Genomic DNA, 72089 nt, shown 5'->3' on the forward strand with positions numbered 1-72089 from the left:
ATTGATTAGAATGACTGGTGTTAAATGAACTCCATCTCATAGGTCAGTGATTGATTAGAATGACTGGAGTTAAATGAACTCCATCTCAGAGGTCAGTGATTGATCAGAATGACGGATGTTGAATGAACTCCATCTCATAGGTCAGTGATTGATTAGAATGACTGGTGTTAAATGAACTCCATCTCATAGGTCAGTGATTGATTAGAATGACTGGTGTTAAATGAACTCCATCTCAGAGGTCAGTGATTGATTAGAATGACTGGTGTTGAATGAACTCCATCTCAGAGGTCAGTGATTGATCAGAATGACTGGTGTTAAATGAACTCCATCTCATAGGTCAGTGATTGATCAGAATGACTGGTGTTGAATGAACTCCATCTCAGAGGTCAGTGATTGATCAGAATGACTGGTGTTAAATGAACTCCATCTCATAGGTCAGTGATTGATCAGAATGACTGGTGTTAAATGAACTCCATCTCAGAGGTCAGTGATTGATTAGAATGACTGGTGTTAAATGAACTCCATCTCATAGGTCAGTGATTGATCAGAATGACGGATGTTGAATGAACTCCATCTCAGAGGTCAGTGATTGATCAGAATGACTGGTGTTAAATGAACTCCATCTCATAGGTCAGTGATTGATCAGAATGACGGATGTTGAATGAACTCCATCTCATAGGTCAGTGATTGATCAGAATGACTGGTGTTAAATGAACTCCATCTCAGAGGTCAGTGATTGATCAGAATGACTGGTGTTAAATGAACTCCATCTCATAGGTCAGTGATTGATCAGAATGACTGGTGTTAAATGAACTCCATCTCAGAGGTCAGTGATTGATCAGAATGACGGATGTTGAATGAACTCCATCTCAGAGGTCAGTGATTGATCAGAATGACGGATGTTGAATGAACTCCATCTCAGAGGTCAGTGATTGATCAGAATGACTGGTGTTAAATGAACTCCATCTCAGAGGTCAGTGATTGATCAGAATGACGGATGTTGAATGAACTCCATCTCAGAGGTCAGTGATTGATCAGAATGACGGATGTTGAATGAACTCCATCTCAGAGGTCAGTGATTGATCAGAATGACTGGTGTTAAATGAACTCCATCTCATAGGTCAGTGATTGATCAGAATGACTGGTGTTAAATGAACTCCATCTCAGAGGTCAGTGATTGATCAGAATGACTGGTGTTAAATGAACTCCATCTCAGAGGTCAGTGATTGATTAGAATGACTGGTGTTAAATGAACTCCATCTCATAGGTCAGTGATTGATTAGAATGACTGGTGTTAAATGAACTCCATCTCATAGGTCAGTGATTGATTAGAATGACTGGTGTTAAATGAACTCCATCTCATAGGTCAGTGATTGATCAGAATGACTGGTGTTAAATGAACTCCATCTCATAGGTCAGTGATTGATTAGAATGACTGGTGTTAAATGAACTCCATCTCATAGGTCAGTGATTGATCAGAATGACTGGTGTTAAATGAACTCCATCTCATAGGTCAGTGATTGATCAGAATGACTGGTGTTAAATGAACTCCATCTCATAGGTCAGTGATTGATCAGAATGACTGGTGTTAAATTAACTCCATCTCAGAGGTCAGTGATTGATCAGAATGACGGATGTTGAATGAACTCCATCTCATAGGTCAGTGATTGATTAGAATGACTGGTGTTAAATGAACTCCATCTCATAGGTCAGTGATTGATTAGAATGACTGGTGTTAAATGAACTCCATCTCATAGGTCAGTGATTGATCAGAATGACGGATGTTGAATGAACTCCATCTCAGAGGTCAGTGATTGATCAGAATGACTGGTGTTAAATGAACTCCATCTCATAGGTCAGTGATTGATCAGAATGACGGATGTTGAATGAACTCCATCTCAGAGGTCAGTGATTGATTAGAATGACTGGTGTTGAATGAACTCCATCTCAGAGGTCAGTGATTGATCAGAATGACTGGTGTTAAATGAACTCCATCTCATAGGTCAGTGATTGATCAGAATGACTGGTGTTGAATGAACTCCATCTCAGAGGTCAGTGATTGATCAGAATGACTGGTGTTAAATGAACTCCATCTCATAGGTCAGTGATTGATCAGAATGACGGATGTTAAATGAACTCCATCTCATAGGTCAGTGATTGATCAGAATGACGGATGTTGAATGAACTCCATCTCAGAGGTCAGTGATTGATCAGAATGACTTGTGTTAAATGAACTCCATCTCATAGGTCAGTGATTGATCAGAATGACGGATGTTGAATGAACTCCATCTCATAGGTCAGTGATTGATCAGAATGACTGGTGTTAAATGAACTCCATCTCAGAGGTCAGTGATTGATCAGAATGACTGGTGTTAAATGAACTCCATCTCATAGGTCAGTGATTGATCAGAATGACTGGTGTTAAATGAACTCCATCTCAGAGGTCAGTGATTGATCAGAATGACGGATGTTGAATGAACTCCATCTCAGAGGTCAGTGATTGATCAGAATGACGGATGTTGAATGAACTCCATCTCAGAGGTCAGTGATTGATCAGAATGACTGGTGTTAAATGAACTCCATCTCAGAGGTCAGTGATTGATCAGAATGACGGATGTTGAATGAACTCCATCTCAGAGGTCAGTGATTGATCAGAATGACGGATGTTGAATGAACTCCATCTCAGAGGTCAGTGATTGATCAGAATGACTGGTGTTAAATGAACTCCATCTCATAGGTCAGTGATTGATCAGAATGACTGGTGTTAAATGAACTCCATCTCAGAGGTCAGTGATTGATTAGAATGACTGGTGTTAAATGAACTCCATCTCAGAGGTCAGTGATTGATTAGAATGACTGGTGTTAAATGAACTCCATCTCAGAGGTCAGTGATTGATTAGAATGACTGGTGTTAAATGAACTCCATCTCAGAGGTCAGTGATTGATTAGAATGACTGGTGTTAAATGAACTCCATCTCAGAGGTCAGTGATTGATTAGAATGACTGGTGTTAAATGAACTCCATCTCATAGGTCAGTGATTGATTAGAATGACTGGTGTTAAATGAACTCCATCTCATAGGTCAGTGATTGATTAGAATGACTGGTGTTAAATGAACTCCATCTCATAGGTCAGTGATTGATCAGAATGACTGGTGTTAAATGAACTCCATCTCATAGGTCAGTGATTGATTAGAATGACTGGTGTTAAATGAACTCCATCTCATAGGTCAGTGATTGATCAGAATGACTGGTGTTAAATGAACTCCATCTCATAGGTCAGTGATTGATCAGAATGACTGGTGTTAAATGAACTCCATCTCATAGGTCAGTGATTGATCAGAATGACTGGTGTTGAATGAACTCCATCTCAGAGGTCAGTGATTGATCAGAATGACTGGTGTTAAATGAACTCCATCTCATAGGTCAGTGATTGATCAGAATGACTGGTGTTAAATGAACTCCATCTCAGAGGTCAGTGATTGATTAGAATGACTGGTGTTAAATGAACTCCATCTCATAGGTCAGTGATTGTTTAGAATGACGGATGTTGAATGAACTCCATCTCAGAGGTCAGTGATTGATCAGAATGACTGGTGTTAAATGAACTCCATCTCATAGGTCAGTGATTGATCAGAATGACGGATGTTGAATGAACTCCATCTCATAGGTCAGTGATTGATCAGAATGACTGGTGTTAAATGAACTCCATCTCATAGGTCAGTGATTGATCAGAATGACGGATGTTGAATGAACTCCATCTCATAGGTCAGTGATTGATCAGAATGACTGGTGTTAAATGAACTCCATCTCAGAGGTCAGTGATTGATCAGAATGACTGGTGTTAAATGAACTCCATCTCATAGGTCAGTGATTGATCAGAATGACTGGTGTTAAATGAACTCCATCTCAGAGGTCAGTGATTGATCAGAATGACGGATGTTGAATGAACTCCATCTCAGAGGTCAGTGATTGATCAGAATGACGGATGTTGAATGAACTCCATCTCAGAGGTCAGTGATTGATCAGAATGACTGGTGTTAAATGAACTCCATCTCATAGGTCAGTGATTGATCAGAATGACGGATGTTGAATGAACTCCATCTCAGAGGTCAGTGATTGATCAGAATGACGGATGTTGAATGAACTCCATCTCAGAGGTCAGTGATTGATCAGAATGACTGGTGTTAAATGAACTCCATCTCATAGGTCAGTGATTGATCAGAATGACTGGTGTTAAATGAACTCCATCTCAGAGGTCAGTGATTGATTAGAATGACTGGTGTTAAATGAACTCCATCTCAGAGGTCAGTGATTGATTAGAATGACTGGTGTTAAATGAACTCCATCTCATAGGTCAGTGATTGATTAGAATGACTGGTGTTAAATGAACTCCATCTCATAGGTCAGTGATTGATTAGAATGACTGGTGTTAAATGAACTCCATCTCATAGGTCAGTGATTGATCAGAATGACTGGTGTTAAATGAACTCCATCTCATAGGTCAGTGATTGATTAGAATGACTGGTGTTAAATGAACTCCATCTCATAGGTCAGTGATTGATCAGAATGACTGGTGTTAAATGAACTTCATCTCATAGGTCAGTGATTGATCAGAATGACTGGTGTTAAATGAACTCCATCTCATAGGTCAGTGATTGATCAGAATGACTGGTGTTAAATGAACTCCATCTCATAGGTCAGTGATTGATTAGAATGACTGGTGTTAAATGAACTCCATCTCATAGGTCAGTGATTGATCAGAAGGGCGATGATAATACATACTGGTCAGCCGTGCATCCTTCATTAAAACTAAACATCACTGTTTGGGAAATTAAATTATTGTGTAGAAACCTTTTCTACATACAACTATTACATTTAAATGTACATTTTAGTCATTAAGCAGACTCTGTTATCCAGAATTAGAGATGTTGGTTATCTTCAGGTAAGCAGACTCTGTTATCCAGAGTTAGAGATGTTGGTTATCTTCAGGTAAGCAGACTCTGTTATCCAGAGTTAGAGATGTTGGTTATCTTCAGGTAAGCAGACTCTGTTATCCAGAGTTAGAGATGTTGGTTATCTTCAGGTAAGCAGACTCTGTTATCCAGAGTTAGAGATGTTGGTTATCTTCAGGTAAGCAGATTCTGTTATCCAGAGTTAGAGATGTTGGTTATCTTCAGGTAAGCAGATTCTGTTATCCAGAGTTAGAGATGTTGGTTATCTTCAGGTAAGCAGACTCCATGTATCCAGAGTTAGAGATGTTGGTTATCTTCAGGTAAGCAGACTCTGTTATCCAGAGTTAGAGATGTTGGTTATCTTCAGGTAAGCAGACTCCATGTATCCAGAGTTAGAGATGTTGGTTATCTTCAGGTAAGCAGACTCTGTTATCCAGAGTTAGAGATGTTGGTTATCTTCAGGTAAGCAGACTCCATGTATCCAGAGTTAGAGATGTTGGTTATCTTCAGGTAAGCAGACTCTGTTATCCAGAGTTAGAGATGTTGGTTATCTTCAGGTAAGCAGACTCCATGTATCCAGAGTTAGAGATGTTGGTTATCTTCAGGTAAGCAGACTCTGTTATCCAGAGTTAGAGATGTTGGTTATCTTCAGGTAAGCACAAATGCCTCAGGTGTGAGATGATTTCCACACAATCACAAGATAAGGTGGAACTGGAAAATAGACAGGGATTTGTCTGCCCTAAATGCACCACCATCAAGCATCTTAGCAAGAGACCCTCCGGCTGTTAGCTCGGTTACGAGAAAAGGATAACCTGCTTTCTAAGTACACAACCTTGCTGTAACCCAGGCAGACCCAATCTCAGTTTTAAATGCCTCCTATTGAAAAGCTGTCGATGAGTCGGGCGGCGTTGATCTGTCCCAATCCAACAGACAGATGTGAAGCTTTGAGACAGACCTACCAGCCCTGGGAGTCAGCACGGATCCTGGGTTTATACCACCAGCCGGTGGCTGCACAGTGGCACCCCCCCCCCCCCCCCCCCCCCACGGCCACTGCAGTTCAGCAGGTCGCTTCCCCATCGGATACCATCACGACCACCATCACTGTGGGAAACTCAATGGTGAGACATTTTGTCATGCCTATGATCTGTGGATCGACCAAGGTCCACTGTCACCCAGGACCCTGTGTCCATGACATGAACTCCCTCCTACCCACGGTTCTGGCCAACTACTCTAATATTGACACCATTGTCACCTACATAGGTTTTAACGGCCTTAGTTTTAGGCAATCTGGGGAACCGAGGGAGGACTACATGTTTTAAACACCATCGCTAGCACAGGGAAGATAATACTTATCTCTGGCCCCCTCCTGTGCTACCGGAAGGGTTCGGAACGTCTCAGCAGACTCTTTGAGGATCCTGGGGGGTGCAGTGGTCTAAGACACTGCATCTCAGTGCAAGAGGCATCACTGCAGTCCCTGGTTCAAATCTCGGCTGCATGACATCCAGCTGTGAGTCCCATAGGGCGGTGCACAATTGGCACAGGTTTGGCCGGGGTAGGCTATCATTGAAAATAAGAATATGTTCTTAATTGACCTGCCTAGTTAAATAAAGATTAAATGAAATAAAAAGTACCTGACCAAATTTTGATTTGCTGTGGGAGCAACCACAGGATTTACCCTAACCACAGAGATTCCATGACTATTTCCAGCAACATCTCAAACTGTTGAAGAGACTGACAGACAGGGTCTGGTAGTGCTCCAGTCCCAGCAACATCAAGCTGTTTTAGACTGACATACAGGGTCCGGTAGTGCTCCAGTCCCAGCCACATCAAACTGTTTTAGAGACTGACAGACAGGGTCTGGTAGTGCTCCAGTCCCAGCAACATCAAACTGTTTTAGAGACTAACGGACAGGGTCTGGTAGTGCTACAGTCCCAGCAACATCAAACTGTTTTAGAGACTGACAGACAGGGTCTGGTAGTGCTCCAGTCCCAGCAACATCAAACTGTTTTAGAGACTAACGGACAGGGTCTGGTAGTGCTACAGTCCCAGCAACATCAAACTGTTTTAGACTGACAGACAGGGTCTGGTAGTGCTCCAGTCCCAGCAACATCAAACTGTTTTAGAGACTAACGGACAGGGTCTGGTAGTGCTACAGTCCCAGCAACATCAAACTGTTTTAGAGACTAACGGACAGGGTCTGGTAGTGCTACAGTCCCAGCAACATCAAACTGTTTTAGACTGACAGACAGGGTCTGGTAGTGCTCCAGTCCCAGCAACATCAAACTGTTTTAGAGACTGACAGACAGGGTCTGGTAGTGCTCCAGTCCCAGCAACATCAAACTGTTTTAGAGACTAACGGACAGGGTCTGGCAGTGCTCCAGTTCTCCCTGTCAGAATAAGCAACAGAAGACTTGGAAACCATATAAACTCCTGTAGAAATGGTACTATTGTTGTTATACGTAACCTAATTTACGTTAATTTACCTCCACCTTCTAGTGTGTTTATACAAAACCTTTCTCATGAATGACCTCATTACTGAGCGCAAAGTTAATTGCTTGCTTCTTACTGAAACATAGCTGTCATCAGACTCTAGTGCAACTCTTATTGAAGCCTACCGCCGGACTACAGCTTTTCATTCTCTATCAGAAAAGGGAAAAGGGGTGGGGGGGACTGTGTCTATTTTTACTAATGTTCTCAGCTGTAAGGACATTTTGTTTTGGTGACTTTGGGTATTTTGAGCATCATGCTATACTGTTTAAATGTCAGCCACCAGTACTGGCTATAACCCTGTATAGGCTACCAAAGCACTGTGCCACTTTCTTTACTGATTGATTTGAACTATTGTCTATTGTCCTTGAGAACTATGATAAAATTATTGTGTTGGGCAATTTTCATATTCATGTTGACAAAGAGACTGACACCAAGGCCAGTGAATGTATTAATCTTTTGAGCTCCGTGGACTTAATCCAATATGTTACTGGTGTCATGACGTTGCCCTCTTTGGGTACAGTGAGCACCATCCCCCTCTCTTTGTCTCCTACACTCAGGCTGCTGCGACCTCAGGTCATAAATTCCTGGAGGAGATTATCTCCTCATAGCCACAGTATAGAGAGAGAGTGAGTTTTCATAGAGAGAACAAAGGAATTTCTTCCACCTCACAGAACTTGAGGTCTGAACAACATTTATGTTCTGGAGAAGGAATACAAGATCGGTGAAGAATCCAGCTACGAACTGGTCCGTTTGGTACAATTTTGTGAAACTCATGAGAGACAATACGGCCACATTACCATAACGCTGTTTATACAATTGTCACGCCCTGACCTTAGATATCTGTTTTTCTATATATTTTGGTTAGGTCAGGGTGTGACTAGGGTGGGCAGGCTAGTTTTTGTATGTCTAGGGGTTTTGTATGTCTAGGGGTTTTGTATGTTTAGGGGTTTTGTATGTCTATGTTGGCATTATATGGTTCCCAATCAGAGACAGCTGTTTATCGTTGTCTCTCATTGGAGATCATATTTAGGTAGCCGTTTTCCTCGTTTGTGTTGTGGGATCTTGTCTACATTGAGTTGCCTGAGTGCACACCCGTAGCTTCACGTTTCGTTTGGTTGTTTTGTTAGGTGAGTTTCAGTTGATTGAAATTATGTGGAACTCTACTCACGCTGCGCCTTGGTCTTCTCTTTACGACGAGCGTGACAACAATAGCCTCAGATATGAGGCTTACATCTAATTGTTGTATAAGATGAATGAGTGAGGATGATACTGTTTGTGAAATTGTGTAATGTGATTTTGGACTATTTAATAAGGGGAAATTCCAATTCCCTTTGGAGTTTAACTAAATCAGAGGACCGCCCATGAGCACAGTTATGGTCGGGCGTCCTGGGACAGGCCCTTTTCTGCTCTTCCGAATAAAACCCCCACCCGGGTTTTCTATCACCAGACCAGCTTACCTCGATAACAAGAGTGCCAAGGTTTGAGAGGAGACCGAGCTTAAAACCTCTTGACGCTAGGGGTCAGATTTTCTTTTTTTTTTAAATAACATTCCCAAGGTAAACGAACTATTTCTCAGGTCTAGATGGTAGAATATGCATATAATTTACAGATTAGGATAGAAAACACTCCAAAGTTTCCAAAACTGTCAAAATATTGTCTGTGAGTATAACAAAACTGATTCTACAGGCAAAAACCTGAGGAAATCTAACCCGGAAGTGATTTTTTTTTATTTAAATCTGTGTTTCCTGGCCCGTCTTTCTTCCATTTAAAGGGGTATCAACCAGATTCCTTTTCCAATGGCTTCCTCAGGCTGTGACCAGGCTTTAGACATAGTTTCAGGATTTTATTTTGAAAAATGAGCGAGATTTTTCAAAACTAGTCAGGTGTCCTTTGATTAGTTCCTGCGCGCGAGAGGGGTAGCTCTCCATTTTCTTTCTCTCTTTTATTGAATAGGTTACGTTCCGGTTGAAATATTATCGATTATGTTTGTTAAAAACAACCTGAGGATTAATTATAAAAAACATATTACATGTTTCTACGAACATTACGGATAATTTTTGGAATTTTCATCTAACGAACGAGGCTTTGGTTTTCTGAACATAACGCGCAACCCAAATGGAGTTTTTTTGTTATAAAAGTAATATTTATCGAACAAAAATAACATTTGTTGTGTAACTGGGAGTCTCATGACTGCAAACATCCGAAGATTATCGAAGGTAAGCGATTAATTTTATTGCTTTTCTGACTTTCGTGACCAAGCTAACCAAGCTAATATAAGGCTAACTGTTCTAGCATTGATTGATACACTCACAAAAGCTTGGATTGCTTTCACTGTAAAGCATATTTTCAAAATCTGACATGATGGGTGGATTAACAACAAGCTAAGCTGTGTTTTGGTATATTTCACTTGTGATTGCATGATTATAAATATTTTTAGTAATATTTTTGAATCTGATACGTTTGGGAATTTTCTTCTGCCTTTCAGGACCGGAACGAGGCTGTAGTTTTCTGAACATAACGCGCAACCCAAATGGCGTTTTTTTGTTATAAAAGTAATATTTATCGAACAAAAAGAACATGTATTGTGTAACTGGGAGTCTCGTGAGTGCAAACATCCGAAGATTATCAAAGGTAAGCGATTAATTTTATTGCTTTTCTGACTTTCGTGACCATGCTAATTTGAGGCTAACTGTTCTAGCATTGATTGATACACTCACAAAAGCTTGGATTTCTTTCGCTGTAAAGCATATTTTCAAAATCTGACACGATAGGTGGATTAACAACAAGCTAAGCTGTGTTTTGGTATATTTCACTTGTGATTGCATGATTATAAATATTTTTAGTAATATTTTGCACCCTGCAATTCAGCGGTTGTTTACAAAAATGATCCCGCTAAAGGGATCCGTAGCGCAGAGAAGTTTAGGTTCGAGTAGATGGCTGAATCTTTTAACCATACCACGTGGTTAAACTCTTAGACTATCGATACCGACAGAATAAGAACAAGTCTTTGATATTAATTACTAGTCTGCAGCTAGGAATTCGGTATCATTGAACGCGAAGACCGACAACCGCTGAAACATCTATCTATAAACACATGAATGAATGTCACTCTGAACTATCCATTCTAACCACGACAGAGAGAGAGCGGACAGACTCTCCAACAGAAACAAACTTTTCAACAGAGATCCCGACGACACACTGAGCGTAAATATATATATTGATTGCAATTATTCCCGAATGAGTGAGCGTTCATGTGCAAAGGATTAGCATTTCAATTGTTATAATTATCAACTTTGTAGTGTCTCATCTCAGTTGACCCCCACTTCCCTTTTTGTCCACCAAGCCGCGGTAACGGTTTATCCCACTAGGGATACTCCGTTATCATTTCCTTGTAACTATCTACTGTTTGTTTATGCATTTCTGTGAATTACTTAGTTAGTAAATAAATTATTTAAGACAATTGATGTATGGATGACTCATAGTGAAGACTGGGTTCGTGCAGATAACCAACAATTTACGACGTTTGGAATGAGACTAACGTGAGGTAAAGAATAATTCATTAATTCAAAGACTAAGTGATCAGATATTCAAATATCTGAAAGTTATATTAGGAAAATTATAACTTTATAATCTGAATATTTTCCTTGGTGCCCCGACTTCCTAGTTAATTACAGTTACATGATTAATCAGTTTAATCGCGTAATAATAATTACAGAGAGTTATTTGATAAATAAGTCTTCAGTATAATGATGCCAAAGACACGACACTGGGCTCACCCATAACCGTGGACATACTCTGGACCTGGTTATTACCAAGGGGCTTTCTATTGACATATCCTCTATTGCTTTATCTGATCACCAATGTGTATTTTCTACTACCTTGTTGCCCATAGCAAGGGGTGAACACATTATTAAGAAACACTATCTTACCTCTGAAGTTGCTACAGATTGTATTGAGTGTATGAACAATACTCCACCACCTATTCTGCCTTCCTCTTGTGATGATTTAGTGGATAACTTTAATAGCAAATTAAGGGCAACCATTGATGCCATACAGTAGCTCCAGTTAAATTGAAAAAGGCCACAACCAAACCGAGAGCCCCCTTGGATGAGTGAGGAAACTAATCAATTAAAGAGAAATTGCAGAAAGGCAGAGCGGAAATTGAGAAAGTCATAGTTGCAGGTCCATTATGATATTCTGAGAGAGCAGCTTGGCATATATAACAAGGCTATTAGAAATGCCAGACGGGCTCAATTTTCTAACTTTAATCAGAACTTTAATTTTCACTATTAATCAGAATAATTAGAGAGTACTGTTCTCAACCATTCATGGCCTGATTAATCCTACCCCCGCAAACCTATGTGAACTTTCTTCCACATCTAAATGTGATGAGTTTGCGGCATATTTCTGAAATAAGATAGCCAACATTAGACTGGGTATCAGTCAAGCAAGACCTGATGACAATTTTGATAGTATGTTCCCTAAGCTACCACGCAAAGGCACTATGAATATATTTTCCCTGGAAACAGACATGCTCAAGAAAAAAATATCCCAACTTAAGCCTTTTACCTGCCTTCTCGATCCTATCCCCACCACTTTCTTCAAAACAGTTTTTATTTGCATATCTGAAAAAGTGTAAGCTATTGTTAATCACTTTCCCCATTGCATTAAAAACTGCTAATGTCACGTTCGTTTAGAGATGGATTGGACCAAGGTGCAGCGTGGTAGGCGTACATTTTACTTTTATTAAAATGACACAGAAAAAACAACAAAATACAAAAACGAACGTAAAGCTACATGCAGTGCAGAAAGAAACTACACACAAACAAGATCCCACACACTAAAGGTAGAAAAAAGGCTGCCTAAGTATGATCCCCAATCAGAGACAACGATAGACAGCTGCCTCTGATTGGGAACCATACCCGGCCAACAAAGAAATAGAAAAACTAGAATGCCCACCCAAATCACACTCCAACCTAACCAAATAGAGAAATAATAACGCTCTCTAAGGTCAGGGCGTGACAGCTAAGGTGAAACCCCTTTTTTATTATTTTTATTTTACCTTTATTTAACTAGGCAAGTCAGTTAAGAACAACAAAAATAACTTTTATTTTTCTGAAGAAAAGTCATTTAGATTATTCAGCTCTTAAAATTATCGTCCAATCTCCAACCTTCCATTCTTTAGCAAAATTCTGGAGAAATTGATTTTCAAACAGCTAAACTGGTTTTCATGCCCACCGGAGCACAGAGACAGCCTAAGTTAAAGTGGTAAATTATCTTAGAGCCAACACAGATGCCAAACAGCTCTATGTCTTTGTACTCTAAGATTGAATTGCTGCATTTCTTGGCAGTTGATGTTATTCTTCAATCACACAGACCCCAAAGCAAATGAGGGGGAGGAAAATACGTTTATTTTTTTATTTTTTTATTTTTTCAAATAGGACAAATCATGGTTGGAAGTAAATGGTCATTCTCCCCTTCCCTCAGCGATGCCCTCCAGTGATCCTCTCCCAGTTCTCTCTCCTGTGATTCTCTCCAGTGAACAAAGGGACAGGATGTAGTTTATAACCCAGCCCTAACCTGTGGTTGACCAATTAGAATTCCTTGCAATAAAACTGTATCCTATTTCAGGTTGGACCAATGAGAACTTGCCACACCATAAGTTCAGGACTGACATTCCTAACAGATATTGAACTGAAAACCAACTATTTCCATTGATCATTTCCCTATTGTGTAGTAAATATTTCAGCTTTTATTTTCATTGTTTGTATTCGTTCTTTTCTGTGATGCACATTGCGTTGCATTCCACGTCTGAAATGTGCTGTATAAATAAAGCTTGATTTGATTTGATTTGATGTCTCTGACGCACTGTTTATGAAATATGGATGGAGAAGATAATGCACTGTCATCTACTGTACCTATCCACCTGGAGGTGTTAAGTATAAGTAGATGTGTGTGTGTGTTTGTGCGTGTGTGTGTGCGTGTGTGTGTGTGCGTGCATGCGTGTGTCTGTGCACGTGTTATCTGTATATATGTGGGAGAGAATACGAATGGAAATAACATGTGGAAAGTTCCATCTATCCTGGGGTTATAGGGGTGTTATAGGGAAAGAGGATACCTAGTCAGTTGCACAACTGAATGCATTCAACCGAAATGTGTATTTCGCATTTTACCCAACCGCTCTGAATCAGAGAGGTGGGGGGCTGCCTTAATCTACGTCCACGGCTCCCAGAGAGCAGTTGTTGTGGGGATCAACTGCCTTCTTAATAAATCTTCTTCCGGATCGGTGTGCCTTCCACGGGACGGTTGAGCTAACGATTAGCATGAGGTTGTAACTAACAAGAAAATTTCCCAGGATATAGACATATCTGATATTGGCAGAAAGCTTAAATTCTTGTTAATCGAACTGCACTGTCCAATTTACAGTAGCTATTACAGAGAGTGCACAATTTTGAACATAAAAAGTTATTTTAATAAACAAATTAGGCACATTTGGGCAGTCTTGATACAAAAGTTTTAACAGAAATGCAATGGTTCATTGGATCAGTCGAAAGCTTTGCACATACACTGCTGCCATCCAGTGGCCAAAATCTAAATTCCACCTGGGCTGGAATAATACATTATGGCCTTTCTCTTGCATTTCAAAGATGATGGTACAAAAAAATACAAAAGAACGGTTGTTTTTTTCTTTGTATTATCTTTTACCAGATCTATTGTGTTTTATTCTACTACATTCCTTTAACATTTCCATAAACCTCAAAGTGTTTCCTTTCAAATGGTACCAGGAATATGCATATCCTTTCTTCAGGGCCTACGCTACAGGCAGTTAGATTTGGGTATGTCATTTTAGGGCTAATCCTTAAGGGCAGAACAGCAGATTTTGGAATGGCCCATCTCTCTCAGGGATTTTGGGGTGCTATTGGTCATTTAGAAAATACAAATGAGAATAACATGTGGAATGGTCCATCTCTCCCAGGGTTATAGGGGTGTTATTGGTCATATAGAGAATACAAATGGTTATAACATGTGGAATGGTCCATCTCTTCCAGGGCCATAGGGGAGTTATTGGTTATAAAAATCAGTATTCCCAAGACATGTGCCATTTAAAATGGAGACCACAGATGTTGTTGACTTGGAGAACCTTCACACTAATCTCCAGTCGACATTAATGCCTGATTTACAAAAAAGTATAAAAAGTTGAGGAGTTACAGACAGGTTTCTCAAGCCTCTGGGGATTTGCCTGATGTATTGCCAGACAGATTATATGAAAGTAGAGAAATTGTCTTCTTTAGTAGAGAAATTGTCTTCGGTATAGACTGGGATAGTATTTCTATAAACTAGGGCACCAGGGAGGATTTCACTGTAACAACTTGTTACAGCTGTTGATAAGTCATTGCTAATAATCTGCCAATGTTTTTAATGTCATTACATGAAGATATAAGGGGGATCATAGCTATATTCAATACAATTCACAAGTTTTAACCCTTTATCATAGTTGGGGTCTTGACAGATTTGTCAAAAATCATGTGACATAAAACATACATTTTCTGTCGTTATAGTTGTCGTTACATCATATATTAGGTATTAATAACTTAAATTAGACATTTCATTTCTGTACAGCACTTTTAGATATCAGCTGATGTAAGAAGGGCTTTATAAATACATTTGAATTGAATTGAATTTGACATTGAACTTGACCCAGTAAAAAGCCTGGTTAACGTGATTCTTCATAATATTTGTTGGATGCGCATTTGGTGTCCAGCTGATAAGTTACGCAGTGATATTTTCAGACATCATCATCTGATCCAGGAAGGAATTTCCTGAATAACAGTCGAGGGACAGCTATTGTGAAAGCACATGCAATGCAACAACAGCCCAAGTGCTGGAAAAAAAGTGTTGATGAGAAAATGTCCAGAATATTTTGGTGTCTCGTTGATTACGCTGGCGCAGACAGTTGTGCCAGGATCCACACTGGATCTAATATCCCAGCAGCCACGTGTTTGTTTCCCGCCGCTTCATTTGAAGCCTGTTGCACTACTCGGTTGTGGTAAAACCACGTTATTATGGGATGACAACATCTAATGCTGGCTTCAACTTGGCTTTCCATACAAATCCTTCCATTAAAAAAGGAACCTGGTTTTTGGACACTTTCTCATTATAAAAACAGTGATGCTGAGATTCAAATGGTGAGATCAATGCTACCACTTTTCATGGTTTAATTATGTGTGTCACGCCCTGACCTTAGAAAGCCGTTTTATTTCTCTATTTGGTTAGGTCAGGGTGTGATGTGGGGTGGGCATTCTATGTTTTCTATTTCTTTGTTTTTGGCCGAGTGTGATTCCCAATCAGAGGCAGCTGTCTATCGTTGTCTCTGATTGGGAATCATACTTAGGCAGCCTTTTTCCCACCTAATGTTGTGGTTAATTATTAATTTTTTCGTGTGTGTTTGTGTGCGCCACAGTGGCGTCACGTTTGTTTCTGTTTACCTGTTCTTTTTGTGAAGGTTTCACTACGATTAAAAGAGATGTGTAATTACATGCACGCTGCGCCTTGGCTCATCTATCACAGGGACTTTGAAGATAGCGATCGTGACATTGTGCCTGCGTCAGCTACATAGGCTACAGAAACATCCCCATGCATGCACCCAATCTCTTAAGTCAGGCAATATCCACATTATTCTCACATATTTTAGAATGTAGTAGGCTGGGTTTCTGTACAGCACTTTGAGATATCAGCTGACGTAAATACATTTGATTTGATTAATAATAATTTGAAAATCAATGCATTGGCAAGGCATAAAAAAACGCAATATTCATTCATCTTTCATGACACTTTTTGCATGCCTTTTGGGGGGTCTAGGCCCTATACAATTATGTACATTATACAATTGTATAACATTGAGGACCTTGACAATTACAATAAAGTGCTTGAAAAATTTCCTGAAAGTCCTTGAATTTGACTTGCCAATGTCTGCACGACATCTGTTTAAAATATATATAGTCCTATGTTGATGTATAGGCGGAGTTATGGGTCAATGTCCATAATCACTTTTATGTGGAGCTGCATGAAAATCATTTTTATTTAACTTTCAAACCATTTAAAATGTTTACCCCATGTCACGTATTGGCCCCATTATGTACAGAGCCCCAGCGGGAGATTAGTTGACAGTCCAGAGGTTGGTTTAGACACACATACACACACAAACACTGAGAGTGGAGGGAGAGACTCGATGGTTTTGGAATCCTCTACTGTCCACACATCAATCAACACATCTGATTGGGTCGACTCAAACCACCTAATATGTGGGCTAGATGATGTGTGTGTGTACATGTGTATGAGAGAGAGAGCAGCGGCGAGAGAGAGTAACTGTATGTGCCAGGTACAAAAGGTGAGGCTGTCCCCAGGTAGGGATAAAATGACTCCTGAATCACTCCTGAGAGAGGATGTGTAGTGTCATCTTAACCCCAGAGGGAGTTTGGTTGCAGAGTGATTAGAATTTACAGTGAAATTCCTGCTTAGAATTTACAGTGACCTTGCCTGTTTAGAATTTACAGTGACCTTGCCTGTTTAGAATTCACAGTGACATTGCCTGTTTAGAATTCACAGTGACATTGCCTGTTTAGAATTCACAGTGACATTGCCTGTTTAGAATTCACAGTGACATTGCCTGTTTAGAATTAACAGTGACATTGTCTGTTTAGAATTTACAGGTTTGTCCTGGTTAAATTCCCAATCTGGCCCTCATACCATCACGGTCACCTAATCATCCCCCTCATCTCCCCTGTAACTATTCCCCAGGTCGTTGCTGTAAATGAGAAGGTGTTCTCAGTCAACTTACCTGGTAAAATAAGGGTTAAATAAAATAAATACTATAAAAAGGGGAGAAGATGTCTGTTGTGAAGACAGAGAGGCAGGGAGGGTGATTCATAAAACACACACCCACACACACACACACAGCTGTGCAGACCCCATGAAACACTCTGACAGAGCATGTGTGTTTAACAGCACTTTGTTCACTGGCCAGTTCCTTGTCGTCTCTCCAGCCACAGACCGGTTGGACACGCTAGCTGTGTGTATGTTTGTAATGGAATACCCTTTTTACTCCTCCGTCTACACTAACTTAGGAAGAATGGTATGTACCTTAACTCCCGTGTTCAAATCCAACCGTTCTCCTGTGGAAATGCGCCATATGCTGTACAGATGTAAAATACTGGACATCTGTACAGGTGTGAAATGGCTAGCTAGTTAGCGGGGTGCGCGCTAATAGCGTTTCAATCGGTGACATCACTCGCTCTGGGACCTTGAAGTAGTTGTTTCCCTTGCCGCTGATTTTGTGGAGTGATGGGTAACGATGCTTCGTGGGAGGCAGTTGTCGATGTGTGCAGAGGGTCCCTGGTTCGAGCTCAGGTAGGGGCGAGGAGAGGGACGGAAGCAAAACTGTTACACAGACACTTTTCGTCCATGCGCTCACACGGACCAGAGGAAGCAGAATGCGTCATACACAACTGGAGGTACCACAGCATGAGACGCATTCATTAATGCCTATTAATGCCATATACTGACAGAGGATGGAGCTTAGGAATTGAACTGAGTCAGAAATGGTACACTATATAGGGCTCTGGTCAAAAGTCATGCACTATATAGGGAATAGGGAGCTATTTTGGATGCAGCCTGAGTCTTCAGTATAGATAAAACCTTGACTGCTATTTAAGTATTTGACACAATGGCCGGTCTGGGGAAGAGACGCAGAGGAGAGCACAGAGTTTTAATGAGGAGAGAGTTTTAATTGGAAGCAGGGGATGATTAGGTGGCCAAGGTGATTACCTCTCTCTCTCTCTCTCTCTCTCTCTCTCTCTCTCTCTCTCTCTCTCTCTCTCTCTCTCTCTCTCTCTCTCTCTCTCTCTCTCTCTCTCTCCCCCTCTCTCTCTCTCTCTCTCTCTCTCTCTCTCTCTCTCTCTCTCTCTCTCTCTCTCTCTCTCTCTCTCTCTCTCTCCCCCTCTCTCTCTCTCTCTCTCCCCCTCTCTCTCTCTCTCTCGCTCTCTCTCTCGCTCTCTCTCTCTCCCCTCCTCTCTCTCTATCTATCTCTCTCTCTCCCCCCTCTCTCTCGCTCTTTCGCTCTCTCTCTCTCTCTCGCCCCCCCCCCCCTCTCTCTCAAGGCTGCTGTGATGTGATTGTTTAGTCAGAAAGGATTTATAATAATTTTTCCGATGCCAGCTGAATATACAATAGAGCCAATCAATGTCAGACTCACTGCCTGGCACACCTGAACGCACACCTGAATGCTTCCAATCAATCCCTCACGTCACAACCATCATTATCTTTCACGCGTCTATTAAGTAAATCTGTTCGTTTTGTTGAAGCATTATCATCTGTGCCAAAAATCACAAACTTGTGTGTGTGCTTTGTGGCAAATTCAGAGCATATTATTTAAATCAAGTTTGTTAGAGATGAACAAAAACCTAAAGATACTGTGGCTCTGCAGGACTGGTCAAATCTGTTGCACTATGTTTGGAATAGGGTGCCATTTGTGATGAAACCAGTCTAAACACTGTGTATAAGTTTCCCGTACAGGTAAGTTAACTTTCTGGTGCTGGGTGTTTCTGTCTGTGAGGATGTGATATAATGGTACGTCCTCCTCTCCAGCAGGCTACCCATTAGCTCCTCTGTAGAGGCACGATAAACAATGTGACACTAGCCTCTGTCACCCTGTAGAGGGACGATAAACAATGTGATATCAGGGGACGTTGGCGTAGCTAATGACTCTACCTGTCAATCACAACAGGACAAAACTCCAGGATTCTGGAACTTAGTGAACTTAGAGAAACTCTGAGATGCTCCACAAACTTTCTCACTCCTCTGTTGGCTTGAAAGTCAAACAAAATGTCAACTCTGGCTGAAAATCATAGTCCAGACTCCATGATGTAGCTGGTCTATTTGATAATTATTTGTTTTGATTTTTCAAGCGCTTTGAGATTCTTCCTGTAAAGAAAAGCCCTATGGAAGTAGAATAAATGATTATTACTATTATTGTAGATGTCATATCCATCATCATTTACCCTGCCTGATCCTTTAGAATAGAGTTTATTATCAATGTCTCACTCCAATGGCGATGTGTCCTACATGCATCCTCTATACACGCACTATGACCTTCTGGTGTCATTTCAGCAGACATCCAATCACACTTGTCATCTAAATGATAAGAAGACAGGGTTGAATGAATAGAGATGGGATAAAAATGGAGAGACAGTGGGTCACAGTAACACACACACACACACACGCACACACACCCATACACAATCACACACACACACACACCCATACACACACACACTCCATTACGTTATGATTTAGGGCCTTGGACATACACTGTGGCACACTCTTGACAGCGTAGATGAATAGAGGCACGGCTTCCATTTTGAAAAAAGCCTCTCTGAGGTAATCAGGCAGGTGAAGGCATGTGTAACATACACTTTGGGAATGGAACGCCTTCTTAAGAGACTTCATATGACTCAACCTTTCTTCATAGAAAGGAGGTTTGAACATCACACTATATTCCATATGGCACTCTATTCCCTTTAGAGTGCACTACTTTTGACCAGGGTCCATTATCGTGCACTACTTTTGACCAGGGCCCATTAGCGTGCACTACTTTTGACCAGTGCCCGTTATCGTGCACTACTGTTGACCAGGGTCCATTATTGTGCACTACTTTTGACCAGGGCCCGTTATCATACATTACTTTTGACCAGGGCCCATTATCGTGCACTACCTTTGACTAGGGTATTTAATGCACTACTTTTGACTATGGTATATAGTGTATTGCTTTTGACCAGAGCCTAATGTGTCATAGTCGAAAGTAATGCACGATAATGGGCCCTGGTCAAAAGTAGTGCATGATAATGGGACCTCCTCAAAAATAATGCACGATAGGTGCACAACAGGGTAGGTAGCAACACATCTGCCATGCTGATCCTCAACACTGGAACTCCCCAGGGGTGCGTGCTCAGTCCCCTCCTGTACTCCCTGTTCACCCACGACTGCATGGCCAGGCACGACTCCAACACCATCATGAAGTTTGCAAATGACACAACAGTGGTAGGCTTGATCACCGACGAGACAGCCTATAGGGAGGAGGTCAGAGACCTGGCCGGGTGGTGCCAGAATAACAACCTATCCCTCAACGTAACCAAGACTAAGGAGATGATTGTGGACTACAGGAAAAAGAGGACCGAGCACGCCCCTATTCTCATCAACGGGGCTGTAGTGGAGCAGGTTGAGAGCTTCAAGTGTCTTGGTGTCCACATCAACAACAAACTAGAATGGTCTAAACACACCAAGACAGTTGTGAAGAGGGCACGACAAAGCCTATTCCCCCTCAGGAAACTAAAAAGATTTGGCATGGGTCCTCAGATCCTCAAAAGGTTCTACAGCTGCAACATCGAGAGCATCCTGACTGGTTGCATCACTGCCTGGTACGGCAACTGCTCGGCCTCTGACCGCAAGGCACTACAGAGGGTAGCGCGTACTGCCCAGTACATCACTGGGGCTAAGCTGCCTGCCACCCAGGACCTCTACACCAGGCGGTGTCAGAGGAAGGTTCTAAAAATTGTCAAAGAACCCAGCCACCCCAGTCATAGACTGTTCTCTCTACTATCGCATGGCAAGCGGTACCGGAGTGCCAAGTGTAGGACAAAAAGGCTTCTCAACAGTTTTTACCCCCCCCAACCCCTCTTTTACGCTGCTGCTACTCTCTGTTTATCATATATGCATAGTCACTTTAACTATACATTCATGTACATACTACCCCAATTGGGCAGACCAATCAGTGCTCCCGCTCATTGGCTAACCGGGCTATCTTCATAGTGTAGTGCTATATAAGGAATAGGGTGCCATTTGGGACACAGACTTTGTGTTACATCTTTGTGTTATTTTTTTTTCATTTTTATTTTACCTTTATTTAACTAGATATGTCAGTTAAGAACAAATTCTTATTAAATTCTTAATAAATGATTATCAGTTAAGAACAAATTCAACCCCCCTCCAGGTCTCTGATCACTACTTTGTTTCCTTTCTGTCTCCCTCTCTTCCAACCCTAGCCACTCAGCCCCTACCCAGACGGTCATCACAATCTTAGCTCTTTCGCTCCCACTACTCTCTCCTCTTCTTTCCTATCATCGCTCCGTTCTGCTAAATCCTCCCTCCTGTCTTCTAACTCTCCTCCCTTTCCTATGACTTGCCCTGTCCCCTTACCTCCCGCCCGGCTCGGTCCTTCTCTCCTGCTCCGTGGCTCAGTGACTCATTGCGAGCTTTGAGAACAAGGCTGTGGGTAGCTGAGCCAAAATAGAGGAAAACTAAACTTCTGGAGGACCTATCATCCTTTCATCCCCTTCTCTCTAAATTATCTTCCTCTGTATCTGCTGCTAAAGCCACTTTCTATCCCTCTAAATGTCATGTTTCTGCCTCTAACCCTATGAAACTCTTTTCCACCTTCTCCTCCCTACTTAATCCTCTACCCTCTCCCCTCCCCTCCTCCCCCTTCCTCCTCGCTCTCTGCGGGGTACTTTGTCAACCACTTTGAAAAGAAGGTTAATGACATCCACACCTAATTCACTCAGCCTAATGAGTCCACTGGTCTCACTCACACAGAACTACCCTACACCTTGACCTCTTTTTGACAATCCTGCTACTAGTGAGGTCCGGCCGCCCGAAAACCTGTTCGCTTGACCCCATCCCCTCCTCCAGCTGTGGAGAACTTCTCCCATTCCTCACTTCCCTCATCAAATCATCCCTGACCACTGGCTGTGTCCCTTCTGACATCAACATGGCTAGAGTCACTCCACTTCTCAAAAAAACAACACATCGGCCACTCTGACATCAAAAACTACAGACCAATGCCCCTTCCTTCTTTTATTTTGTGCTGTCTCTGACCAACTCTCTCTCTATCTCTCTTAGAATGATCTTCTTGATCCTAACCAGTCAGTCTTCAAGACGGGTCACTGAACTGAGACTGCTCTTCTCTGTGTCACGGAGGCTCTCCACACTGCCAAAGCCAACTCTCTCTCCTCTGTTCTCATCCTCAAAGATCTGTCCGCTGCTTTTGAATCCATTAACCATGACACCCTCCTCTCCACCCTCTCAGGGCTGGGTGTTTCAGGCTCTGCACACTCTTGGATTGCATCCTACCTGGCAGGCCACTCCTACCAGGTGACGTGGATAGGATGTGTGTCTGCACCACGTACTCACACTACTGGTGTCCCCCAAGGCTCTGTTCAAGGCCCTCTCCTCTTCTCTCTATACACCAAGTCACTCGGCCCATTATCTTCTCACATTATCTTATCTTCTTCTGGTCTCCCCTATCATTGCTATGCGGATGACACTCAACTACTTTTCTCCTTCACCCCCTTCTGACACCCAGGTGGCGACATGCATCTTTGAGTGCCTGGCAGATATCTCAGCTTGGTTGTCAGCCCACCACTTTAAGCTCAACAAGACAGAGCTGCTCTTCCTCCTGGGGAAGGCCTACCCACTACAAGACCTACCCGTCACAGTTGACAACTCCATGGTGTCCCCCTCCCAGAGTGCAAAGAACCTTGGCGTGACCCTGGACAACACCCTGTTCTCTGCAAACATTAGAGCAGTGACTCGCTCCTGCAGGTTCATGCTCTACAACATACAACATCCGTAGAGTATGACCCTGTCCTAATCCAGGCACTTGTCATCTCCTGTCTGGACTACCACAACTCTCTGTTGGCTGGGCTCCCCGATTGTGCCATGAAACCACTGCAACTTATCCAGAATCCAGAATTCTCCCATGTCACCCAGTTCCTCCGCACACTCCACTGGCGTCCAGTTGAAGCTCACATCCACTACAAGACCATGTTACTTGCCTACGGAACAGCAAGAGGAACTGCCCCTCCCTACCTCCAGGCTATGCTCAAACCCTACACCCCAACCAGAGCACTCCACTCTGCCAACTCTGGAATCTTGGCCCTCCCACCCCTACGGGAGGGCAGCTCCCGCTCAGCCCAGTCCAAGCTCTTCTCTGTCCTTCCTCCCCAATGGTGGAACCAGCTTCCCCCTGAAGCTGGAACAGCAGAGTCCCTGCCCATCTTCTGAAAACATCTGAAACCGTACCTCTTCAAAGGGTATCTTAAATAATCCCCCAGCACCCCCACCCCTCACACCCCCTCCTCACGCACGCCACCCCTTCTCACGCCCGTTGTCCCACCTAGCTATCTTAAGATGAATGCACTAACTAACTGTAAGTCTCTCTGGATAAGAGCGTCTAGTAAATTACTCAAGTGTAAAATGGAAATGTACCCAAACACTTCTGGAATACAGAACCCTGCTTCACAATATGGCCACTGAAGTACAGAACTAATTTAATGACCATGAGCTTCAACCTCTCAGAAGGACCACATGACCACACTCAAAAACTGCTTTTCAACTCCACATAACTTCATGTCCATACCTCACAAGACAAAGGAACAACACAAGCCTTATTTGAACATGCTTACTAAGAAGCATACATCAAGCTAAGTCTAAATAAGGACACTGAAATGTCTCATACCCGAATAAAGTTTGATACCATCACATACTCAGAGACTGTAAAGTTGAAAGAAGCAAGATATTTACTCAAACGTCCCTAAGCTACTGCCACCATCTAGTGGTAAAATGTAAACATTGCAGGTGCTCCATCTCGTGTCTTCTGTTAGAAATGGAAGAAAAAGCGAGACATTTCATTGGTTCCTTTTATCTGGAACATATATAGTCAACGAACTAAGTAGACCAAACCCAGCTGCTAACGCATTGGTGCCGATGGGAGAACCACCCCTTAAGTGGACAGGAACTGTGACAGTTTTCTTCAGTGGTAAACAGCCTTTATGGGATATCTTAATTTATCCACCATCTTTGGATTGTATGACAGCACCTTTCTATCGTAAGATCTGGAGCCACGTTCACATAAAATACACACACACACACACACGAACACACACACACACACGCACCAACACACACGCACCAACACACACACAGACACACACAAACACACATACGAACACACGAACGAACGCACACACACACGAACACGAACACACACACACACAAACACACACGCACCAACACACACACACACACAAACACACACGCACCAACACACACACACACACACACACACACACACACACACACACACACACACACACACACACACACACACACACACACACACACACACACACACACACACACACACACACACACACACACACACACACACACACACACACACACACACACACACAGACACACACGAACACACGTGGGTAGTTGAATTAGCCCATAAGGGGAAGTAGGAATAGTGGAAGTTGTTTGGGTCTCTTCTGCTTTTTAACAGTTACTTCCTGACCACAGGAGCCTGCTGAAGGCAGAGTAGGTCATAATAATCCAGCTGGCCCTGAACTGTGTGTCACAGCTGTGCAGGTGGTCAATCCTAAAACACCTGACTACAGAGAGGAAGGAGCACCAGCTTAGACCTCCCAACACTGCCGTACGCAAAGACACAGAGAGAGGACAGACAGACAGACACACACACACACACACACACACACACACACACACACACACACACACACACACACACACACACACACACACACACACACACACACACACACACACACACACACACACACACACACACACACACACACACACACACACAGGTATGCCTATGACACAGTGACAAAGCCGTGGGTCTCTTTTGTCCTCCCTGTGCCTCAAGAACCAGAAACAATTACTAAAATCAGATAATGAGCCAGTGTTCCTCTGTAATGAGCTTGTTAAGTGAAGGAGGCTTTGTTGGCTCAGAGGTACAGTTCACACAGTTGGTAGGGAGGTCAATGGGATGAACTGTGGCTGAACCATAGGGGGTAAGGGTCATGAACGGGCCATTGCATTTAAACTGAGTATGGATGGAGGGAGGTGTGAAAGACTGAGAAAACCCTTGAAACTGGGATTCTGTGTGACATTATACTGATGGTGGTTATGGTGCATTGTGGTGCTAGAGCAACTACTGATTCTCCAATAGGCAACGATAGATATCTGCATGACATCATCGTTGTTGCCGATTTCTCTGTCTGATGGAAGTGTGGAGGATGTCATGGACATCTGTGTCATGCAGTACACTTCCCTCTGAGCAAGTGGGTGGGTATGAGTGGTCAGAGAGTCTGCACATGAACAAGAGTGGTATCGGAGTGAAAGGTTAGTGAGACTGGGGTTTCTGAGAAGTGAGGGTGTTTCTGTCTGCTCGGAGTCAACCAGAAACATCAGGACTTCCCTCAGGTCACACAGAGTCGGAGGTACAGAGAAACACGAGGACTTCCCTTAGGCCACTCAGAGTCAGAGGTACAGAGGAGTTATAGGAGCCCTGGAAGAGACTTGTGGTAGCAATAAACCTCAGAGGATCACTCAACGAGAGTCCTAGAGTCTAAAGGGAAATGTTTCGAGGTATAGGAGTAGATTCAGCATAGTACTGTAACCTGGTAGTTCCTTTGGCAGAGGTGGATAACCAGTTTCGATGGCTCATGTTGCTATAGCTGTTGCGTTTCGTCAGACACACACACATATTCACACACTTACCTGCATGAACTCTGACACACACGCACTCTACAAACACCTCTGCCAGGTATAGACAAGAAACACTTCCGAAACAAACAGCTTTATTTTTTCTCAGCCTTGTAAACAACTTCACTCCTCCTCTATTCTCCTCTTTCTCCCTCTCTCCCTCTCTCCCTCTCTCCCTCTCTCCCTCTCTCAGTCTGTATGGCTGCTGCATCCACTTTGTGAGTCGGGAGGTGTGTGTGTTACCCCTGCATTGGTCGCACCCCTCTCCTGTCTGGGGGTGTTGGTTCTCCTCACCTGTAACCTGGGATCAAAACACATCCAACTTTATTTAAAACATATTAATACATTCTTTTAAAAAAGTATTAAATCCAAGCAGTGAAAGTAAATTAATTACAAATTAAGAAAAGTAAAAATGCTTAGAAATATGATACAAGCAATAATGATAAAATAATAAAATCTTATCAGACTAAATCCTTACTTCCGCATCTTCTTGGTATCCTCCTGCATGTCGATACAGGCCATAGTGAACATCTTAAACTCTTTGTAGTTCAGGTGCTGAGGGAGACACAGAGGTGTATAGTATGCTTTATAGATAAACACATAGAGGGCAAACTAAAGCTGGGTAGTGGAGACATCGCTGTCTCTGGACAGCTCAGGACGTGTCACGGCTTAGAGTAGCACGTCTCTAACTAGAGACATCCAACTAGAAGATCTTACCCTTGTCAAAGGTAGTGCACTATACAGTGTAGTGAATAGGCTGCCATTTCAAACCCAGAGAGAGAGTCAGTGTACCTCGTCTCCGGAGACGTCGAACTCGTAGAAAATCTTATCGAGGGCGTGTCCCTTGAGGTTGAACAGGAAGCCAGAGGCCTGGAACTCGGCGGGGCTGATGGTGCGACCTCCGTCCATGTCCAGCAACTCAAACACCGGCCTGGAGTGACGGAAGATAAAGTTCTTCTCCACGTGGTACTGGAAGAGGTCACACACACACACACACACACACACACACACACACACACACACACACACACACACACACACACACACACACACACACACACACACACACACACACACACACACACACACACACACACACACACACACACACACACACACACACACACACACACACACACACACACACACGTTCAAGCCAGCAGCATACCACTATGCATCCCACTGCTGGCTGGCCTGTGAAGCTAAGCAGGGTTGGTCCTGGTTTGTCCCGTGATGGGAAACCAGATGCTGCTGGAAGTGGTATAGGATGTACTCTTTCTTCTGGTCATTTTTTTTTATCCCAATGCCCCAGGGCAGTGATTGGGGACATTGGTCTTTCTTTTGTAAGGTATTTCGGATTGTACGTTAAACGGGTGTCCTGACTCTCTGTGGTCACTAAAGATCCCATGGTACTTATTGTAAGATTAGGGGTGTTAACCCTGGTGTCCTGGTTAAATTCCCAATCTGGCCCTCATACCATCATAGTCACCTAATCATCCCCAGCTTACAATTGGCTCATTCATCCCCCCTCCCGTCCCCTTTAGCTATTTCCCAGGTTGTTGCTGTAAATGAGAACGTGTTCTCAGTCAACTGACCTGATTAAATAAGGGTTAAATATAAAACATTTAATAATATAACATTTCTATGAATCCTCTGTTTTCTGGTCAACATTGAATCATGGCCGTAAAAAGCCTTTTGTTATATCTGTAAACGTGACTGTAATTGTTTAATGAGATATGAAAGGGGAATTGGGAAGCAGGTTGTGATAAAGGGGTTTTCATCTCCTTGCCAGATATGAGAAGTTGTTTCCCCATGATTAACAAGATCAACAGACAATGGACTTTAATGACCTTCAGTTTGAGCACACGGTTCTGACACACACGCTTTATTCTCCTGACCACATGGTTCTGTAGTAACCGTTATGACATAATATAGTTCAATGCTGGAAGACACACACACACACACACACACACACACACACACACACACACACACACACACACACACACACACACACACACACACACACACACAGAGGGAGAGAGAGAGAGAGGAACACTACCTCGCTGCAGAGCAGGATGCAGACCAGCATGTAGAACTGTTCGAAGCCGATCTCTCCGCTGGCGTTCCAGTCTAGCATGTCAAAGGTCATCATGATCTCCTTCTTCTTCAGGTCAGTCACATGGTGCATGAAGTGATAGAACTGGATGTCTGCAAGAAGAAGAGAAATGGCCACTTAGTCTACTGTTTGCTGCTTTAATAAAGTTTGTGGGGAAAAAATGTAATAACCAACATGATTTTTTTTGTCAGGTTACACCCATACACATTATGAGGACACAAATTACCTGGATGTCTATGAATACATAGACACACATTTTAATGTTTTACCAATGTTTTTCTGTCATGTTACTCTTGCCACATTACCCACACAAATCTAAGAACATGAATGAACTCAGGAATACTTAGACATAAATCCACAATCTACCATTCAGAGTGTTCCTGTTGTGGACATCCAGTAGTTTGAAGTAATCAGACAGTATTTTGGCGTTGCGCAGGGAGAGAAGACAGTAGACACTGTCAAAGTCCAGATCATTTAAAAGAGCTCCTTTCTTTAGCTTCATCTTGGCTCACTGACTGACCACTGCAGAAGTGCTGTCCCTCTCAGCTGTACCTGACACTGACTGACCACTGCAGAAGTGCTGTCCCTCTCAGCTCTACCTGACACTGACTGACCACTACAGAAGTGCTGTCCCTCTCAGCTCTACCTGACACTGACTGACCACTGCAGAAGTGCTGTCCCTCTCAGCTGTACCTGACACTGACTGACCACTACAGAAGTGCTGTCCCTCTCAGCTCTACCTGACACTGACTGACCACTGCAGAAGTGCTGTCCCTCTCAGCTGTACCTGACACTGACTGACCACTGCAGAAGTGCTGTCCCTCTCAGCTGTACCTGACACTGACTGACCACTACAGAAGTGCTCTCCCTCTCAGCTCTACCTGACACTGACTGACCACTGCAGAAGTGCTGTCCCTCTCAGCTGTACCTGACACTGACTGACCACTACAGAAGTGCTCTCCCTCTCAGCTCTACCTGACACTGACTGACCACTGCAGAAGTGCTGTCCCTCTCAGCTGTACCTGACACTGACTGACCACTACAGAAGTGCTCTCCCTCTCAGCTCTACCTGACACTGACATCACAATGGTTCACCATGGAATTTGGTGTTCTATTACAGATTCTACATTCTATTGATAGAATGATAAACTCATTTAGTATCGTTTTAATTGAATGATCATTACATACTATTTTGACAGTATATGACAACTTTCCAGTCTTTGCCATAATATCTTTGCCATTTATGTCACTACACTGAAAAGACAGTGATTCACTTGACTAATTCATAGGTCTAAAACTGTACTGCACACTGTCAGGGAATTCCAATATTAGCTACACTACCTCATGTGTGAGGAGGAAAGTAGACCACAACCTCTTAGTTGTATTGTTGTTCTACCTTTCACATAACTGCAAAGGTGCATCATCACAGTGTGTTGACCCTCCCACTCTGTTTGCCAAATTCTTTCTCTTTGCTCTTACTTTTTGCTCTTATTCCGTTATCTCCACGTTGTTTCCCTCTTTGTAACGGGCTACGAGCCGGTTTGTGACAACAGACAAACAAATCTCAAAGAAAATGAACCATTCGTTACGTAATTTAATTCTCTCAGTCCTTTCAGGGTCACATCAACTCAATTATTACATTCTCTGAGTATTCCTAAATAATAACTTTAAAAAAGCAATAGGCTTATATGAAACCATTTTGGTATGACTGGTGTTTACTGCACAATTACATACCATGTTTAAATGTATAAAGTTATGGATAAGAAGGATAATAATTGTAATCAAAGTGAAGAGAATGATTTTGAGAGGGGATGGTTGAGGCTACAAGGTAGCCAGCAACCTTACTACCATATTGTCTGAGGTAAAATACATTAAAAAGATAACATAACTTAATTGCGGTTGTAAAATGTTTAAACAAGTGGCTGATAGCTTTACAGTTAAAGTTACTTTATAGCCTTTAAGCTATTTGACACAGCTTTTTATGTCATATTGCTGGATAACTAGCTACGTTTTTAAGAGCTTTTCAATTGGCATCTCTCCCTGTTTTCAGTCACAGGGGGGAAGTGGATTAGGTGTGAGCAGTGCAGGAGGTGGGCTCATGAGTTGTGCTCTAATTTTACTAGGTGTAGCTTTAGCAGAGCATAAGAGTTGCCACGTCAATGTTACAGTGAATTAGTTAAGTTGTTATGAAATGTTATATTCCAATGTTATTAGTTGTATTCCAATACTATATTCCAATGAAAATAAAATGAATTAAGAACAACTATTGAAAACATTTTGCTCCTGAATGTCATTTTAAAGACTGCTGGGAATTAAAATCTTGCATTCAAATAATATTTAGTGCAATTGTACATAATGGATTGTATGGAAAAGGAAGAACAAAGAAAATTTATGTGCAGGTGAGGTAAAAAGAGGGACTTCACATCAAATCTCCTCATAGTGGGCCAGTTACCCCGGTACTTTAAAAAAATGCCCATTTTCTAAAAACATTTCATGAAATAGCAAAAGAAGTGTAAAATTGTAGCCATTTATATCCCTTTATACTTTATTTGCCGAAGCATGACATACAATCCACATCAAATTTTCTTCTCCAAATGTTGCTTTTTTGTCAGCAATTAGATATTGTTCTTAGGAGAGCTAGTTAACCCTAGTGCCCTACAGATATGAAGCAATTATGTAGGCAACTAATTAAACCTTTGAAAGAATGCAAGGCATAAAGTCTAGGGATATGTATGCAGCATATGGAAGTGAGAAAGGGAGATAGAACATGCCTGAACAGTCTTCTATTATCATGCCTTGTTTACGAAGGTTAGAAAGTGATTGAGTTCCTCGTTCTGCCCTTCTGTACTTTTCTCAACGGGGGAATTCTATTGGATGTTAAATGTCATTGGCATTGACACATTTAAAAGCCACTGTTTGGACTTCTGTGTTATTCTGAGGATAAGCGGTGGTCAGAAGATGTTTGATTGTTGTCTAAAGGTATGAACAATTTACTTTTAAATTAACTAGTTGGTCTATAAATGTATTATGCAGATCAATATTAATTTTGTACATCCTATTTTATATTTGTTATGAGCACTTTAATTAAGTAATGAACATGGATAGAAACCTACATTTTATATTTGACATTTATTTGACTAAACAATATTATCTCTCTCTCTTCCCTGGCTCTCTCTTTCCTCCCTCGTAGATGAGGTTAACTTTCCCCGGCATCCTGCCTACTTTACTAGGCATTTTAATACTACACCAGGCCAACAGCCAAAGCCCCAAGTTCACTCAGAGCAGCTGGAATCTTCTACCTAACGGTAGGAATCATCATCTCTGGCCAGTACATGTATATTACTGTCATCTGTTAGATCGGTACAGTTTGTAACAGTAATGGCAGCCTGTACACTTGTCGGTATGTTGTCAGTTAATTATTAAGACTTTTATGTGTTTCCAGTCTGGTATAGTATATTTTGTTTATGTGTTTCCAGTCTGGTATTGTACAGTGCCTTCAGAAAGTATTCATACTCCTTGACTTATTCCCCATTTTCTTGTGTTACAACCTGAATTCAAAATGGATAAAATATATGTTTTTCTCTCACTCATCTACACACAATACCCCATAATGACGAAGTGAAAAGATGTTTGGAGAAATGTTGGTACATTTATTGCAAATGAAATACAGAAATATATAATTTGCATAAGTATTCATATCCCTGAGTCAATACATGTTAGAGTCATCTTTGGCAGCGATTACAGCTGTGAGTCTTTCTGGGAAAGTCTCTAAGAGCTGTGAGTCTTTCTGGGTAAGTCTCTAAGAGCTTTATACACCTGGATTGTACAATATTTGTACAAGTTGGTTGTTGGTCATTTTTAAGTCTCGCTATTGATTTTCAAGCCGATTCAAGTCAAAACTGTATGTCATCTTGGGAAGCAAATCCAGTGTATTTTGGCCTTGTGTTCTAGGTTATTGTCCTGCTGAAAGGTGAATTTGTCTCCCAGCGTCTGTTGGAAAGCAGAATAAACCAGGTTTTGTTCTATACCTGTTATTTTTACTCCTGAACGTATTTAGGCGTGCCATAACAAAGGGGTTGAAAACGTATTGACTCAAGACATTTCAGCTTTTCAATTTGAATGAATTTGTAAAATGTTTGAAAACAAAATTGCACTTTGACATTATGGGGTATTGTGTGTGTAGGCCAGTGACACAATATATCAGTTTAATCCATTTTAAATTCAGGTTGTAACACAACAAAATGTGGGAAAAGTCCAGGAGTGTGAATACTTTCTGACGGCCCTGTATAAAGATGAGTTAGTTATATGTTGGTTTTGCCAGTCCGGTGTATAGATGGTATAAAGTTGAGGGTATGTTTATGTCAGTATCATAAGGCTATATAAAGTTAAGGGTATGTTTATGTCAGTATCATAAGGCTATATAAAGTTAAGGGTATGTTTATGTCAGTATCATAAGGCTATATAAAGTTGAGGGTATGTTTCTGTTGATGAGCTACAGTCGGAGCCCAAATTATTGGCACCTTTGAAAAAGCTGAGAGAAATGAATGTTTAAAATAAATAATAGAAATAATGATATTGTATATTGTATGCTCAACAAATGGAAAACGTATAATATTTTGTACCAATTAAATAAGTCAGAGAAAGATATTTTGTTTAACAAGTAATATTTTTATCTCTAAAAGATAGGGCTTAGAATTATTGGCATCCCTGTGCCGTTATCCTCGCATGTGATATATTGAAAAGTATTGAAAACAAGGTTGCCAATCATTTGGACCAATCTTTTTGAGAAAGAAAAGCATAGTTGTTAAACAAAATATTTTATTATTGTATTGGTATAAAATAATATAATTTTCTAAAGAATTTGAGCATATAATATAGCTGCGTTTTTTAATAATTTATATTATAGTATTTTTTGATAATCTTTATCAAGGGTGGCAATAATGTTGGACCTGACTGTAGATGTTGTTGTTGATTAAAGTGTGTGTTGTCACCAGTTGTTGTGGTGAACGTAGACGGTTCGCTGGTTCAGCATCCTCTAACCTGCCTGGGTTCCTTCAACCGAGAGGAGGAGGGTTGGAGGAGAGACAATGACTGGGTGTGGCGGAGAGATGGAGAGGAGGATGAGGAGATCATATGGATGATGGGTGAAGAGGAGAAGAAGAAGGGGAATAGCTTCCTTGTCAACCTGGAGGAGAGAACTGGAGGGGGGATCTTTACATGTCACAGCCTGGATAGAACCCTCTTGAAGAAAACTACGGTGCTGGTCAAACACCTGAATGAACAGAAACGCATTCTAGAAGGATCCACCAGAGCAGGTATACAGGATGTCTGTCATCCGAAATCAAGTCAAATATTAGTTTTCATTGATTATCCAATTGTAACATCTTCTGTATATCTATTGTTCATTTGTTTGTTTCTATTCTAAGGCTATATGAAATGTTCTACACGGAACTACCAAGGAGAATTCCACTGCTCCTGGAAATTTACCACTGAACGTGTTGGGACCATTATGTCTGTCAGAGTGGCACGGTACTATCACCACCAACCTTTTCAATGTATTCCTACTACACTCTTAGAACAAAAAGGTGCTAAGTAGAACCATACAGAGTTCTTCGGTTTGTCCCCCTTGTGGAACCTTTTTGGTGCTGGGTAGAACCCTTTGCATTGGGTTCTACTTAAAACCCTCTATGTAGGGTTCCTCAAATAATCCCCTGTATATGGTTCTACCTAGATCCCTCTATGAAGGGTTCTGCCTAGAACCGTCTATCAAGGGTTCTATCGAGAACCCTTTTATCTTTGGAGGTTTTTTCCTAGAACCCTCTATGAATGGTTCCACCAGCCTTATTAGCCTTTAAAATTGTATTACTACATTACATATATCATAAGATCTTTCTTTGACGGCCTAGTTATAGCCTAACACAGTGGTGTTAGGCTATAAAGTGATGTGTAATTCTTATTGGAATCCAAAAAGAGTTAGGATATCCAACAAGTGGAATTGTTAATCACCTGCAACCTGCATTCAGAATGACTGCTAGGGTAGGGAAGATTGAATACTGAGATTACCTCAATCTTCTAAACTGGAACAACCTTCTCAGTAACAGGTGCAATAAATCCAATTACAAACAGATTGGATTAGTTTAGAAAACTGTATGTTATTTATCTTTGTGTAGCATAAAATTAATCAACCAATCAATGTACATGTAGGGGGTGCGTACTGGCAGCAGAGAAGTCAGGCGCAGGAGAGCAAAAACTGATTTACAACGGTACAGTTAAATAAACAAAACTACCGTAAAGAGAACAAATAAATCAATTGGTAAACAAAACCGGTTACACACCAGCATAACGTGCACAAGCACTAGAATAAACAATTCCAGACAAGGACATGGGGGGGGGGACAGAGGGTTAAATACACAACATGTAATGATGGAATTGAAACCAGGTGTGTGGGAAGACAAAACAAATGGAAAATGAAAGGTAGATCGACGATGGCTAGAAGACCGGTGAAGTCGACCGCCGAACGCCGCCCAAACAAGGAGAGGGACCGACTTCGGCGGAAGTCGTGACAGTACCCCCTCCTTGACGCGCGGCTCCAGCAGTGCCCCGACACCGGCCTCGGGGACGACCCAGAGGGTGAGGAGCAGGGCGATCCGGACGAAGACGGTGGAACTCCTGCAGCATTGAAGGGTCCAACACGTCCTCGCCCGGAACCCAGCACCTCTCCGCCGGACCGTACCCCTCCCACTCTACGAGATACTGAAGGCCCCTCGCCCGACGCCTCGAATCCAGTATGGAGCGAACAGAGTACGCCGGGGCTGCCTCGATGTCCAGAGGGGGCGGAGGAACCTCCCGCACCTCAGACTCCTGAAGCGGACCAGCCACCACCGGCCTGAGGAGAGACACATGGAACGAGGGGTCTGACTCTGATGCCAAGGCGCCAGAACCGGCTGGTACCCCAGTACGCACTGGAAGGGAGAGAGGTTAGTGGAGGAGTGGCGAAGCGAGTTCTGTGCCATCTCGGCCCAGGGCACGAACTCCACCCACTCCCCCGGCCGGTCCTGGCAACAGAACCGCAGAAACCTGCCCACATCCTGGTTTACTCTCTCCACCTGCCCATTTCTCTCGGGGCGAAACCACATAGTAAGGCTGATCGAGATCCCCAGACGTTCCGTGAATGCCTTCCAGACCCTAGACGTGAACTGGGGACCTCGATCAGACACTATATCCTCAGGCACCCCATAGTGCAGGAGGACGTGCGTAAACAAGGCCTCCGCAGTCTGTAGGGCCGTAGGGAGACCGGGCAGAGGGAGGAGAAGACAGGACTTAGAGAACCGATCCATAACGACCAGGATCGCGGTGTTACCCTGTGAGGGGGGAAGATCGGTAAGAAAATCCACCGACAGGTGCGACCAAGGCCGTTGTGGAACGGGTAAGGGGTGTAGCTTCCCTCTGGGCAGGTGCCTAGGAGCCTTACACTGGGAGCACACCGAGCAGGAGGAAACATAAACCCTCACGTCCTTAGCCAAGGTAGGCCACCAGTACCTCCCGCTCAAACAGCGCACTGTCCAACCGATCCCAGGATGACCAGAGGAGGGTGACGTGTGGGCCCAATAGATCAACTGGTCACGAACAGCAGATGGGACGTACAGACGCCCAGCGGGACACTGGATGGGAGCGGGCTCTGCACGTAACGCCTGCTCAATGTCCGCGTTCAGCTCCCACACTACCGGCGGCACCAGGCAGGAGGCGGGGAGTATGGGAGTGGGATCCATGGGCCGCTCCTCTGTGTCATACAGCCGGGACAATGCGTCTGCCTTCACGTTCTGGGAGCCTGGTCTGTAGGAAAGGGTGAATACAAAACAGGTGAAAAACATGACCCACCTTGCCTGGCGAGGGTTAAGTCTCCTCGCCGCCCGGATGTACTCCAGATTGCGATGGTCAGTCCAGATGAGAAAAGGGTGTTTAGCCCCCTCAAGCCAATGTCTCCACGCCTTCAAGGCCTTTACGACAGCCAACAGCTGCCGGTCCCCCATGTCAAAGTTTCGCTCCTCCGGGCTGAGCTTCTTCAAGAAGAAGGCACAAGGGCGGAGCTTCGGTGGCGTACCCAAGCGCTGAGAGAGCACGGCTCCTATCCCAGCCTCGGACGCGTCCACCTCCACTATGAACATCAATGAGGGATCCGGATGGGCCAGCACGGGAGCCGAGGTAAACAAAGCCCTCAGGTGACTAAAAGCCCTGTCCGCCTCAGCTGACTACTGCAAACGTACCGGGCTCCCCTTCAGCAGTGAGGTAATGGGAGCCGATACCTGACCAAAACCCCGGATAAACCTCCGGTAGTAGTTGGCAAACCCTAAGAACCGCTGCACCTCCTTTACCGTGGTGGGAGTCGGCCAATTATGCACGGCTGAAATGTGGTAACTCTCCATCTCCACCCGTGAGGTGGAAATGCGAAACGCTAGGAAAGAGACGGACTGCTGGAAGAACAGACATTTCTCAGCCTTGACATATAGGTCATGCTCCAACAGGCGACCAAGCACCCTGCGCACCAGGGACACATGCTCGGCGCGTGTAGCGGAGTATATCAGAATGTCACCAATATACACCACTACACCCTGCCCGTGCAGGTCCTTGACAATCTCATCTACAAAGGCTTGGAAGACTGATGGTGCATTCATCAACCCGTACGGCATGACGTGGTACTCATAGTGCCCTGAGGTGGTACTGAAAGCCGTTTTCCCCTCGTCTCCCTCCCGGATACGCACCAGGTTGTAAGCGCTCCTGAGATCTAGTTTGGTGAAGAAGCGCGCCCCGTGCATTGACTCAATCGCTGTGGCTATGAGCGGTAGCAGGTAACTATACTTCACCGTGATCTGGTTTAGACCCCGATAGTCAATACACGGGCGCAGACCTCCCTCCTTCTTCACATAAAGAAACTCGAGGAGGCGGGTAAAGTGGAGAACCGAATGTACCCCTGACGCAGGGATTTGGAGACATATGTTTCCATAGCCTCCGTCTCCGCCTGTGAGAGGGGATACACGTGACTCCTGGGAAGTGCAGCGTCTACCAGGAGATTTATCGCACAATCGCCCCATTGATGGGGTGGTAATTGAGTCGCCGTTGAGGCGTGAGCCAAATAGGCATATTCAGGGGGAATGAGCACAGTGGAGACCTGGTCTGGACTTTCCACCGTAGTAGCACCAACGGAAACCCCTAAACACCTCCCCGAGCACTCCTGCGACCAACCCGTGAGAGCCCTCTGTGGCCAAGAAACAGTGGGACATGGCACTCTAACCAGGGTAGGCCTTGCACCACGGGAAACGCGGGAGAGTCAATAAGGAAGAGACTAATTCTCTCCTTGTGACCCCCCTGCGTCACCATGCCCAGAGGAGCGGTGGCCTCCCTAATCAACCCTGACCCTTTATTCAGTCTCATCTGAAAGATGTAAATTCTTGGTTATCTTCACGAACCCTGGCTAACAAGTTGAATCAGCAATACAAAATTTGGTTTAATTATTTATTTACTAAATACCTAAATAATCGCACAGAATTACATCTACACAGAATGGATCATACATTGATTACAAATGATGTCTTAAAGGAAAACGTCCCTAGCGGACGGAACAGATATGACGGCTGGTTACACAAAGAAAGGGGGTTGGGTTTTGAATGAAAGAGCGGGAAGACTGAGCAACAAATAGATTTCGTGTCTCTATCGGGCCGTAGGCAGCTATGCTATTGTAAATACAGTATCTTATGCATTCTAAATAACCGCCCATTTGAAAAGGAAAATGCAATAAATATTTACTCTGAGCTGCGCTTCGGTAGATTGGTCGTAGATAGAAGGCCGGGTTGTCCAGCATGGATCTCTTGTCCTCTGAAGAATGTCTAGTGTTGAACTGGAGCGTGGTAGAATGGATACTCTGTCCGTCCTTTCCTAGCCCACATTTACAGCTGCGGTGGCTAACGCAACGGCTAGGAGGTATCAATTCTTTAGTGAATAAGAGTTCAAAGTTCATACCATGTTGCCATACTTTAAGCTCATGCTATATTCTGGCTGGTATAGTCGAAATTCATCCTTTCGGCGTGTTGATCATCATCTTCACATTGAAATTCGATGCTAATTTCGTTAGGTTCTTGTCGTTCAACCAGAGCTCACGTTGAGGTTGGCTTAGTTCTGTTGGTGATCTTGTCCTTTTAATGTGGGGACCGCCGTCCTCTCGTCCTTGGAACAGAAAGTTGAATTTTCGTCAACGGTTTATATATTGGTGAAAGAAGGGCGTGTTTCATAGTTTACAACCAGTGTCTGTTCACTTGGGCAGGGCCTCTGAGTGAGCAGAGTTTCTCTATGACAAACCGTTCTCTCATTTAAGAAGCTAAAATTACATTTAATCTTTTCAAAAATAGTTTCATATTTAAACATTTAAATTGCACAACAATTCCATTTGAATCTGATAACTAGAATGTGTCGACTTTCCAAGATACAGTTTATGTCATTCTGTCATTAGTAGTAATGTCTCAGACATCAACTGATCTGAGATCATATTCTTTAAGTACCAACGCATATTTTCAACTGGTTGGATAACCGAAATATGGTTCTGTTTCCCACCTTTTGATGTTACCAGACTCTCTATGTTTACAAAGGCTTTAGAAGAGTCAACTCTAAAAAGTAGAGAGAGAGAAAAGGGGAAAGGTATTTATGGGGGTCATAAACCTCCCCTACAGGCCAACGTCATGAAGGCTGTATAGGCTATAACATTTGCATATCTTGACTTGACTTCAAATTAAATGTTAGTGAATGGACTACAGCAGTGGCCTGTGTTAGTCTAATTTTAGTCATCCATTTCTTGGCTATTCTATAGTGGCCTGTCTGATGCGGACAACATCAGCTGTTCTGTGGACGCCAGTGGACAGCAGTGGACATGTTCCTCTTCGTCTGGCCAGAGTGACATCATGTGCTCTGTGAACAGTAGCGGACTGGGGGTGTCCTGTGTGGACAGACAGTATTGTCCCTATGCTGAGGAGACTGACCGGATCACCCTGACCATCTACATGAGGACTAACTACCTGCTGGAGGAATACTCCCAACGTTTCTACTTATCAGAAATTGGTGAGGACACACAACACTTGTACTTATCAGACATAGGTGAGCGTTAGAGAGGGTCCTTGTTGCAGTCATAAGGGCAGACATGTTGCAAGAGGCTGGCAGGATCAGTTGCACAAGTTGTGATTTTAGGCTTCTTAAAGTTGATGATAATGGTCCAGATGTGCACTTCATTATATTTACAAACTAATACAAAACATTATATTTACAAACTTCACAATGTAACTGGTCTCTGAAAAAAAATGCCTTGGAGAGCCGGCAAAGCTGTCTATCCCATAACAAACACTTAGAATGCGGAAACAAAGTGCTCTGAAATTGAAGGAGTTTGTAGCGCAGTAGTGCAGAGACACACTAATAATGTCGTCGTCGTCACCACAGATAGGAATCCTACCTCTATATACAAATATCTGGCACATATATGTAGGCCTATCAAAAGATTATAATGTATGCTGAGATATTGTTGGTTTAAGTGCTTCTGAAATGTAGTTTTATAGTGCAGAGTGCTGGTAGAAGTTATGATAATTCTCTCTCTCTCTCTCTCTCTCTCTCTCTCTCTCTCTCTCTCTCTCTCTCTCTCTCTCTCTCTCTCTCTCTCTCTCTCTCTCTCTCTCCCTCTCCCTCTCCCTCTCCCTCCCTCCAGTGAAGCCAGACAAGGTATCCATTATGAAGGTGAACAGCAGTACTATAGATTGGAGGTATCCTGTCTCCTGGAACAGCCCCATCTCCTACTTCCCCCTTTCCTTCCAGGTCAAAGAGATCAAAGGCAGAGAGCGCAAGAACGGGTGCACGTGTGATTCGCCCGGCACAAAGGTGAGGACTACTGTCTACATACTGTACATCCTACTAGGCCTTGTCTCTAAAGCTTGATGAGAGCCATTACACCAAGAGATCCAGACCGTGTACTAACAGTCGCATACTCTTGAACTGATAGACGTGGTCCCTCTGGTCCCTGGTTATATTCATTAGGGCACACTGTAGCAAAACGTTTTGCAACGAAAAGTGAAAAGGAGTGTTTCTTATTATTATTTTCTTCCATTTGGTGCTTAATGATTTTAACCACTGTGTTCCCTCAGGTCCACACCACAGAGAGCAGCCAGTGGTCAGTAAAGGCCAAGGTGATGGTGTGCGTCAGGGCCCAGGATGCACTATGTGACTCCCCCTGGAGCGACTGGACAGAGTACAGGTCAGTACCACACTCTCTAGTCTACTGTATTCAGGAGAACCTCTCCTCGAGGACCCCCAGTCGTTCCATGTATTTGAACTATTGAAGAGCTAACACACCTGATTCAATCTGTCAACTAACTATCAAGTCCTTGACTACTACTGAATCAGGTGAGCTAGTTCAGTCCTAGAAATAAATTGTGAAACGGCTGGGGGTCCCAAAAGAGAGGGTTTAAAACCCCTGCTCCAGTCTACTGTTTTATCATGCTACATCTACCAGGGTCAGGTTCAATTGGGTTTTTCATTCAGTAGTTTCGGGAAGTGGATCAAAATTCCATTTCAAGAATTGAAAATATGCCATTGTTTATCAGTTCATGACTTTAATTTCTGAGAAGACTTTGCAGAACAACACGTTTTTCAATACGATGTGTTCTTTCAGACACAACAATGTGGGAAACAAGAGGGGGAGGCAGGAGAAGAAGAAGAAGAAGTTTGTGTCTCAATAGTAGATCTTTACCCTACTGATGGCCATCAAATATTATCCTATTTGTTCACTCTGTAGAGTTTGTCGGCATTCATTCTCTAAAACATCAACTATGACAAAGGTGACTTCATTCACTCTCTAAAACATGAACTATGACAAAGGTGACTTCATTCACTCTCTAAAACATGAACTATGACAAAGGTGACTTCATTCACTCTCTAAAACATGAACTATGACAAAGGTGACTTCATTCACTCTCTAATACATCAACTATGACAAAGGTGACTTCATTCACTCTCTAATACATCAACTATGACAAAGGTGACTTCATTCACTCTCTAAAACATGAACTATGACAAAGACGACTTCATTCACACTCTAAAACATGAACTATGACAAAGGTGACTTCATTCATACTCTAAAACATCAACTATGACAAAGGTGACTTTGTTGCCAAGACCAGAGATTGTATTTCTGAACTCATTAACTCACACAATCTTTACTTTTACATTCTTTTACACGTTATGACATTTATTTATTGATATTTATGTTATCATTATTATTAATTTATTGTTGTTGCTTTTTATCTGAACGAGTGTGACATGACATGCACTAACATAAACTGAACTGATGTGTTTGTGACTTTAATACTCTGAATCTAAATAAACGTACCAAGCTGGTCTTACAGGAAGTCTGTGTGAGTTCTTTCCACTACTCTGTGCTCACAGTCATTCATGAAGTTCAGGATGTGAAAAAATAACAACATGAAATCAAGCATAGTTAGAAAGGAAGTAATCTATGACTGATCTCATTGTTAAATACAACATAAATACCTACGTTAATACACTTCCTTTGACTCTGACAAACTACAACAGGCTGTCCTGGAAACGGGTGGGATGGCTTAGACCAATGGTGTGACAGCTGAGAGTTCTAGAACGCAGTGACTGTTGCTTTTCACTCGATTTATCCAACATGAGGTTTTGGGGTTGCTGGGTGGGATGGGAGTTACTTTGCAACACTGTGCATGAGGTGCTCTGACTCCCACACAACTAGAAAGCAGTTTGGAATTGGTATGGTTTTGAGTTCTTTTTGTTTCCATACATGAACTAGTTGAGTATGTATTGAATGCACAGTTGCAAATGTCATTCTTACATAGTGCCTAGAGAGTTGTGTATCTCGTCCTGTGTGATATACAAGCATTGTGCCATTTGTAAAGACTGTTGTTAATAGTGGAAACACCTAGCTGTACAACAAATCACAGAACATCCGTATGGCTTTGATGTCGATATTCACATTTCCTTTTCACATGTCAGTCAGGATGGGCTGGTCATTTTTTTGCCCAGTGGGCCTACCTAACTTGGGTTTTTTGCACAAAAGTATGATTATTTGGCTAACGGGCTTAGAGGAAAAATATGTGCCGGTGTGTTAGAAATGCCAGGGATGATTTATGGTCCCATTCCGCCCCTGTATTACTAATGGCTAGTATTACTCATGGCTAGTATTACTCATGGCTAGTATTACTCATGGCTAGTATTACTAATGGCTAGTATTACTCATGGCTAGTATTACTCATGGCTAGTATTACTCATGGCTAGTATTACACATGGCTAGTATTACTAATGGCTAGTATTACTCATGGCTAGTATTACTCATGGCTAGTATTACTCATGGCTAGTATTACTAATGGCTAGTATTACTCATGGCTAGTATTACTCATGGCTAGTATTACTCACGGCTAGTATTACTAATGGCTAGTATTACTCATGGCTAGTATTCCTCATGACTAGTATTACTCATGGCTAGTATTACTCATGGCTATTATTACTCATGGCTAGTATTACTCATGACTAGTATTACTCATGGTTAGTATTACTCATGACTAGTATTACTCATGGCTAGTATTACTCATGGCTAGTATTACTCATGGCTAGTATTACTCATGACTAGTATTACTCATGACTAGTATTACTCATGGCTAGTATTACTCATGACTAGTATTACTCATGGCTAGTATTACTCATGACTAGTATTACTCATGGCTAGTATTACTCATGGCTAGTATTACTCATGGCTAGTATTACTCATGACTAGTATTACTCATGACTAGTATTACTCATGGCTAGTATTACTCATGACTAGTATTACTCATGGCTAGTATTACTCATGACTAGTATTACTCGTGGCTAGTATTACTCATGACTAGTATTACTCATGGCTAGTATTACTCATGACTAGTATTACTCATGGCTAGTATTACTCATGACTAGTATTACTCATGACTAGTATTACTCATGGCTAGTATTACTCATGACTAGTATTAATCATGGCTAGTATTACTCATGGCTAGGATGCGGGGATTGAGCTCGGGCCAATTCCAGTGAGAGATATCTGGCCTAAATATATATATTACTTGGGGTTTGGGCCGATTCTGGTGTGAGTTATCTGGCCCAAATGTATTACTCGGGGCTCCGGCCGATTGGGGCTACTCTACTCTGGCAGATGATTACACGGGCTGCATATTTTCTCATTGTTTCTTTGATTAAAAAAATACAATTAACATTGAAATTAAATTCTTTAAGAGTCCTGTGTAGTATTTTAGTATTTTGATACTAAGGCAATTGATAAGCATTAAAAACTTTTTGGATGGAGCCTCCCGAGTGGCGCAGCGGTCTAAGACACTGCATCGCAATGCAAACTGCATTGCTACAGATGCTGGCTCGAGACCCTTGCCGACCGCTACCGGGAAACCCATGAGGCAACGAACAATTGGCCAGTGTCGTCTGAGTTAGGGGAGGGATCGGCCGGCCAGGATGTCCTTGTCCCCTCGCGCTGTAGTGAAGCCAGGCGCATGCACGCTGACATAGTCACCAGGTGTAAAGTGTGTTTCCTCCGACACAAGATGGTTTTTGTGGATGGGTATAATTTGTATTTATAAAATGTATAATAGTAACATTTAAAATGACTAAATCAAATAATTTTTTTATACATTTATTTAAATTTGCATTAGACCGCTTCTGGGGGGATTCTGGTGATGCAGCAAAGTCGGCTGAATTCAGGTAGACGGAAATGGCCAGATGTACTTTGGCCAATTCTGGGAGTCATTCATTTTTATTAGGCCAAATCCGACACCAGATTCATTGATTTAGTTCCGGGCCCCCGGAGGAGGGCTGCTTCTGGGCCGATTCTTCATTGCTAGCTGGGTGATGACGGCAGCAGGGTAGCCTAGTGGTTAGAGCGTAGGGCTATCCCTGAATCCCTGAGCAGAAAAAGTACAAATCTGTCGTTCTGCCCCTGAACAAGGCACTGTTCCTAGGCCGTCACTGAAAATAAGAATTTGTTCTTAACTGACTTGCCTAGTTAAAAAAAGGTCAAATTAAAAATTAAAATTAAATTACCTGTTGGTCCTCTCCCTGCCTCAACATAGGTGGTGCTCTCTCTCACACTCTCTCAATTGACCAAATAGCTTTATCATATAACAAAAATGGCTGGCCTTAACAATGATGGGATAAGCTTATTAAAATGAATTTGATTCTGCTTTTGTTAGCTAATTATTTATTTACTGTCTGGAAATAGGTATAGCTAGCTAGTTGAGTACATAGGGCAGGAGGTAGCCTAGTGGTTAGAGCGTTGGGCCAGTAACTGAAAGGTTGCTGGACCAAATCCCTGAGCTGACAAGCTAGAAATCCCCTGAAAAAGGCAGTTAACCCATTGTTCCCTGGTAGGCTGTCATTGTAAAATAAGAATTTGTTCTTAACTGACTATTTTAGTTATAAAAATTGTACAGTGTAGCTAGTTACCTTTGTAGCCATTCATTCCTTTACTTACAGTCTTCTGCACTGCCCCCCCAAAAAATATGTGCTGCACTTTTCTCCTCTTTGGGCACTAGCTACGTTTTTACTAGCGTGAACTAGCTGCTTATCTGAAATTGCAATTGAAAAGGGGAAGATCGAGAAACTGCGCTAGCTTTGGTGCTAACTTAGCTAGCTAATATCAGCCTGGCTAAAATAGCTTTGTCGCTAACTTAGCTACCTAGCATCAGCCTGGATGAAATAGCTTTGGTGCTAACTTAGCAAGCTAACATCAGCCTGGCTAAAATAGCTTTGGTGCTAACTTAGCTAGCTAGCTAACATCGGCCTGCCTAAAATTGCTTTGGTGCTAACCTAGCTAGCTAACATCAGCCTGGCTAAAATAGCTTTGGTGCTAACTTAGCTAGCTAACATCAGCCTGGCTAAAATAGCTTTGGTGCTAACTTAGCTAGCTAGCTAACATCAGCCTGGCTAAAATAGCTTTGGTGCTAACTTAGCTAGCTAACATCATTCTGGCTAAAATAGCTTTGGTGCTAACTTAGCTAGATAGCTAATGTCAGCCTGACTAAAATAGCTTTGGTGCTAACCTAGCTAGCTAACATCAGCCTGGCTAAAATAGCTTTGGTGCTAACTTAGCTAGCTAACGTCAGCCAGGCTAAAATAGCTTTGGTGCTAACTTAGCCAGCTAACATCAGCCTGGCTAAAATAGCTTTGGTGCTAACTTAGCTAGCTAGTGTAACAGTTGTTAAAGTACTGTGTGAATTTCACCAGGTTCATATATTAATATGTCATGTTGATTTGTTATTATGCATGCCTGCATCCTGGGAGTAGGGGAGTGTGTACTTACGTTTTGCCCTGCGTGCATCCTGGGAGTAGGGGAGTGTGTACTTACGTTTTGCCCTGCGTGCATCCTGGGAGTAGGGGAGTGTGTACTTACGTTTTGCCCTGCGTGCATCCTGGGAGTAGGGGAGTGTGTACTTACATTTTGCCCTGCGTGTATCCTGGGAGTAGGGGAGTGTGTACTTACGTTTTGCCCTGCGTGCATCCTGGGAGTAGGGGAGTGTGTACTTACATTTTGCCCTGCGTGCATCCTGGGAGTAGGGGAGTGTGTACTTACATTTTGCCCTGCGTGCATCCTGGGAGTAGGGGAGTGTGTACTTACATTTTGCCCTGCGTGCATCCTGGGAGTAGGGGAGTGTGTACTTACATTTTGCCCTGCGTGCATCCTGGGAGTAGGGGAGTGTGTACTTACATTTTGCCCTGCGTGCATCCTGGGAGTAGGGGAGTGTGTACTTACGTTTTGCCCTGTCTGCTCGCGCTCAAATCATTTTGATGCACTATGAGAGGTAGTTTGATTATTTTAAGCACAAAGTCATACACAGAGTGTTTTGTTCATGAATAATGTTGTATATTTAGAGGTTACTCATAAGTGGATGGTATTGTTAAGATGCACTTCTAATTGTACTTTGTAGGATGATATCAACATTCTGAATTCAACATGTGGTTAATAGCTAGCTAAGGTATTAGCAGGCTATTGTATGTGTGAACGATGGCTAGCTCCTCGAATGATCCCAGTCCCTTGTATTGTGCATCTGTTGTAGAAAGAGGCGACGATTCGCAGAACATATGTGCTCTACAAATGTTTTATTTTCTTTTGGATGCAGATGCAGGATGCAGAGAGTGAATTCTGCTTAATTAAAACTACCTGATCTCCAAAGTCCACGTCTATAGTCTCAATCAACCACACACAACGCAGAGTTACAGAGGTGCAGTACAGCACCGGTTACACTAGTTAACGTCAGCCTGACTGAAATAGCTTTGGTGCTAACTTAGCTAGCTAACATCAGCCCGACTAAAATAGCTTTGGTGCTAAAATAGTTATTTTTTTTGATTTTTTTTTCAAAATATGAAATGCTGAAAAAAATACATTGTTATGGCAACCCTAAATAACTTCAGGAGTAGAAATGTGCTTAATTAACAAGTCATATAATAAGTTACATGGACTCGCTCTATGTGAAATAATAGGGTTTAACATGGTTGTTCAATTATTACGTAATCTCTGACACTACTTGTCCCGTGACACTTATGGGGGGTCGTACAGCGAAACGGAGAACACCATCGTGTTCCTCTTTCCACAGAGTGGTCATAACCATTCGGATGCTACAGATGTTTTCGTAAGAACACCTATTTTCAGGATGTCTCATGGTCTGACAAACACTGCTGTAGCTCGGCCACCTTCCGCCACAGATGCGGAAGGGCGACATCGGCGAATGCTGTGGATTGAGACACAACATATTATCAATGCACTGAAAGCAGTGTGGAAGGTCACACTACTATTTTGTCATTTGAATTTAATTTAGCTGATTGTCCTTGCATATCCAACAGGACATGTGTTGCAGACAGGTTTATCTTATCAGCCTTCGAGACAGGGACTATAGAAAGTACAGTACTAATGCAGCAACAAGCCCTTGCCGTGCCTGATGGTCCTTGGCAACTATTTCAGCCCCCCTCCCCAAGACAGGCCCATGGTCTTCAATCCTTTGTCTGGTTTAGGCCAGGTTACTGTAAAAGCTCTTTGTAACAACTGCTGCCATAAAAAAAGACCAAATACACATGTGATTGACTGTAGATTGATTGATTGTAGAAGTGATGTCCTCTTACCCGTCAGGTAGAAAGTAGCAGTGATGTCCTCTTACCCGTCAGGTAGAAAGTATCAGTGATGTCCTCTTACCCGTCAGGTAGAAAGTAGCAGTGATGTCCTCTTACCCATCAGGTAGAAAGTAGCAGTGATGTCCTCTTACCCATCAGGTAGAAAGTAGCAGTGATGTCCTCTTACCCATCAGGTAGAAAGTAGCAGTGATGTCCTCTTACCCGTCAGGTAGAAAGTAGCAGTGATGTCCTCTTACCCATCAGGTAGAAAGTAGCAGTGATGTCCTCTTACCCGTCAGGTAGAAAGTAGCAGTGATGTCCTCTTACCCGTCAGGTAGAAAGTAGCAGTGATGTCCTCTTACCCGTCAGGTAGAAAGTAGCAGTGATGTCCTCTTACCCGTCAGGTAGAAAGTAGCAGTGATGTCCTCTTACCCATCAGGTAGAAAGTAGCAGTGATGTCCTCTTACCCATCAGGTAGAAAGTAGCAGTGATGTCCTCTTACCCGTCAGGTAGAAAGTAGCAGTGATGTCCTCTTACCCGTCAGGTAGAAAGTAGCAGTGATGTCCTCTTACCCGTCAGGTAGAAAGTAGCAGTGATGTCCTCTTACCCGTCAGGTAGAAAGTAGCAGTGATGTCCTCTTACCCGTCAGGTAGAAAGTAGCAGTGATGTCCTCTTACCCGTCAGGTAGAAAGTAGCAGTGATGTCCTCTTACCCGTCAAGTAGAAAGTAGCAGTGATGTCCTCTTACCCATCAGGTAGAAAGTAGCAGTGATGTCCTCTTACCCGTCAGGTAGAAAGTAGCAGTGATGTCCTCTTACCCGTCAGGTAGAAAGTAGCAGTGAGGTCCTCTTACCCATCAGGTAGAAAGTAGCAGTGATGTCCTCTTACCCGTCAGGTAGAAAGTAGCAGTGATGTCCTCTTACCCATCAGGTAGAAAGTAGCAGTGATGTCCTCTTACCCGTCAGGTAGAAAGTAGCAGTGATGTCCTCTTACCCGTCAGGTAGAAAGTAGCAGTGATGTCCTCTTACCCATCAGGTAGAAAGTAGCAGTGATGTCCTCTTACCCGTCAGGTAGAAAGTAGCAGTGATGTCCTCTTACCCGTCAGGTAGAAAGTAGCAGTGATGTCCTCTTACCCATCAGGTAGAAAGTAGCAGTGATGTCCTCTTACCCGTCAGGTAGAAAGTAGCAGTGATGTCCTCTTACCCGTCAGGTAGAAAGTAGCAGTGATGTCCTCTTACCCATCAGGTAGAAAGTAGCAGTGATGTCCTCTTACCCATCAGGTAGAAAGTAGCAGTGATGTCCTCTTACCCATCAGGTAGAAAGTAGCAGTGATGTCCTCTTACCCGTCAGGTAGAAAGTAGCAGTGATGTCCTCTTACCCATCAGGTAGAAAGTAGCAGTGATGTCCTCTTACCCATCAGGTAGAAAGTAGCAGTGATGTCCTCTTACCCGTCAGGTAGAAAGTAGCAGTGATGTCCTCTTACCCATCAGGTAGAAAGTAGCAGTGATGTCCTCTTACCCGTCAGGTAGAAAGTAGCAGTGATGTCCTCTTACCCGTCAGGTAGAAAGTAGCAGTGATATCCTCTTACCCGTCAGGTAGAAAGTAGCAGTGATGTCCTCTTACCCATCAGGTAGAAAGTAGCAGTGATGTCCTCTTACCCGTCAGGTAGAAAGTAGCAGTGATGTCCTCTTACCCGTCAAGTAGAAAGTAGCAGTGCCAACACTGTGAAGTGGCTGGGATGTCCTCCATTGAGTCCACCATCCTCTCCACCCCAAACACCTCCACTCCCACCGTCTGCACCCCAGCTCCCTCTGACCACAGATAGACCACACAACATGGTCAATACACGGTCAAATCAAACATAACCTCGTCCCCAGGCTATTGCGCACAGCACATATAAGCCTTGGAAATCAACCACTGAAAATTGACCATAGTGGGAGTGAACATAGAATTCTATGGGACCTACTGAGCAAAGGTGTGGCTCTGTGCTTGTTGTATGCTAGCGTACGGGGAGGGTTAGGGTGAAGGTGTTGTGGGAGATGATTGGTTGATAAATTAAGCCGATTAAGAATACATATGCTCTGTGAAGTTCTCCCGGTCTTTCTGTATTGGCTAACAAAGGCCTAGTTTGACTCGTTTGTCCACAAGAATCTTCACGCATTTGGGCGTAAGTGTCTGGGAACGAGATTAAATCAAACACAACTGAGAACACATCAACTTCATAGAACAGTGAACACATCTCTCACAAAACACACACACTTTTATGAGCATTATGAGTAGGGCAGACTAAAACAACTGACACACACACACACCAGGGTTAGGTCAATTCCATTTGAATTCCAGTCATTTCAGAAAGTAAACTAAATTCCAATTCCAAATTTTCCTAATTGAAAAGCATTGAAGAGAAACATTTTACTTGAACCCTAAATGGTTCTCAAGTAGATTACTAGGAAAAGCTCATACATTGTTTAAAAATGGCCTTTTTTCCTTTGTGGAGATTGCTGTGTCTCATTTTCGATTAATTGAAAATTATTCTTTTTTCAAAGTATCTCTCTTTTTCAAACAAGCATTGCAAAGCTGGCTACAATTTTAATTCCATCCCCCCGAAAAATAGAACAAATATTACAACAAATATTATGGCTGAACTCAAATGTGCTGATTGATAAAATACCTGTATTAATGGGAAAGATGTTTGAAAAGGGTATTTTGTTCCTAAATGATATTGTAAATTGGAATGGTAGAGTTATGTCTCTCATGCAGTTATCAGAATTGTACGGGAAGGTCTGCTCAATCCAAGAGTACAACCAATTGATTACAGCATTACCCCAAAAATGGAGGAGGCAGGTGGCAGCGAGATGAGGTAGGGAACCTAGTCTGTCTGCCCAATATAAAGGATCAAAACTGGCGGAGAAATAAATATAGTATAAATAGGAAAGTATACCAGTTTCATTTGACAACCAGTATGTTGACAACTGTGCCATACAGATTGCAAAATAGTTGGGAAGAGATTTATGATGTACCGATTCCATGGTACAGGGTGTATGAGTTGATATATAAAACGACGCAACGACGAAACGACGATTCAAGACTTCGTGCTTTTCAGCTAAAATTATTGTAGAGAATTCTTGCCACCAACAAAATGTTGAATATTTGGGGCATGAAATCATCGAAGCTCTGCAGATTTGTTGTGAGGATACAGAATCAGTAGACCATTTATTTTGGTATTGCCCTCAGGTAGCCTGTTTCTGGTCTCAGGTTCAGGAATGGCTGAAAATGCATAAAAAATTATATAAAATTGACCCTAGAAATAGTACTCCTAATAGTAGGAGATCTGGAGAGACCGGGTCATTCAATTACTAATATACTAATACTCTTATTAAAAGTATTTATCTTCAATTCGCAATCTGTGGATTCTATTCGATTAGATAGATTGAAATTGTACGTTAAACATCACAGCACAGTTGAACGATATATATTGCGTAGGAATTCGAAAGAGGGTGGCCAGCAGAGAGAGGTGGGATGGGCTGAGGGAAGCTGAGTGTTGGGATGTGGAATTGTAGACAAGTGGGAATGGAGTTTCTGGGCGGGAGATAGAATGATGGTCAAAGATAAAGTATTAAACATATATATATTATATATATTTGGCCTGGAGAAGCGGTTTTATGACTGAATGGAAGCTGATAATTATGAGTTTTTTTTACTCCGCTGGTCTCAGGAAGAAATTACCAGTCCTCACTATCCGAGACAGAGTCAAACCCGCGAACAAATGTATCGCTCTCGAGTTAGTTTTGTACTACAACACTGAAATAAGAATCCCATATGTTTAGTGTAGACAGAGGATAGCGAGATGTATGGTGTCTCTCTCTCTCTCTCTCTCTCTCTCTCTCTCTCTCTCTCTCTCTCTCTCTCTCTCTCTCTCTCTCTCTCTCTCTCTCTCTCTCTCTCTCTCTCTATCTATCACACACACATACACACATTAACACACATGCATTGGAAACCCCATCATTTTCTATATTACTATTTTCAAAAATGTGATCGTCTGACATAAGTTGGTAGAATTGACTTGGGAATCTATATTGTGAATTTCACCCTGGAGTTCCATGTCACATGAATGGAAACCCCAGCCAGCCTGGCCCATAGACAAGGTGTGCGTCCCAAAGTAGCATGCTGTCCAACTTTGCTACTGTATGTACAGTTTGTAAATGTACATCCTAAATGGCACCCTATTCCCTATATAGTGCACTACTTTTAATCAAAGCCATATGGGTCCTGGTCAAAAGTAGTGCACTCTAAAGGGAATATGATGCCATTAGGGATGCACACTAAGTGTGTGGTTAACCTGGAATGCATCGTTGGTTCAGCTCCTTCAGATGAAAGCAGAAGAGGCCACAGTGATGTAAGCTCTTTCTGGCAGACTCACTATACAACTACTAATAGGCTCAAAACAAACAAGAAACATTTTCTGTAATGACAATGTGAACGAAACCATGTACCTGCCTGGGACTGGTGGAAATTCCGAGAGTCAGATGGTCCACACACACACACACACACACACACACACACACACACACACACACACACACACACACACACACACACACACACACACACACACACACACACACACACACACACACACACACACACACACACACACACACACACACACACACACACACACACACACACACACACACACACAAGCTGTGTTTTTTAGTGTACCATTTTTTCCCCATAAAAAATCATATTTTCCCAAACCCCTAATCCTAACACTAAACCTAATCCTAAACCTAAATCTTAAGATTAAAATACACTATATATACAGCAGTATGTGGACACCTCTTCAAATTAGTGTATTTGGCTATTTCAGCCATACCAATTGCTGACAGGTATACAATATTGAGCACAAAGCCATACAATCCAGGGTTTTTCTACATTGTAGAATAATAGTGAAGACATCAAAACTATGAAATAACACATATGGATTCATGTAGTAAACAAAAAAGTGTTAAACAAATGAAAATATATTTGAGATTTGAGATTCTTCAAAGTAGCCACCCTTTGCCTTGATGACAGCTTTGCACACTCTTGGCATTCTCTCATGAGCTTCATGAGGTAGTTACCTGGAATGCTTTTCCAACAGTCTTGAAGTAGTTCCCATATATCCTGATCTATAATACACATATATATATATATATATATACTGTATATATACACATCTTTAAAAAAAAATATTTCCCTTTATTAATTTCCATTTCCACAAACCTCCCCCAATTGAAGTAAACTAATGGACAACAACACTTAGGCTTCTACTTCCAGCTTATACATACTAAATACATTTTACGGACACAGTATATTTTACAATACAGTAGTTATATTTTGTTTGTTTTTAGTCCTGGCCTTCCTCTACTCTGAACCTCTCTCATCCATTTCTGATGTCCATCTAGTTTGATTTCTATTTGGCATGTATTTTTAATTGTGCTGTTTCACAAAAGTTCTGAACCTATATACATTTTACGGAAACAGTATATTTTACATGAGTTATCTTGTTATTATTAGTCCCACCCCTAGACCATGCAGGTTAGTACTCAGCGTGTGCTGTGCTGTGGTCCATGTCCCCACCTAGCGATTAAATACAGGAGGGAAATCAGTTAACAGCAATTGGAAAACTGGACAAGCTTTTTTCAACTACAGTAGGTGTAATTGTTATACAACCACTACTATATAATACATGCTGAATATGTTGTGTATTGAGAAATAAACATGGCTAAATAAAACTAGGGTTAACAACTATAAACATCAAAAGCTAAGGCAAAGAGGTCTAACAACTTGTTTGGACAACAGTTAGTGAGCTAGTAAGCTCCCTCCATGTGTAAACAAATAAGGGGTGCATACTAATCAAATCAAATCAAAAATATATATAAAGCCCTTCTTACATCAGCTGATATCTCAAAGTGCTGTACAGAAACCCAGCCTAAAACCCCAAACAGCAAGCAATGGAGGTGTAGAAGCACGGTGGCTAGGAAAAACTCCCTAGAAAGGCCAAAACCTAGGAAGAAACCTAGAGAGGAACCAGGCTATGAGGGGTGGCCAGTTCTCTTCTGGCTGTGACGGGTGGAGATTATAACAGAACATGGCCAAGATGTTCAAATGTTCATAGATGACCAGCAGGGTCAAATAATAATAATCACAGTAGTTGTCGAGGGTGCAGCAAGTCAGCAACCATGTCAGTTGGCTTTTCATAGCCGATCATTCAGAGTATCTCTACCATAGTCCTTCTCTATATTAAACACCTCTGGGGACTAAAGTATCTAAGGAATGGATCCAAAACGTCTCTCTGGACCTTCAGTGTTTGTCAACATTGCCACCGCGTTTGTTTTTACCGACTTGTTCCAAAATTAAACAACTCACAAAGCGAGTGTCCTCTCACTTTGAAATGGGGGGCCACTGGGCTGTTGTGGTCAGCATATAGAACTTCACATTCTAGTACGTAACTCCCTTGAAGTTTTCAAATATGCCGCACAGGCAGAGAATCACATAGATCACATTGCGATTTTTATGTCTCAACCCGAACTGGGGTGCGAGAAAATGTTCAAACGTTTGGTTTACTGGCAGTGGCGTAGCTTCAGCCGGTGCAGCTGTACATGGGCCCGGTGGTGCAGCTGTACATGGGCCCGGTGGTGCAGCTATACATTGGCCCAGTGGTGCAGCTATACTTGGGCCCGGTGGTGCAGCTGTACATGGGCCCGGCGGTGCAGCTGTACATGGGCCTGGTGGTGCAGCTGTACATGGGCCCGGTGGTGCAGCTGTACATGGGCCCGGCGGTGCAGCTGTACATGGGCCCGGTGGTGCAGCTGTAAATGGGCCCGGTGATGCAGCTGTACATGGGCCCGGTGGTGCGGCTGTAAATGGGCCCGGCGGTGCAGCTGTACATGGGCCCGGTGATCTGCGGTGCCGCGGGCCCCCTATGTAATTTGAATACTGCCCCACCATGCCCAAGTATTAATTGTTGACGCGGGTCCATCACATCTACGATTTGACGAGAAGATCTTTCTTTAACGTAGGCTATATGATAAATGATCCCACTTGTAACGAGTACGCTGAGAGTCGGGAAGCAAGTACAGGGAGCGAGTGTTTTAATAAATAAACAAAACGATAAACACAAACAACTCACCGACATGAAACAGAGTCAATAACACCTGAGGAAAGAACCAGGGGGAGTGACAGATATAGGGGAGATAATCAGGAGTCCCAGTGAGTGTCATGAGGTGCTGATGAAGGCGCTTGGCGATGGTGACAGGTGTGAGGGATAATCAGCAGCCTGATGACCTAGAGGCCAGAGAGGGAGTATATGTGACAGCACTGATGGTTTCACCAACAAAATGTTTTTTTTGCCCCTATATAAGTCAGCATGATATTTTAATGTATTGATGACAAAAAAATCAAATTAATTTGTTAAATAAATTATATTATTCAATAGTTTCAGTACCATGATAAGATAACAAAATGCATTCTGGGATTCATTGTGCAAATACTCTCCAAAGCATTGTTTTATCTGTCATCGTTTTAAGCAACAGTTGAGGTAGTTATCAAGAAACAACAGCCGGAAAAAAAATTAAGAGAGAAAGTCGAGAATAGAAAATTACAGATTTAAAAATCAGCAATGTATCAACACAAAAGTGGAGCCCAAAAGAGGAAGGCCAAAAATGAGAAAGCAAAGGAGGTATCAAAATTAGTTAAATTAGATTCCTTTTTCAAATGCAGTTCAAGTCCAGCCTTGCTAGCAGAAGCAATGTAGCGGGACCAGAAGAGGATGTAGGTTTATCATCGCCAGCAGCAGCTTTTAGCGGGTCTAGTGAGCCAAGGCCGAGCTGTTCCATCATACCAGAAGAAGCAACTTTGACAGAGGAGGATACAGGTTGCCAGGTATCGGTGGATACGACCCTGAGCACAAGCCAGGCCAGACAAGCTATCCCCGGGCAGGGCGGGGAGGAAGAGGAGCAGGGCGAGGCTAGAATCGTGGCTGCTGAGGAAACAGGTGGAAGTGGGACAGACGGCCTTTTTACCTCTCCAACAGTCAGGGGGCATTATGCAAAAAATGTGGATGCAAAAGTTAAACGGCACATTATTGCATTAGTGTCGTGTAAGCCTACTGGCCCATTCCCAAGAGAGGATGAAAGGCGGTGTTTTTCCGAGTCGTATTACACCACTACAACCAAGGCTGGAATCAAATGACCACGTACATGGCTATGTTATTCGGCCAAGCCAGATTCCGCGTATTGTGAGCCTTGCTGGCTGTTCGGAGATCGGAGTGCCCTTTTCTTATCTGATGCATGGGTGAATGGGGTGAGAGATTGGCGCCATCTAACATCCAAAATAGCATGTCATGAGACATCCCAGATTCACATGTGTGCCTGTTTGGTATATGAGCAATGGAAGCTCAATGACACTATTGACGCAGAAATGGAGAGAGGCGTGCGTAATGCAGCAGATTCCTGGCGACAGCTGTTGGAGCGCATAGTTAATGTAACTCTCACACTTGCATCATGTAATTTGGCGTTCAGAGGGCTCCGTGAAAAGCTGTGGCAGGCCAACAGTGGGGATTTTCTCAGTATAATTGAAGTGCTGTCATTTTACAACCCAGTTCTGAAATAACTTTTAGAACACCCCGCAGGATCCGTTAACTATTTCAGTCCTCAAATCCAAAATGAGCTGATTTATATCTTAGCCGAGTGAGTGAAGTGTGACATTCAGAAAGAGATGCAGGAAGCCTTGTTATTTTATACTATTATGGACACCACACCAGATGTATCCAAAGTAGACTAGTTAAGCCAAGTTTATCGCTATGTCAGAGTGATGAGGGATGCAAATAATGTCGCCACAGATCTGACCATCACAGAGTCGTTTTGGGATTTCTGGAGACTGCTGACACATCAGCAGCTGAGCTTCAACATAAAATCCTGGGTAGCATAGAGGATAATGGGCTGGATATTTCAAAATGTCGTGGGCAGGGGTATGATGGAGCTGCTAACATGAGCGGGGTCTATTCGGGTGTGCAGGCCAGAATATCCTAAAAAGAGCCACTTGCTGTTTATGTGCATTGCGCAGCGCACCATCTTAACCTGGCTCTCAACGACTCTGTCACAAATGTGCCAGAGATTAAACAGTTTTATGATACTGTTGAACTGTTATACACCTTCTTTGGGCATAGCATAAACAGATGGTCAATGTTGGGTGGTATATTTGATTTTTCATCAGAAAAAGAAAATTAAACTCTAAAACGACTGTGTCCCACCCGCTGGTCATCTAGATATGAGTCCCTTTCCGCCCTGAGATACAGATATGTGGACATAATGAAGGCACTCACCAAGATTGTGCTTTTAAGTGGTAAGAAGGACGAGAGGGGTGATGCAGCAGAACAGAAAAATAAAATGGTTTTAGAAAATGTGAACGTCGTCTCCAAAATGATACAGGCCAAAGACGCAGACATGCACAGGGCAGTCAGCCTACTCAAGGACATGATAGAGGTCCTGTCCAGAATCCGACAGGATTTTGAGAAGGCCAAAGTCACTGCAAAGACCCATGCTGACAAATGGGGAGCTCAGAACGCATTTGAAGACCCTCGGAGAAGGAAGGCGAGGCGTCATTTTGATTAGCTATGTGAGGACGAGCAGCTGTCTGATGGGGAGAGTAGTTTAATAGTCAACATCTTTAATGCAAACCTTTACATCGTTATCCACGAGCTGTCAAACAGATTTAAAAGTCCGCGGGCAACATCGAGTCTGTTTGACTCCATCCATCCCACTACCCTGGCCAACGCAGTTGATGATGCGTTCTACAAGACCGTCGACCGGCTAGCTGAACATTACAGCAACGATATATCAGCAAGCTTCCCTGGTCAATTACTCTCTTTCAGGGGCTGTTTTTATAAGGAAATAGCAAAGTGCACTACAGTGAGAGACCTGGAAGATAATTTGGCCAAAGAAAATTAAAATGGCTCAACCGAATGAAGAAAACAAACACTTGCGAACTGATTTAAACCTTCACAAAAGTTTTGAACAGGCTATATTGGAAGGAGAACCTTTGCCCCATTCTGAGGTCCTGAGAGCAGGTTTATGCTGCCATGTTTGAATGCTCTGCTTGATTGATTTACTGGTGTTTTTGATATAGGCCTCTGTGGGAGGCAGATCATTTGAAATACCCGTATGTCAGTTTTGCCACCATGCATAACTTCAGCGAACATGGACTGGGTCATTAGCTGTGTTTCTGTGTTTCTGTCAAAAGATTGATCTATATGTTTGTTTTATAATATAGGCTATTGCCTATTATTTGCAGATAAAATAGGGTGTTTTTTGATCGCTTTGTGCTTCCGTGGCGCTGATAGACTTATACGGGTTAATTTCTGACCGCTGTCCATGGTGCTCAATGTATTGGCTATATTGCGGCTTCTCTGGCAACAGCTTCAAATGTGCCCTTAGATTAGGTTCTGCTCTGCTGTTACAGTGTTTAGTAATATTAACACACAGCCTTACCAACAATATTATTTACATTTTAAGGGGAATATGGGTGGTGATAGGGGCCCATCATTTTTTTGGTTACCTGGGCCCGTCATGATTAAGCTACGCTACTGTGTACTGGCATTGAGTACAATTTCCACACTTGTAGTTGACTGTGGGAATATGCAGGAGCATGGTCTTGTTTGCGCCTTGGCTGTTGTCGGATTGGACGACACTGTCTTTAATGTTGTTAACTCTATTGTAGGCAGCAGGCAGCAGGCAGCAGGCAGCAGGCAGCAGACAGCAGGCAGCAGGCAGCAGGCTGAAGGTTATTCCCTTGAGTCTAAGCGTAGAATATGCCAATGTCTTTTAATGATGCCAAATAGTTGTAAACTTTGTGGGGTGTAGGTAGTGATGAGTTGGATAGGTCTTGCTCTCTAGGGCTTGTGGGCTTGTGGGGTGTAGGTAGTGATGAGTTGGATAGGTCTTGCTCTCTAGGGCTTGTGGGCTTGTGGGGTGTAGGTAGTGATGAGTTGGATAGGTCTTGCTCTCTAGGGCTTGTGGGCTTGTGGGGTGTAGGTAGTGATGAGTTGGATAGGTCTTGCTCTCTAGGGCTTGTGGGCTTGTGGGGTGTAGGTAGTGATGAGTTGGATAGGTCTTGCTCTCTAGGGCTTGTGGGCTTGTGGGGTGTAGGTAGTGATGAGTTGGATAGGTCTTGCTCTCTAGGGCTTGTGGGCTCAGCAGTTGTGCTCTAGGAACATCCATGAGTTTCCTTTCAGCCATGTCTGACTGTATCCCTTTACATGCTTGCAAAAAAACAGAAAATAACTTATTTACATAAGTATTCAGACCCTTTGCTATGAGACTCGAAATTGAGCTCAGGTGCACCCTGTTTCCATTGATCATCCTTGAGATGTTTCTACAACTTGATTGGAGTCCACCTGTGGTAAATTCAATTGATGAGACATGAGTTGGAAAGGCACACACCTGTCTATATAAGGTCCCACAGTTGATAATGCACGTCAGAGCAAAAACCAAACCATGAGGTCAAAGGAAATGTCCATAAAGCTCCAAGACAGGATTGTGTCGAGGCACAGATCTGAGGAAGGGTAGCAAAAACTGTCTGCAGCATTGAAGATCCCCAAGAACACCGTGGCCTCCATCATTCTTAAATGGAAGAAGTTTGGAACGACCAAGACTCATCCTAGAGCTGGCCGCCCGGCCAAGCTGAGCAATCAGGGGATTTGTCAGGGAGGTGGTCAAGAACCCGGTGGTCACTCTGACAGAGCTCCAGAGTTCCTCTGTGGAGATGGGAGAACCTTCCAGAAGGACAACCATCTCTGCAGCAGTCCACTAATCAGGCCTTTATGGTAGAGTGGCCAGATGGAAGCCATTCCTCAGTAAAAGGCAGATGACAGCCCGCTTGGAGTTTGCCAAACGTCACCGAAAGAGAAACAAGATTCTCTGGTCTAAGGAAATCAAGATTGAACTCTTTGGCCTGAATACCAAGTGTAACATCTGGAGGAATCCTGCCACCATCCCTACGGTGAAGCATGGTGGTGGCAGCATCATGCTGTGGGGATGTTTTTCAGCGGCAGGGACTGGAAAACTAGTCAGGATCAAGGGAAAGATGAAAGGAGCAAAGTACAGAGAGATTATTGATGAAAACCTGCTCTCAGGACCTCAGACTGGGGCAAAGGTTCTCCTTCCAATATAGCCTGTTCAAAACTTTTGTGAAGGTTTAAACCAGTTCGCAAGTGTTTTTTTTTATTAATTCGGTTGAGCCATTGTCTTTGACCAAATTAACATCTAACTGTAATGTTGTGTTTTCCTCTATGTAATATCCAGCTCGTACTTTTTAAACAATGGCTTGACTTACTTTTGATATTACCTAAATAAAGTTGATGAACTTTTGTGAAGGTTTGGTGCGGTGGGGCTATTAGCCTTTTATACTGCAGTCCTATGATATGAAGGCAGTGCACTCCAATGCTCAACTGTCTCTGAAGAATGTTTCAGGCCTACCAGTGTTACTCCTATAATCCAAAAATATAACACTTATCTTTATAAAAAATATTCGGAATAAAAAATGACAAATGACCTCCTGTACGCCCATCTGTATAAGAAACACAGTAGCCTGTCTGACAGGTATACAGGATACATGCTGGTGTTGTAGCATGTCCTCGGCATATCTCCATATCTCTCTCACTCTAAACCTAGCTTCCTTTATATGTGTTTGTTTAGTATTAATATTATACAGTGGACCCCTAAGCCTACATGCCCTGATGCATTTAGTGCTCAAATCTCTGACAGCTGAACCATGTTTGAGTAAAGTAAAATCAAATTAAACAATAGGCTACACAGTTTTGCATATGTTACACATCAAAACACATGCAATGTGTCTCATTTGACCAATATGCCTCATTTATTGACGTCTCTGTGTGGGTAGACACCCTAATGACCCACAATGCATATGGATTAATGGTACATTTCTCAAAATGTCAGCTGAATTCAAATCTTCCCAGTCACTTGTCCAGCTCCAAGGTTTCAGAACATAAACCCTGATGAGTTTGATCTGTCTTTTTAATTGTGTGCTCCATATTCAGTTTGAGGTTTTACAGTGCATTTGGAAAGTATTCAGACCCCTTGACTTTTTCTAAAATGATTTAAAAAAATGTCCCTCATCAATCTACACACAATACCCCCCAAGAGTGTGCACAGCTGTCATCAAGGCAAAGGGTGGCTACGTTGAAGAATCTCAAATATAACATATATTTAGATTTTGTTAACACTTTTTTGGTTACTATATGATTCCATATGTGTTATTTCATAGTTTTGATGTCTTCACTATTATTCTACAACGTAGAAAATATTACAAATAAAGAAAAACCCTGGAATGAGTAGGTGTGTCCAAGCATTTGACGGGTAGTGTATATGTATAGTATATAAAATACGCTTTCCAGTGACGCTGACTCACCCAATGATGAAGATGAAGTGTTGGATACTCACTGGTGATGGTCGATGCACTAGTGGCAATATCTCCAGATAAGCTACTATGAAAACCAGTGCTGTTTGCTCAGAATCACTCAAAAGTAGAATTAGGGGGAGGGGCTTCTACAGACAGATCAGTCTTCTCTTTTCAGCAGTAGTCATTTGCTTTCCAAACAGTAGGCCTATGTTTATCTCGCGATTGTATTTTGGAATTTGTGAAATACAAAACTGACAGCCACAACCAACTATAGAAATATAATCCGTAAATGTCAGGACTGGCAGCCACTGCTAGTGTACCCATGAGTTTAACTTTCAAAAGACCAGGGTTAAAGGTTTCAAAATACTTCTATGGATCATATCTACGGCCACAATGCAACAAGAGGTTCTATATATGGCGTGCCTGCTTCCAAAACCGTGGCCTTTCCCGACTGTAACTGATAAAACTTAATCCACAACTAGATTTTTTAGAAGCTATTGAGCCTCTGTAGCTAAATGTCCAATGAGGAGTCAAATGTTCAGACAGAAGTCAAATGTTTTTTTGACTAATTTTGGCAAAATGATTTGAGTTTATCAGGATGCTGCAGCATCCCGACTTCCTGCGACTATGGAGAGAGAGAAGAGACAAAGTAGAGGTTGAGATGTTCTCTGGTTGGGAATGAGCATCCCTGCTTCCTGCGACTATGGAGAGAGAGAAAAGACAAAGTAGAGGTTGAGATTTTCTCTGGTTGGGAATGAGACAGTAGATGGCAATATTGCATTAGAAAGGTGTGTGAGTGTGTTTGTGTGTGTGTGTGTGTGAGAGAGAGAGAGAGAGAGAGAGAGAGAGAGAGAGAGAGAGAGAGAGAGAGAGAGAGAGAGAGAGAGAGAGAGAGAGAGAGAGATGTCAAATCCCGAAGGCATGCCCTGTGATGACGCACACACACACGCACGCACACACGCACACATACACACACACCCTGGTTAAGTGGTTGGGGCAGGACTGTGCACATTAGGCGGGGGATACAACATGGCTGGGTTGAGGACCGTCGATAGATGATGATGAGCGACCGTGCACGCACTGTGTTTGGGGGTGTTAGCCTTCCTCTTCACCAGACACGCACGCTTCCCTTCCAGCTGAGTTCATTCGTGTTCGGTTACTGGAGACCTTCAGAAGTGTTTCCTTTGGGAAGGAGAGACCACAGATCAGTCCAGGAGCAGAGACCGGACAGGAGCAACGAACGGATCTATGGCCTAGCGTCTCCTCACGCGCTCCTTTCATCTGAGAACTGAGAGAGATTGCTGAAGACAATAAAGCAACAGTAGACTAGAGGCAGAAAGAACTTGATTGGTTGATGCTTGTTTCTCTTCTCTAAAATGTTGGCTCTTTTTTGAAGTTACGTTCACTGATTTCTGGGAGCACCCCCCCCCCCCCCCCCCCCCCCATCGCGTTCACCTGATGGTCCTGGAGGACTTTTCTTCTTCACAAGAGTTGTTGACGCACAGCCCACTAACCCCTGGATGTTGACAGCACCCTTTCCAGACCCTCATCTCGTTCATAGTTCTCTCTCGCTCTCTCGTTTCTGAGTGAAAACTACAAAAATAAGTGAGAAACACCGCGCCACTTGCGCACCGAACATCTCTCTTTCCGTCTGCGTGATCAAAAGCCACGGGGAAGGAAGAAAAAGGAAGCGAGAGAGACAGGGAGCGAGAGGCACATAGTGTGACGGGAGGAGGAAACGTATGTTTTGATGTTTGGGATCCAGGAGAACATCCAGAGGAGCGGGAGTGTTATGAAAGAAGAGCCCTTGTTGACCGGGATGAACGCCGTGCGGAGCTGGATGCAGGGCGCCGGGCTGCTGGACGCCAACACAGCCGCCCAGAGGTAAGCCCGAGGTGGCTAGCCAGTCAACACTGGCCCCGGGGAACGGAGAAGATATATATTGGAGGTTTTTATCCCAGACCCGTTGTCTTAGACGTACCACGTGTGTTTTGGGACAACATTGCGCTCCCTATGGACTGTTGGTTTCCTTTTCTAAGCATATAGCCTAATATTGACTTGGGGGGTTTGATTGTAGCTTGCAGGCTTCATGTCTGTGATTGAAGCTAGGCTAAAGCATAGCTTACACACTGGTTTCGTTTCTGTTCATTGTAACTTATTCAGGTAGCCTATTAGCTAGTAGCCGATCAAATCAATCAAAATAAACACTATCCAAAGGATTTAAACATGTCAGACACAGGCCTAATTTAACAGCTTAGTTATTTATTTATAATGACACGTCAATAATTATAACGCAGTAAAACAATAATACATTCATTATTTTCGAGACACGTTGATTATTACAGTCTGTCGACAATTAGTATTATTTATTGTTATTTGACCTTATTTAACTAGGCAAAAGGTCCCCACATCTAGCATTGGTTATCCATATAGCGACCAAATCCCAACTATTCGTATAGGGTAAGGCTATACTTTGACAAATTGTAAATAATCTTTGTTTGGCACATAACTCTTTTCAGACATGTGCAAATGACCTAGTGGAATTATGACATTTCAGCCTGAATTTATTTTCATAATTGTTTAAAATGTAAAATAAAAGTCAAGATATATTGACAATTTCGGGGGCCAGAATTGTAGCGTTTTACTCTTTTACTTCGAATTGTTGAAATCATGTGTAATTCAGTGGCATCCATGTGAAAGTTGTGGTAATGGGGCTTGGTGCTGCTTGTATCCGCAGCGGAGTGGCTCTAGCCCGGGCACATTTCGAGAAACAACCGCCCTCCAACCTTCGCAAATCCAACTTCTTCCACTTCGTGCTGGCTCTGTACGACAGACAAGGGCAGCCGGTGGAGATAGAGAGAACCAGCTTCGTTGGATTTGTTGAAAAGGAAAAGGTGAGTTTTCCCAAAACATTATGAAAGCCATACCCCTATCAGCAGCATATATATATATTGATTTGACATCTGCAGCAGTTCCTTTACATGCATGAGGCTTATGAATATATTGCTTAATTTATTACTACAATTAAAAATACAAATGTTGTCTTACAATAATTTTAATAGATATGGTTTTGAGTTGTTTTTATATTAGTTTGAACTACATGGAAGGAACCATTCGATACTTTGTGTGGTATTTATTATTCATATCTTTGACCCACAACCCGCCGCTGTCCGCGTCGATCATTTGCTCATATTCCAGCGTTGTAACGATAAATTGTATCATAACTTATTGCTATTGACAATATTACAGCATTAAACGTTTAGAATTATTTATGCAAGTCTGTAATTGTCGCCAGAAAACTCTTTTTAGACATGCAAATTTTTTTCAGTAGGATATTGTTCCAGTATTAAAATCGAATATTTTTGGTTAATTAAACACAAATATAATTTATTAGTACGGTATTATACGCCGGCGTTCTGTTGCCTAACTGTAGTCATATCACTTTTACATGGCTCTAAGGCACTGAATTCATTCCCATGAGTTACATTTATCGTGGGACATATTTTGAAAATTATTTACATATAGTTTAAAAAAAGTTGTTATATCGTTTCTGATATTGATATCGAAATATATATTTGGTACGTTTAAAGACAGCCTTTTGTAAATCTGTGTGTGTAGTGGGTGTTGTTCTTTGTGACCTGACTGACTGTGTGTGTGTTGGCAGGAAACGTCAGGGGAAAAGACCAACAATGGGATACAGTACAGGCTACTGCTCCTATACAGCAATGGTACGGTCAGCACACACACACCCCCTCACACACACACACACACACACACACACACACACACCCCCTCACACACACATTTATTACATACCAATCCACCAGGGAATTCCAATGCAATTGAATTAATTTGAATGAAATATATGGGATAAAAATTGACAGTAATTGCAAATGTGTTATTAACATACGAAAATAACATTGATTGTTATTATTATAAAAAGTATTAATTTAATGTATGCATTACTATTAGCCTATTAATATACACTACCGTTCAAAAGTTTGGGGTCACTTAGAAATGTCCTTGTTTTCCATGAAAACATACATGAAATGAGTTGCAACATGAATAGGAAATACAGTCAAGACATTGACAAGGTTCTAAATAATGATTTTTAATTGAAATAATAATTGTGTCCTTCAAACTTTTCTGTCGATAAAAATAATCCTCCATTTGCAGCAATTACATCCTTGCCGACCTTTGGCATTCTAGTTGTCAATTTGTTGAGGTAATCTGAAGAGATTTCACCCCATGCTTCCCAAAGCAACTCCCACAAGTTGTATTTGTTTGATGGGCACTTCTTACGTACCAAACGGTCAAGCTGCTCCCACAACAGCTCAATGGGGTTGAGATCCAGTGACTGCTGGCCACTCCATTATAGACAGAATACCAGCTGACTGCTTCTTCCCTAAATAGTTCTTGCATAGTTTGGAGCTTTAGGTCATTGTCCTGTTGTAGGTGGAAATTGGCTCCAATTAAGCGCTGTCCACAGGGTATGGCATGGCGTTGCAAAATGGAGTGATAGCCTTCCTTCTTCAAGATCCCTTTTACCCTGTACAAATCTCCCACTTTACCACCACCAAACTACCCAGACCATCACATTGCCTCCACCACCTCTGTACGCCTATGTAGATATTCCATAAAAAATCTGCCGTTTCCAGCTACAATAGTCATTTACAACATTAACAATGTCTACACTGTATTTCTGATCAAGTTGATGTTATTTTAATGGACAAAAAAAATGCTTTTCTTTCAAAACAAGGACATTTCTAAGTGACCCAAAACTTTTGACGTTAGTGTATATCTTTTTTTTAATATGAACTTTTTGTAGAGCATGCCACAGACTTATGTGCTCTACAAAAAATGGGCAATCTTCTATCTCTATTAACAATAACAAATCCAGAATATTGTATTTTAATTTAATCTGAAACCGAAATGACCATTAGCTCCATGAATACTAATAGCGTACATACATACAGTACAGGCTAACTATCTTTGTATGTTTCTCTATGTATCTCTCTAACATCTCTCTTTACAGTATCTCTCTTTCTTTTTACTGTATATCTCTCTCTTTACTGTATATCTCTCTCGCTTTACTGAATATCTCTCTCTCTACTGTATATATATCTCTATTTACTGTATATCTCTCTCTTTACTGTATCTCTCTCTCTACTGTACATTCCTCTCTCTTTACTGTATCTCTCTCTCTCTTTACTGTATCTCTCTCTCTCTCTTTACTGTATATCTCTCTCTCTTTATTGTATATATTTTCCTTTTTACTGTATCTCTCTCTCTCTTTACTGTATATCTCTTTCTTTTAACTGTATATCTCTCTCTCTCTCTCTTTACTGTCATTTTCTCTTTACTGTTTATCTCTCTCTATACTGTCATTCTCTCTCTTTACTGTATATCTCTCTCTCTTTACTGTATCTCACTCTCTCTCTCTTTACTGTATATCTCTCTCTTTACTGTATATCTGTCTCTCTCTTTACTGTATATATCTCTCTCTTTACTGTATATCTCTTTCTTTTTACTGTATATATACTGTATATCTCTCTCTTTACTGTATCTCTCTCTCTCTCTTTACTGTATCTCTCTCTCCTTTACTGTATATATCTCTCTTTATTGTATATATTTTCCTTTTTACTGTATATCTCTCTCTCTTTACTGTATATCTCTTTCTTTTAACTGTATCTCTCTCTCTCTCTTTACTGTCATTCTCTCTTTACTGTATATCTTTCTCTTTACTGCCATTCTCTCTCTTTACTGTATATCTCTCTCTTTACTGTATATCTGTCTCTCTCTTTTCTGTATCTGGCTCTCTCTTTACTGTATATCTCTTTCTTTTTACTATATATCTGTATCTCTCTCTTTACTGTCATTCTCTCTCTCTTTACTGTCATTCTCTCTCTCTTTACTATATCTGTCTCTCTCTTTACTGTATCTGTCACTCTCTTTGCTGTATATCTCTCTCTTTACGGTATCTCTCTCTTTACTGTATATCTCTCTCTCTCTTTACTGTGTCTCTCTCTCTCTCTCTGCTGTATATATCTCTACTGTATATCTTTCTCTTTATTGTATCTCTCTCCTACTGTATCTCTCTGTCTTTACTGTATCTCTCTCTCTTTACTGTATATCTTTACTGTATATATTTCCTTTTTACTGTATATCTCTTTCTTTTAACTGTTTATCTCTCTCTATACTGTCATTCTCTTTCTTTACTGTATATCTCTCTCTCTTTACTGTATCTCACTCTCTCTCTCTTTACTGTATATCTCTCTCTTTACTGTATATATGTCTCTCTCTTTACTGTATATATCTCTCTCTTTACTGTATATCTTTTTCTTTTTACTGTATATATACTGTATATCTCTCTCTTTACTGTATCTCTCTCTCTCTCTTTACTGTATCTCTCTCTCCTTTACTGTATATATCTCTCTTTATTGTATATATTTTCCTTTTTACTGTATATCTCTCTCTCTCTTTACTGTATATCTCTTTCTTTTAACTGTATCTCTCTCTCTCTCTTTACTGTCATTCTCTCTTTACTGTATATCTTTCTCTTTACTGCCATTCTCTCTTTTACTGTATATCTCTCTCTTTACTGTATATCTGTCTCTCTCTTTTCTGTATCTGGCTCTCTCTTTACTGTATATCTCTTTCTTTTTACTATATATCTGTATCTCTCTCTTTACTGTCATTCTCTCTCTCTTTACTGTCATTCTCTCTCTCTTTACTATATCTGTCTCTCTCTTTACTGTATCTGTCACTCTCTTTGCTGTATATCTCTCTCTTTACGGTATCTCTCTCTTTACTGTATATCTCTCTCTCTCTTTACTGTGTCTCTCTCTCTCTCTCTGCTGTATATATCTCTATTTACTGTATATCTTTCTCTTTATTGTATCTCTCTCCTACTGTATCTCTCTGTCTTTACTGTATCTCTCTCTCTTTACTGTATATCTTTCTCGCTTTACTGTATATATTTCCTTTTTACTGTATATCTCTTTCTTTTAACTGTTTATCTCTCTCTATACTGTCATTCTCTCTCTTTACTGTATATCTCTCTCTCTTTACTGTATCTCACTCTCTCTCTCTTTACTGTATATCTCTCTCTTTACTGTATATCTGTCTCTCTCTTTACTGTATATATCTCTCTCTTTACTGTATATCTCTTTCTTTTTACTGTATATATACTGTATATCTCTCTCTTTACTGTATCTCTCTCTCTCTCTTTACTGTATCTCTCTCTCCTTTACTGTATATATCTCTCTTTATTGTATATATTTTCCTTTTTACTGTATATCTCTCTCTCTTTACTGTATATCTCTTTCTTTTAACTGTATCTCTCTCTCTCTCTTTACTGTCATTCTCTCTTTACTGTATATCTTTCTCTTTACTGCCATTCTCTCTCTTTACTGTATATCTCTCTCTTTACTGTATATCTGTCTCTCTCTTTTCTGTATCTGGCTCTCTCTTTACTGTATATCTCTTTCTTTTTACTATATATCTGTATCTCTCTCTTTACTGTCATTCTCTCTCTCTTTACTGTCATTCTCTCTCTCTTTACTATATCTGTCTCTCACTTTACTGTATCTGTCACTCTCTTTGCTGTATATCTCTCTCTTTACGGTATCTCTCTCTCTCTCTCTGCTGTATATATCTCTATTTACTGTATATCTTTCTCTTTATTGTATCTCTCTCCTACTGTATCTCTCTGTCTTTACTGTATCTCTCTCTCTTTACTGTATATCTTTCTCGCTTTACTGTATATATTTCCTTTTTACTGTATATCTCTTTCTTTTAACTGTATATCTCTCTCTCTTTACTGTCATTATCTCTCTCTTTACTGTATATCTCTCTCTCTTTACTGTATATCTCTCTCTCTTTACTGTATATGTCTCTCTCTTTACTGTCATTCTCTCTCTATTTACTCTATCTCTCTCCCTCTTTACTGTATATCTGTCTGTCTCTCTCTTTTCTGTATCTGTATCTCTCTTTACTGTATATCTCTCTGTCTACTGTATCTCTCTCTGTCTACTGTATCTCTCTCTCTCTTTACTGTATATATCTCTCTTTACTGCATATCTTCTCTACTGTATCTCTCTCTCTCTTTACTGTATCTCTCTCTCTCTTTACTGTATCTCTCTCTCTTTACTGTATATATCTCTTTTTACTGTATATCTCTCTGTACTGTGTATCTCTCTTTACTGTATATATCTCTCTCTTTACTGTATATCTCTCTTTACTGTCTCTCTCTGTCTCTACTGTCTCTCTCTCTCTCTCTTTTTACTGTATCTCTCTCTCTCTCTCTACTGTATCTCTCTGTCTATAGGTATCAGGACAGAGCAGGACTTTTACGTGCGCCTCATCGATTCCATGACCAAACAGGTACCATCTCTTTCATGAAAGGCAATGTGTGTGTGGGTACGTGTGTGTGTCTGTGTGTGTGTGACTCAGGTCTGAGAGCATGTAGTGTGGTTGGCGAGAGGTGAAACTGGACCGAGGATGTTGGAAGAGGTGCTGGAAGGGCCAGATGGTGCACTATACTACAGTCTGGCAGACCAACTGCTCACACACACACACACATGCACACGCACACGAACACGCACATGCACACACACACACACACACACACACACTTACACACACACATACACATTATGTATCTCATGCTACCAGATGAAAACCACTTGGCAAACTCTATTTTACTAACAAACCAAACCTCTCTCTCACTCTCACTCTCACTCTTACTCTCTCAATTCAATTCAAAGGGCTTTATTTACTTGGAAACATATGTTTACATTGCCAAAATAAGTGAGGTAGATAATATACAAAAGTAAAATAAACAATTAAACCTGAACAGTAAACATAACACTCACAGAAGCTCCAAAGGAATAGACATATTTCAAATGTCATGTTATATACAGTATATATGTAACAGTATAACTTTACGGCGTCCCCTCGCCCCGACACGGGCGCGAACCAGGGACCCTCTGCACACATCAACAACGGTCGCCCACGAAGCATCGTTACCCATCGCTCCACAAAGGCCACGGCCCTTGCAGAGCAAGGGGCAACACTACTTCTAGGTTTCAGAGCAAGTGACGTAACTGATTGAAACGCTACTAGCGCGTACCCGCTAACTAGCTAGCCATTTCACATCCGTTACACTCACCCCCCTTTCAACCTCCTCCGCAGCAACCAGGGTCAACAGCATCAATGTAACAGTATAACTTTAGTACGTCCCCTCGCCCCGACACGGGCGTGAACCAGGGACCCTCTGCACACATCAACAACGGTCGCCCACGAAGCATCGTTACCCATCGCTCCACAAAGGCCGCAGCCCTTGCAGAGCAAGGGGCAACACTACTTCTAGGTTTCAGAGCAAGTGACGTAACTGATTGAAACGCTACTAGCGCGTACCCGCTAACTAGCTAGCCATTTCACATCCGTTACATATACAGTGTTGTAACGATGTGCAAATAGTTAAAGTACAAAACGGAAAATAAATCAACATAAATATTGGTTGTATTTACAATGTTGTTTGTTCTTAACAAATCTTGCTGCTGTGATTGCATACTGTGGTATTTCACATAATAGATATGGGAGTTCATCAAAATTGGATTTGTTTTCTTTCTCTCTCTCTCTCTCTCTCTCTCTCTCTCTCTCTCTCTCTCTCTCTCTCTCTCTCTCTCTCTCTCTCTCTCTCTCTCTCTCTCTCTCTCTCTCTCTCTCTCTCTCTCTCTCTCTCTCTCTCTCTCTCTCTCCCCAGGCAATCACCTATGAGGGACAGGATAAGAACCCTGAAATGTGTCGGGTTTTAATGACTCATGAGATCATGTGCAGGTAAGATAGATATGCGTGCTGAGAGGGAGACAGAAAGAAAAAGACAGAAAGAAAGAAAAATAAGGAAAGGAAGAGAGAGAGGGATTATGCAAACACAAATTCTGTGTGTGTGTGTGTGTGTGTGCGTGTGTCTCCCCCAGGTACAGTCAGAAGATCGGTTTATTCAGAAACTGCTTGTCAGTCTGCTTCCCCCTCCCCCTGTACCCAGAATGCAACGCTCCCCAGGTCCAGTGGGACCACAGCATGACCCAGTTCTGAGAGGGAGAGAAAGAGAGAGAGATAAATAGGGGGGGGCAAAGGAAGAGACGGGGAGAGGAGGTCAAGAGATAATGAGATATAGGGAGGGAAAGGGGGAGAGAGAGGTAGAGAGAGGGGGGGTGCAGAGAGAGAGGGAGCAGAGAGAGAGGAGGCAGAGAGAGAGGGGGGCAGAGAGATGGGGAGCAGAGAGAGAGGGGGTGCAGAGAGAGAGGAAGCAGAGAGAGAGGGGGCAGAGAGAGAGGGGGCAGAGAGAGAGGGAGCAGAGAGAGAGCGGGCAGAGAGAGAGGGGGAAGAGAGAGAGGGGGAGCAGAGAGCGAGGGGGTGCAGAGAAAGAGTGGGCAGAGAGAGAGGGGGCAGAGAGAGAGGGGGGCAGAGATGAAGGTAAGAAGAAGGGAGGGGGGACAGGAGGGAAGTGGAAAGAGAGACAGGGAGAACTTGTGAGAAATAGAGAAGATAAGATGTCTGGTTTTCTAATGATGTCAGAATAGAGACATGGTGCTAACTGAGAATAGAGACATGGTGCTAACAGAGAATAGAGACATGGTGCTAACAGAGAATAGAGACATGGTGCTAACTGAGAGTAGAGACATGGTGCTAACTGAAAATAGAGACGTGGTGCTAACTGAGAATAGAGACATGGTGCTAACTGAGCATAGAGACGTGGTGCTAACAGAGAATAGAGACATGATGCTAACAGAGAATAGAGACATGGTGCTAACAGAGTATAGAGACATGGTGCTAACTGAGAATAGAGACGTGGTGCTAACTGAGAATAGAGACATGGTGCTAACAGAGGATAGAGACGTGGTGCTAACTGAGAATAGAGACATGGTGCTAACTGAGAATAGAGACGTGGTGCTAACAGAGAATAGAGACATGGTGCTAACAGAGAATAGAGACATGGTGCTAACAGAGAATAGAGACATGGTGCTAACTGAGAATAGAGACGTGGTGCTAACAGAGAATAGAGACGTGGTGCTAACTGAGAATAGAGACATGGTGCTAACTGAGAATAGAGACATGGTGCTAACAGAGAATAGAGACGTGGTGCTAACTGAGAATAGAGACGTGGTGCTAACAGAGAATAGAGACACGGTGCTAACTGAGAATAGAGACATGGTGCTAACAGAGAATAGAGACGT

The 72089-nt window shown here is 42.4% G+C and overlaps 3 protein-coding genes across 5 annotated transcripts in view; 2 read left to right on the forward strand and 1 right to left on the reverse strand.

Moving 5' to 3' along the window:
* Positions 1-18146: 18146 nt before the first annotated feature.
* On the reverse strand, positions 18147-28691 carry LOC139572671 (EF-hand calcium-binding domain-containing protein 9-like). The gene is made up of 6 exons (XM_071395349.1): positions 28556-28691; positions 28133-28281; positions 26863-27039; positions 26549-26625; positions 18268-18323; positions 18147-18175 (listed from the first exon to the last, which is right to left on the reverse strand). Exons 1-6 carry the CDS (start codon positions 28689-28691, stop codon positions 18147-18149), a joined length of 624 nt encoding a protein of 207 aa, XP_071251450.1.
* A 4563-nt stretch (positions 28692-33254) lies between these two features.
* Positions 33255-40953, forward strand: LOC139572672 (interleukin-12 subunit beta-like). The gene is made up of 6 exons (XM_071395350.1): positions 33255-33504; positions 33616-33718; positions 39045-39292; positions 39927-40108; positions 40360-40469; positions 40887-40953. Exons 1-6 carry the CDS (start codon positions 33327-33329, stop codon positions 40951-40953), a joined length of 888 nt encoding a protein of 295 aa, XP_071251451.1. The 5' UTR covers positions 33255-33326.
* A 21322-nt stretch (positions 40954-62275) lies between these two features.
* Positions 62276-72089, forward strand: part of LOC139574692 (transcription factor COE1-A-like) — a 111431-nt gene continuing 101617 nt past the window's right edge. For all 3 annotated transcript variants that reach the window (XM_071399498.1, XM_071399499.1, XM_071399500.1), the window contains exons 1-5: positions 62276-62730; positions 63584-63740; positions 64511-64574; positions 69176-69231; positions 70616-70689. In XM_071399498.1, the coding sequence (XP_071255599.1) occupies positions 62597-62730; positions 63584-63740; positions 64511-64574; positions 69176-69231; positions 70616-70689 (485 nt within the window). In that variant the 5' untranslated portion in view covers positions 62276-62596. The remainder of the gene's footprint in view (positions 62731-63583; positions 63741-64510; positions 64575-69175; positions 69232-70615; positions 70690-72089) is intronic.

The sequence above is a fragment of the Salvelinus alpinus genome, chromosome 4 (assembly GCF_045679555.1).
Source record: "Salvelinus alpinus chromosome 4, SLU_Salpinus.1, whole genome shotgun sequence".
Classification (NCBI taxonomy): Eukaryota; Metazoa; Chordata; class Actinopteri; order Salmoniformes; family Salmonidae; genus Salvelinus; species Salvelinus alpinus.

Coding starts and splice junctions, on each gene's coding strand:
- LOC139572671 (XM_071395349.1), bottom strand. CDS start 28,691: ATGAAGCTAAAGAAAGGAGCTCTTTTAAATGATCTGGACTTTGACAGT. Junction 28,282..28,555: donor CAACAGGAACACTCTGAATG/GTAGATTGTGGA, acceptor TTCTTCTTGCAG/ACATCCAGTTCTATCACTTC. Junction 18,176..18,267: donor AGAGAGAGAGAGAGAGAGAG/GTAATCACCTTG, acceptor TCTCTTCCCCAG/ACCGGCCATTGTGTCAAATA.
- LOC139572672 (XM_071395350.1), top strand. CDS start 33,327: ATGATGGGTGAAGAGGAGAAGAAGAAGGGGAATAGCTTCCTTGTCAAC. Junction 33,719..39,044: donor ATGTCTGTCAGAGTGGCACG/GTACTATCACCA, acceptor GCTATTCTATAG/TGGCCTGTCTGATGCGGACA. Junction 40,109..40,359: donor GCACAAAGGTGAGGACTACT/GTCTACATACTG, acceptor GTGTTCCCTCAG/GTCCACACCACAGAGAGCAG.